Source organism: Dendrobates tinctorius, unplaced genomic scaffold (assembly GCF_039654945.1).
Source record: "Dendrobates tinctorius isolate UK_male_01 unplaced genomic scaffold, ASM3965494v1 ptg000332l, whole genome shotgun sequence".
Classification (NCBI taxonomy): Eukaryota; Metazoa; Chordata; class Amphibia; order Anura; family Dendrobatidae; genus Dendrobates; species Dendrobates tinctorius.
In genome coordinates this window covers 17,215,049-17,287,137 of record NW_027361998.1, presented here as the reverse complement: position 1 = coordinate 17,287,137, position 72,089 = coordinate 17,215,049, and the positions used below count along the sequence as shown (strand labels likewise).

General features: G+C 44.6%; 1 protein-coding gene, 1 long non-coding RNA gene and 10 other non-coding genes across 12 annotated transcripts; 1 reads left to right on the top strand and 11 right to left on the bottom strand.

Moving 5' to 3' along the window:
• Positions 1 to 2,768: 2,768 nt before the first annotated feature.
• On the bottom strand, positions 2,769 to 2,841 carry TRNAV-GAC (transfer RNA valine (anticodon GAC)). The gene has a single exon. It is a non-coding gene; the product is annotated as a tRNA-Val (tRNA).
• A 5,835-nt stretch (positions 2,842 to 8,676) lies between these two features.
• TRNAV-UAC (transfer RNA valine (anticodon UAC)) lies at positions 8,677 to 8,749 on the bottom strand. Its single transcript has one exon. It is a non-coding gene; the product is annotated as a tRNA-Val (tRNA).
• A 102-nt stretch (positions 8,750 to 8,851) lies between these two features.
• On the bottom strand, positions 8,852 to 8,924 carry TRNAV-CAC (transfer RNA valine (anticodon CAC)). Its single transcript has one exon. It is a non-coding gene; the product is annotated as a tRNA-Val (tRNA).
• Positions 8,925 to 9,010: 86 nt separating this feature from the next.
• TRNAV-AAC (transfer RNA valine (anticodon AAC)) lies at positions 9,011 to 9,083 on the bottom strand. Its single transcript has one exon. It is a non-coding gene; the product is annotated as a tRNA-Val (tRNA).
• Positions 9,084 to 10,180: 1,097 nt separating this feature from the next.
• Positions 10,181 to 10,253, bottom strand: TRNAV-AAC (transfer RNA valine (anticodon AAC)). The gene has a single exon. It is a non-coding gene; the product is annotated as a tRNA-Val (tRNA).
• Positions 10,254 to 11,021: 768 nt separating this feature from the next.
• On the bottom strand, positions 11,022 to 11,094 carry TRNAV-UAC (transfer RNA valine (anticodon UAC)). Its single transcript has one exon. It is a non-coding gene; the product is annotated as a tRNA-Val (tRNA).
• Positions 11,095 to 11,191: 97 nt separating this feature from the next.
• Positions 11,192 to 11,264, bottom strand: TRNAV-CAC (transfer RNA valine (anticodon CAC)). Its single transcript has one exon. It is a non-coding gene; the product is annotated as a tRNA-Val (tRNA).
• Positions 11,265 to 11,350: 86 nt separating this feature from the next.
• Positions 11,351 to 11,423, bottom strand: TRNAV-CAC (transfer RNA valine (anticodon CAC)). Its single transcript has one exon. It is a non-coding gene; the product is annotated as a tRNA-Val (tRNA).
• A 5,113-nt stretch (positions 11,424 to 16,536) lies between these two features.
• Positions 16,537 to 16,609, bottom strand: TRNAV-UAC (transfer RNA valine (anticodon UAC)). Its single transcript has one exon. It is a non-coding gene; the product is annotated as a tRNA-Val (tRNA).
• Positions 16,610 to 16,706: 97 nt separating this feature from the next.
• TRNAV-CAC (transfer RNA valine (anticodon CAC)) lies at positions 16,707 to 16,779 on the bottom strand. The gene has a single exon. It is a non-coding gene; the product is annotated as a tRNA-Val (tRNA).
• Positions 16,780 to 26,717: 9,938 nt separating this feature from the next.
• LOC141074335 (olfactory receptor 2D3-like) lies at positions 26,718 to 27,650 on the bottom strand. The gene has a single exon (XM_073561961.1). It carries the CDS (start codon positions 27,648 to 27,650, stop codon positions 26,718 to 26,720), a length of 933 nt encoding a protein of 310 aa, XP_073418062.1.
• A 10,079-nt stretch (positions 27,651 to 37,729) lies between these two features.
• LOC141074286 (uncharacterized) lies at positions 37,730 to 40,292 on the top strand. The gene is made up of 3 exons (XR_012227175.1): positions 37,730 to 38,317; positions 38,405 to 38,555; positions 39,524 to 40,292. It is a non-coding gene; the product is annotated as an uncharacterized lncRNA (long non-coding RNA).
• Positions 40,293 to 72,089: the final 31,797 nt, after the last annotated feature.

The window sequence follows — 72,089 nt, the reverse complement described above, 5'->3', positions numbered from 1 at the left end:
CATATGCCACTTTCTAAAACTCCCTAACTGTGCTGCCTCCCCCCCCCATGGCCGGGGTAACCACCTAGCGCACGACACCGTGCGAGTGCCGTTGCCCTGGACAGGTGGGTAGGCCGACTCTTGGGCGCGGGCACTGGCACAGGGTCCCTCATAGTGCAATCAAGTGTCTCTGACGGTGGTGGTGCACACCCGCCGTCAGACACACCGCTGTACTATGAGGGGCCCAGTGCCAGTACCGACGCCCAAGTGTGGGCCCCCCTTGCTTGGGCAGGGCCACAGCATTTGCAATCTTTACCTCTCCCTGCTCCTCCGCTGTGTAATCTGGGCCGTCAAATCCATACTGTGCCTGACACCGTCTGAGCCTGCCTCCTGAGACATATATTTTGAATGTGTACGCTATCCATACATGTTATCCAGGGATACGGTACCCTTTCTAACCTTTGTGCAATGACGTGCAATCCATACTGGGCCTAACACCGTCTGAGCCTGCCTCATGCTGTATAGACATATATTTTGAATGTGTACGCTATCCATACATGTTATCCGGGGATACGGTACCCTTTCTAACCTTTGTGCAATGACGTGCAATCCATACTGGGCCTAACACCGTCTGAGCCTGCCTCATGCTGTATAGACATATATTTTGAATGTGTACGCTATCCATACATGTTATCCGGGGATACGGTACCCTTTCTAACCTTTGTGCAATGACGTGCAATCCATACTGGGCCTAACACCGTCTGAGCCTGCCTCATGCTGTATAGACATATATTTTGAATGTGTACGCTATCCATACATGTTATCCGGGGATACGGTACCCTTTCTAACCTTTGTGCAATGACGTGCAATCCATACTGGGCCTAACACGTCTGAGCCTGCCTCATGCTGTATAGACATATATTTTGAATGTGTACGCTATCCATACATGTTATCCGGGGATACGGTACCCTTTCTAACCTTTGTGCAATGACGTGCAATCCATACTGGGCCTAACACCGTCTGAGCCTGCCTCATGCTGTATAGACATATATTTTGAATGTGTACGCTATCCATACATGTTATCCAGGGATACGGTACCCTTTCTAACCTTTGTGCAATCACGTGCAATCCATACTGGGCGTGAGAACGGCTGGCGAGCTGTTAAGCAAGCTACAGCACCTGTCCAGACAAGTACAGGGATTCCCTAGCGAGGAGACTTATTTGATTGTTTTCAATGTTGGGACAGCAATTTTTGGGGAGCACTATACTCTGGAGAATGATAGATGGGGCCCACCATACACTGGAACATTCCAAAGGTGGACATCAGACACTGGAGCAGCATGTACAGGGCCCATTATACACTAGAGCATTAGAAATGGGGCCCATTATGTTTGGAGCATTATTTGGGCCTATAAGACAGTGGAGCTTCATCCATGGGGACCAACATATACTGTAGCATTATGTGGAGCTCATCATATACTGTTTCAAACATTTTATGGGACCAATGATTCTGTATGGAGAAATAGATGGGCCTCGTCATGAGATGTAAAAAGTGAGGTATTTTTCATTGTACTATACCGCTATTTATCTGCCGTATCGGAGCATGATGAGTTGTGGTATGTGTTAAAGGGGCGCTCTTTCGCCCAGGGCACATGAAAACCTGCAGCCAGCCCTCCCCCCCACAACTTTAGCCAAATAACACCCATTTTTCAGTGCGTAACTTATATTATGAAGTTAATTAAGGTTGACAAGCTTAAGTAAGAAGAATTGATGCTTTTGGCATTCAAATGGGCACTGTTGGTGTGTTTCCTGTCCTCCTCTCACTGCCGACTTTTATTCACCATTGACTTACATTAGGTTTTGTGTTTCGGGACGACCCCGACTTTTCCCTATAATCGGACGATCTTGCTCGACCCGACTTTTGGAAAAGTCGGGTTTCACGAAACGAAATGCGACCCTAAAAAACTAAAAGTCGTTCAACTCTAGTGATAACCACTACACTACAGAAACTGCATGCAAAGCTAAAGATGTTTAAACATGCTGAAATGAACTTGAAAAAGAATAAAACAGCCAGCCAAAGTCAAGAGGTCTTCCTCTATGTCTGAAGACAGGACAAAGTGCATTTTGCAACACAGGAACCTTTCATTTGTCAGGCTATTGGAGAAAAAGAACAAACAGGGAAATAAAACCATGCTCCACAAAACATTCTCATGCCTTTGTCCAAAAGCCAAAAAGAAAAAGCACCTAGATGCCTGCTTTCGCACCTTGATCCTATCAGGTGTTACTTGAATTAGGAACACTTAGACACTGTCAAAAACACACATGCTTGCCAAAAGCAAAAACCGGTAGAAATAATCACATTGGTAAAAGTAATGCTCATTAAACCAGCAATAGAATATGCTAACTAAGGCTAATTAAGCCAACAATATACGTTTGTGATCAAAATAAAGAAAAGCCACATGTTTCTGCCCGGGATCAAAACAGGGAACTTTCAGGAGGATGGCAAACAGGACAATCACTACACTACAGTAACCAGACAAGAGCGTTTACTGTGGTCATGGCAAGCATTAAAGATCAAGCACTCATTGTCAAAAGCGCTAGTTTGCAAGAGGAACGCTGTGTTTCTGCCCAGTTTCGAGCTGAGTACCTTTAGCATGTAAAGCGAACGTGATAACCGCTACACTACAGAAACCAACCGATTCAAACAAACAAAAAATGCTGTGGTCATGGCAAGCAATAAAGAACAAGCACTGAAAGTCAAAAAGATCGTTTTCCAAGAGAAAAAGCTGTGTTTCTGCCCAGTTTCGAACTGGGGACCTTTCTCGTGTCAGGCGAACGTGATAACCGCTACACTACAGAAACCTGATGCAAGCGCTTACTGTGGTTACAACAAGCAATCGAGATCAAGAACTGAAAGTCAAAAGCTTGGATACCAAAGGGTAACAGCGTGTTTCTGCCCAGTTTCGAACTGGGGACCTTTCGCGTGTTAGGCGAACGTGATAACTAGAGTTGAGCGATACCGTCCGATACTTCAAAGTATCGGATCGGAATGGATCGGCCGATCTTTAAAAAAAGTATCGGTATCGCCGATTCCGATACCGGAAGTCCCATTCAAGTCTATGGGACTTCCGGTATCGGAATAAGAAAAACCCTGTTTTTGCCTTGTACAGCCTCTCTGGGGTCTGTACGGGCCTTTCGGGGGGCTGTGCCGGCCTGCCAGGGGGTCTGTGCAGGCTCCGGTGGTCTGTGCTGGCCTGCCGGGGGCTGTGCAGGCTCCGGGGGGCTGTGCCGGCCTGCCGGGGGGCTGTGCCGGCCTGCCGGTGGTCTTTGCAGGCTCCGGGGGGCTGTGCCGGCCTGCCGGGGGGCTGTGCCGGCCTGCCGGTGGTCTGTGCAGGCTTCGGGGGTCTGTGCAGGCATCGTCCGATGGGACTACAAGTCCCATCGGGCGATGCCTGCTACCATGACAGTGATTGACACATTAGCCAATTATGGGACAGTAGTAGTCCCATCATCCGGCTAATGTGTTGAATGTAAAAAAAAAAAAAAAAAATACATGCTAAATTCATACTACATACTACATACATGCTACATTCATACTACATATATACTACATACATACTACATATATACTACATGCATGCTACATACATACTGCATGCTACATACATACTACATGCTACATACATACTACATATATGCTACATACATACTACATATATACTACATGCATGCTACATACATACTGCATGCTACATACATACTACATGCTACATACATACCACATATATACTACATACATACTACATGCATGCTACATGCTACATACATACCACATACATACTACATACATACTACATACATACTACATACATACTACATGCATGCTACATGCTACATACATACCACATACATACTACATGCATGCTACATACATACTACATGCATGCTACATACATACTACATGCTACATACATACATACTACATATATACTACATGCATGCTACATACATACTACATGCTACATACATACTACATGCTACATACATTCCACATATATACTACATACATACTACATGCATGCTACATGCTACATACATACCACATACATACTACATACATACTACATACATACTACATACATACTACATGCATGCTACATGCTACATACATACCACATACATACTACATGCATGCTACATACATACTACATGCTACATACATACATACTACATATATACTACATGCATGCTACATACATACTACATGCTACATACATACTACATATATACTACATGCATGCTACATAGAATCATAGAATCATAGAATCATAGAATCATAGAATCGTAGAGTTGGAAGGGACCTCCTGGGCCATCTGGTCCAACCCCCTGCTCAAAGCAGGATTCGCTAAATCATCCCAGTCAGATGTCTGTCCAGCCTCTGTTTGAAGACTTCCATTGAAGGAGAACTCACCACTTCTCGTGGCAGCCTGTTCCACTCATTGATCACTCTAACTGTCAAAAAGTTTTTTCTAATATCTAATCTGTGTCTCTTCCCATTCAGTTTCATCCCATTGATTCTAGTCTTTCCTTGTGCAAATGAGAATAAAGTTGATCCTTCTACAATGTGACATCCCTTTAGATATTTGTAGACAGCTATTAAGTCTCCTCTCAGTCTTCTCTTTTGCAAACTAAACATTCCCAAATCCTGCAACCTTTCCTCATAAGACAGGGTTTGCAGACCGGTCACCATTCTGGTCGCTCTTTTCTGAACTTGCTCCAGTTTGTTGATGTCTTTTTTAAAATGTGGTGCCCAAAACTGGACACAATATTCCAGATGAGGTCTGACCAAAGAGGAGTAGAGGGAAATAATGACTTCACGTGATCTAGACTGTATGCTTCTGTTAATACATCCTAGAATTGCATTTGCCTTTTTTGCTGCTGCATCACACTGTTGACTCATATTCAGTCTGCGATCTATTAGTATACCCAAGTCTTTTTCACATGTGCTGTCACTTTGCCCTATTCCTCCCATTCTGTATATGCTTTTTTCATTTTTATTGCCCAGATGTAGTACTTTGCATTTCTCCCTGTTAAAAACCATTCTGTTAGTTGCTGCCCACTTCTCCAGTTTATTTAAATCTTTTTGAATCCTCTCTCTCTCTTCTCTAGTATTAGCTATCCCTCCTAGCTTTGTGTCATCAGCAAATTTAATCAGTTTACCCTCAATTCCTTCATCTAAATCGTTGATAAAGATGTTGAACAATACAGGGCCCAGGACAGAGCCCTGTGGTACCCCACTTGAGACATTCTTCCAACTGGATGTGCAGCCATTTACGACCACTCTTTGGGTCCGATCACTAAGCCAGTTATGAATCCACCAAACAGTTGCCTTGTCCATTCCATACTTAGTCATTTTTTCAATAAGGATTGTATGAGAGACTTTGTCAAATGCTTTGCTGAAGTCAAGATATACTATATCTACAGCATTTCCTTGATCCACCCAATCAGTGATACCGTCATAGAAGGAAATTAAGTTAGTCTGACATGACTTATTAGTTAGAAACCCATGCTGACTCTGTTTAATCACTTCATTCTTATCCAGGTATTGACATACATGTTGTTTAATAATTTGTTCAAAGATCTTTCCTGGTATAGAAGTCAGACTCACCGGCCTATAGTTGCCTGGGTCCACCTTCTTCCCCTTTTTGAAGATAGGAACAACATTTGCTCTTCTCCAGTCTTCTGGCACTTCTCCTGTTCTCCAAGAATTTTCAAAGATTATGGAGAGGGGTTCAAAAATTTCTTCTGCTATCTCCTTCAGTACTCTGGGGTGTAATTCATCTGGACCTGGAGACTTGAATTCATTTAGGTTAGCTAAGTGTTTCCTCACTATCTTTCTGTTTATAGATATCCTGGATTCTTCTATTCCCTTAATAGGACAGTGAATAACAGTTGATGTTGCATTTCCTTTCTGAGAGAAAACAGATGCAAAATAGGAATTTAAAAGTTCAGCCTTCTCAACATCCTGTCTTACCATTTCATCATTTTCATCCTGTAAAAATCCTATAGCATCTTTGACTTTTCTTTTACTTTTGACATATCCCCAAAATCCTTTATTATTGCTTTTGACATCTCTTGCAAGCCTCAGTTCATTTTCAGCTTTAGCTAATCTGATTTGTGCCCTGCAGGTTCTGCAGACAGCATTATATTCTTCTTTAGATATGCCTCCCTCTTTCCATTTTATAAACATTTTTTTCTTCCTTTTTAGCATGTGCTTAAGTTCTGTGTTCATCCATCCTGGTTTCCTTAAATGCTTCCTATTCTTCCCTCTTTTCGGAATTGTTAACAACTGTGCTTTGAGAATTTCATTTTTCAAGATTTCCCATCCTTCCTGGACATTTTTGTCTTTAAGGATATCCAGCCATTGGATCCCTCCAATTCTCTTTCTGAATCCCTTAAAATCTGCCTTTCTGAAATCTAACCTTGACGTCTGAGCCTTCACAGGTCTTCCACCTCTAGTAATCCAAAATTCTAAAATAGCATGGTCGCTACCTCCTAGGGTCCCAGCCACTTTTACCTCCTCAACCATTTCCTCCCTGTTTATAAGGATTAGATCCAAGGTAGCAGTTCCCCTTGTTTTCTCCCATACATACTACATACATACTACATGCTACATACATACATACTACATATATACTACATGCATGCTACATACATACTACATGCTACATACATACTACATATATACTACATGCATGCTACATACATACTACATGCTACATACATACTACATATATACTACATGCATGCTACATACATACTACATGCTACATACATACTACATATATACTACATGCATGCTACATACATACTACATGCTACATACATACTACATATATACTACATGCATGCTACATACATACTACATGCTACATACATACTACATATATACTACATGCATGCTACATACATACTACATGCTACATACATACCACATATATACTACATGCATGCTACATACATACTACATGCTACATACATACTACATATATACTACATGCATGCTACATACATACTGCATGCTACATACATACCACATATATACTACATACATACAATACATTCATACAATACATACATAGACATACAGTACATATAACATAGAGTAACATACTTACCAATACTTGTCACATTGTTCCCCGAAGCCATTGTCTTTTCCGGAATAAATATTAACATAACAAACCACAAAAATACTCACCCACGATCCGAAGCAGTCCACGAGTGTGCCCCACGACGATCTTGGGTAGAGAACTGCAGCATCAGCTGATGCTGCCGTTCTCTACGGTCTGCAGGAATCCAATGACGGAAGGTAGGTATCCTTCCGCACTGTATTCCTCCGCCACTTAAAAAAAAAAAGTCCCTAGTCTCACTTTATGCCATTGCTGTGTGGGAATTTCCCATTGGCTAATGTGTCAATCACTGTCATAGTAGCAGGCATCGCCAGATGGGACTTATAGTCCCATCGGACGATGCTTGCACAGACCCCTGGACATCAGCACAGCCCCCCGGCAGGCCGGCACAGCCCCCCGGCAGGCCGGTACAGACCCCCACAGGGTGCACAGACCACCGGCAGGCCGGCACAGCCCCCCGGCAGGCCGGTACAGACCCCGGGCTGTCCACACAGCCCCCCGGCAGGCTGGCAGAGACCCCCGGAAGGCCCGAAATGACGGCGTATCATGATGCGCACACCTCGCGCATCTTTTTGACGTCAGGCTGTCAATCAACTTTGAACTTCCGATTCCGATACCGACTTCCGATATTGAAAAAATATCGGAAGTCGGTATCCCGATACAGCAAGTATCGGCCGATACCCGATACTTGCGGTATCGGAATGCTCAACACTAGTGATAACCACTACACTACAGAAACCGGCTGCGGAAGGTAACTGTGGTCATGACGAGCCATCGAGAACAAAGACTCAACGTCAAAAGCTTTAATATCAACGCCTAATGTCATGCTTCTATCCAGTTTCGAACTGGGGACCGTTCGCGTGTGAGGTGAACGTGACAACCACCACACTTCAGAAACTCAATGCAAAACTAAAGATGTTTAAACATGCTGAAATGAAATTGAAAAAGAAAAAAACAGCCAGCCAAAGTCAAGAGGTCTTCCTCTATGTCTGAAGACAGGACAAAGTGCATTTTGCAACACAGGAACCTTTCATTTGTCAGGCTATTGGAGAAAAAGAACAAACAGGGAAACAAAACCATGCTCCACAAAACATTCTCATGCCTTTGTCCAAAAGCCAAAAAGAAAAAGCACCTAGATGCCTGCTTTCGCACCTTGATCCTATCAGGTGTTACTTGAATTAGGAACACTTAGACACTGTCAAAAACACACATGCTTGCCAAAAGCAAAACCGGGTAGAAATAATCACATTGGTAAAAGTAATGCTCATTAAACCAGCAATAGAATATGCTAACTAAGGCTAATTAAGCCAACAATATATGTTTGTGATCAAAATAAAGAAAAGCCACATGTTTCTGCCCGGGATCAAAACAAGGAACTTTCCGGAGGATGGCAAACAGGACAATCACTACACTACAGTAACCAGACAAGAGCGTTTACTGTGGTCATGGCAAGCATTAAAGATCAAGCACTCATTTTCAAAAGCGCTAGTTTGCAAGAGGAACGCTGTGTTTCTGCCCAGTTTCGAACTGAGGTCCTTTCGCGTGTAAAGCGAACGTGATAACCGCTACACTACAAAAACCAACTGATTCAAACAAACAAAAAATGCTGTGGTCATGGCAAGCAATAAAGAACAAGCACTGAAAATCAAAAAGATCGTTTTCCAAGAGAAAAAAAAAAGCTGTGTTTCTGCCCAGTTTCGAACTGGGGACCTTTCGCGTGTGAGGCGAACGTGATAACCGCTACACTACAGAAACCGGATGCAAGCGCTTACTGTGGTGACAACAAGCAATCGAGATCAAGAACTGAAAGTCAAAAGCTTAGATACCAAAGGGTAACAGCGTGTTTCTGCCCAGTTTCGAACTGAGGACCTTTCGCGTGTTAGGCGAACATGATAACCACTACACTACAGAAACCGGCTGCGGAAGGTTACTGTGGTCATGACGAGCTATCGAGAACAAAGACTCAACGTCAAAAGCTTTAATATCAACGCCTAATGTCATGCTTCTATCCAGTTTCGAACTGGGGACCGTTCGCGTGTGAGGTGAACGTGACAACCACTATACTTAAGAAACTCCATGCGAAGGTAAAGATGTCAAAACATGCTGAAATGAACTTGAAAAAGAAAAAAACAGCCAGCCAAAGTCAAGAGGTCTTCCTCTATGTCTGAAGACAGGACAAAGTGCATTTTGCTACACAGGAACCTTTCATTTGTCAGGCTATTGGAGAAAAAGAACAAACAGGGAAACAAAACCATGCTCCACAAAACATTCTCATGCCTTTGTCCAAAAGCCAAAAAGAAAAAGCACCTAGATGCCTGCTTTCGCACCTTGATCCTATCAGGTGTTACTTGAATTAGGAACACTTAGACACTGTCAAAAACACACATGCTTGCCAAAAGCAAAAACGGGTAGAAATAATCACATTGGTAAAAGTAATGCTCATTAAACCAGCAATAGAATATGCTAACTAAGGCTAATTAAGCCAACAATATACGTTTGTGATCAAAATAAAGAAAAGCCACATGTTTCTGACCGGAATCAAAACAGGGAACTTTCAGGAGAATGGCAAACAGGACAATCACTACACTACAGTAACCAGACAAGAGCATTTACTGTGGTCATGGCAAGCATTAAAGATCAAGCACTCATTGTCAAAAGCACTAGTGTGCAAGAGGAGCGTTGTGTTTCTGCCCACTTTCGAACTGAGGACCTTTCGTGTGTAAAGCAAACGTGATAACCACTACACTACAGAAACCAACCGATTCAAACAAAGAAAATATGCTGTGGTCATGGCAAGCAATAAAGAACAAGCACTGAAAGTCAAAAAGCTCATTTTCCAAGAGAAAAAGCTGTGTTTCTGCCCAGTTTCGAACTGGGGACCTTTCTCATGTGAGCCAAACATGATAACCGCTACACTACAGAAAGCGGATGCAAGCGCTTAATGTGGTGACAACAAGCAATTGAGATCAAGAACTGAAAGTCAAAAGCTTGGATACCAAAGGGTAACAGCGTGTTTTTGCCCAGTTTTGAACTGGGGACCTTTCGCGTGTTAGGCGAACGTGATAACCACTACACTACAGAAACCGGCTGCAGGAGGTTACTGTGGTCATGACGAGCCATCGAGAACAAAGACTCAACGTCAAATGCTTTAATATCAACACCTAATGTCATGCTTCTATCCAGGTTCGAACTGGGGACCGTTCGCGTGTGAGTTGAACGTGACAACCACTACACTTCAGAAACTCCATGCAAAGCTAAAGATGTTTAAACATGCTGAAATGAACTTGAAAAAGAAAAAAACAGCCAGCCAAAGTCAAGAGGTCTTCCTCTATGTCTGAAGACAGGACAAAGTGCATTTTGCAACACAGGAACCTTTCATTTGTCAGGCTATTGGAGAAAAAGAACAAACAGGGAAACAAAACCATGCTCCACAAAACATTCTCATGCCTTTGTCCAAAAGCCAAAAAGAAAAAGCACCTAGATGCCTGCTTTCGCACCTTGATCCTATCAGGTGTTACTTGAATTAGGAACACTTAGACACTGTCAAAAACACACATGCTTGCCAAAAGCAAAACCGGGTAGAAATAATCACATTGGTAAAAGTAATGCTCATTAAACCAGCAATAGAATATGCTAACTAAGGATAATTAAGCCAACAATATACGTTTGTGATCAAAATAAAGAAAAGCCACATGTTTCTGCCCGGGATCAAAACAGGGAACTTTCAGGAGGATGGCAAACAGGACAATCACTACACTACAGTAACCAGACAAGAGCGTTTACTGTGGTCATGACAAGCATTAAAGAACAAGCACTCATTGTCAAAAGCGCTAGTTTGCAAGAGGAACGCTGTGTTTCTGCCCAGTTTCGAACTGAGGACCTTTCGCGTGTAAAGTGAACGTGATAACCGCTACACTACAGAAACCAACCGATTCAAACAAAAAAAAAATGCTGTGGTCATGGCAAGCAATAAAGAACAAGCACTGAAAGTCAAAAAGATCGTTTTCCAAGAGAAAAAGCTGTGTTTCTGCCCAGTTTCGAACTGGCGACCTTTTGCGTGTGAGGCAAACGTGATAACCGCTACACTACAGAAACCGGATGCAATTGCTTACTGTGGTGACAACAAGCAATCGAGATCAAGAACTGAAAGTCAAAAGCTTGGATACCAAAGGGTAACAGCGTGTTTCTGCCCAGTTTCGAACTGGGGACCTTTTGCGTGTGAGGCGAACGTGATAACCACTACACTACAGAAACCGGCTGCGGAAGGTTACTGTGGTCATGACGAGCCATCGAGAACAAAGACTCAACGTCAAAAGCTTTAATATCAACGCCTAATGTCATGCTTCTATCCAGTTTCGAACTGGGGACCGTTCGCGTGTGAGGTGAACGTGACAACCACTACACTTCAGAAACTCCATGCAAAGCTAAAGATGTTTAACCCCTTCACGACCTATGACGCCTACGTAGGCATCATGAAAAGCAGTGCCCAAACGACCTATGACGCCTACGTAGGCGTCATGCTATAAATAGCCCCCCTGCGGGTCGGGTGACCGGGGTCACTGAAAGGTCACCCGACCCGCACACAAAGGACCCTTCAGAGTTAACACCTGGGGGTGTGGCTTAGCCCCCACGTGCCTATGATCGCTCTGATTGGCTGTTAAAAGTGAAACTGCCAATCTGAGCGATTGTAATATTTCACCAATGAAAATTGGTGAAATATTACAATCCAGCCATAGCCGATGCTGAAATAGCATCGGACATGGCTGGACACCGAGACCCGACCCCCCCCACACCGACTGACGGCACCGATCGGCTGCCGCCACCTTCTGACGGCACCGATCGGCAGCCGCCGTCATGATCTGCCCCCCCGCCTTCCCTCCGCCCCCCCAGCCCTCCGATCATCCCCGATCACCCCCTCACCCTCCTTTGTGCCTCCGATCTCCCGCTATCCGTCCCGGTGTCCTGCCGTCCAGCGTCATGGGCGCCGGCATCTTGCAAGATGGCGGGCGCATGCGCAGTGCGCCGAATCGAATTTGCAATGCTGCAGATTCATTCATTTATTTTGATCACTATGATAAACTTTCATAGTGATCAAAATAAATAAAAAGTAAATCACCGCCCCCCTTATCACCCCCATAGGTAGGGACAAATAATAAAATATTTTTTTTTTTTTTCCATTAGGGTTAGGTCCAGGGCTAGGGTTAGGGCTAGGGTTAGGGCTAGGGTTAGGGTTGGACTAAGGGTTAGGGTTGGACTAGGGGTTAGGGTTGGACTAGGGGTTAGGGTTGGACTAGGGGTTAGGGTTGGACTAAGGGTTAGGGTTGGACTAAGGGTTAGGGTTGGACTAAGGGTTAGGGTTGGACTAAGGGTTAGGGTTGAATTTAGGGTTAGGGTTGAATTTAGGGTTAGGGTTGGAATTGGGATTAGGGTTGGGATTACGGTTAGGCTTGTGGTTAGGGTTAGAGTTGGGATTTCGTTAGGGGTGTGTTGGGATTAGGGTTGTGGTTAGGGTTATGATTAGGGTTGGTATTAGGGTTAGGGGTGTGTTGGCGTTAGGGTTGGAGATAGAATTGAGAGGTTTCCACTGTTTAGGCACATCAGGGGCTCTCCAAACGCGACATGGAGCCACCATTTATTCCAGCCAATTTTGCGTTCAAAAAGTCAAACGGTGCTTCCTCCATTTCGAGCCCCGACGTGTGCCCAAACAGTGGTGTACCCCCACTTATGGGGTATCAGGGTACTCAGGAACAATTGCACAACAACTTTAGGGGTCTAATTTCTCCTGTTACCCTTGGGAAAATAAAAAAATGGGGGCTAAAATAATTATTTTTGTGGAAAAAAAAGATTTTTTATTTTCACGGTTCTGCGTTATAAACTTCTGTGAAGCACTTGGGGGTTCAACGTGCTCACCACACATCTAGATAAGTTCCTTGGGGGGTCTAGTTTCCAAAATGGGGTCACTTGTGGGGGGTTTCCACTGTTTAGGTACATCAGGGGCTCTGCAAACATAACATGATGCCCACAGACCATTCCATCAAGTCGGCATTTCAAAACGTCACTACTTCCATTCCGAGCCCCAACGTGTCCCCGAACAGTGGTCCCCCCCCATATATGGGGTACCAGCGTACTCAGGACAAACTGGACAACTTTTGGGGTCCAATTTATCCTGTTACCCTTGTGAAAATAAAAAATAGTGGGCTAAGAATCACTTTTTGAGGAAACAAAAATATTTTTTTATTTTCACAGCTCTGCGTTATAAACTTCTGTGAAGCACTTGGGGGTTCAAAGTGCTGACCTCACATCTAGATTAGTTCCTTAGGTGATATAGTTTCCAAAATGGGGTCACTTGTGGGGGGTTTCCACTGTTTAGGTACATCAGGGGCTCTGCAAATGTAGCATGACGCCCACAGACCATTCCATCAAGTCTTCATTTCAAAGCGTCACTACTTCCCTTCCAAGCCCCAACGTGTGCCCAAACAGTGGTCCCCCCCCACTTATGGGGTACCAGCGTACTCAGGACACACTGGACAACAACTTTTGGGGTCCAATTTATCCTGTTACCCTTGTGAAAATAAAAAATAGTGGACTAAAAATAATTTTTTGAGAAAAAAAAAATATTTTTTTATTTTCACGGCTCTGCGTTATAAACTTCTGTGAAGCACTTGGGGGTTCAACGTGCTCACCACACATCTATATTAGTTTCTTGGGTGATATAGTTTCCAAAATGGGGTCATTTGTGGGGGGTTTCCACTGTTTAGGTACATCAGGGGCTCTGCAAACATAACATGACGCCCACAGACCATTCCATCAAGTCGGCATTTCAAAACATCACTACTTCCCTTCTGAGCCCCAACGTGTGCCCAAACAGTGGTCCCCCCACATATGTGGTACCAGCGTACTCAGGACAAGCTGGACAACAACTTTTGGGGTCCAATTTATCCTGTTACCTTTGTGAAAATAAAAAATAGCAGGCTAAAAATTTATTTTTTGAGGGAAAAAAAATATTTTTATTTTAACGGCTCTGCGTTATAAACTTCTGTGTAGCACCTGGGGGTTCAAAGTGCTCACTATGCATCTAGATAAGTTCCTTAGGGGGTCTAGTTTCCAAAATGGGGTCATTTGTGGGGGAGCTCCAAAGTTTACGCACACAGGGGCTCTGCAAACACAACATGGTGTCCGCTAACGATTGGAGCTAATTTTCCATTCAAAAAGTCAAATGACGCTCCTTCCCTTCTGAGTCATGCCGTGCGCTCAAAAAGTGGTTTTCCCCCACATATGGGGTACCAGTGTACTCAGGACAAACTGGACAACAACTTTTGGGGTCCAATTTATCCTGTTACCCTTGGGAAAATAAAAAATAGCGGGCTAAAAAATCATTTTTGAGGAAAAAAAATTATTTTTTTATTTTCACTGCTCTGCATTATAAACTTCTGTGAAGCACTTGGGGGTTCAAAGTGCTCACCACACATCTAGATAAGTTCCTTCGGGGGTCTAGTTTCCAAAATGGGGTCACTTGTGGGGGAGCTCCAATGGCACACAGGGGCTCTCCAAATGCGACATGGTGTCCGCTAACGATTGGAGCTAATTTTCCAATCAAAAAGTCACATGGCGCTCCTTCCCTTCCGGGCCTTGCGGTGCACCCAAACAGTGGTTTATGACCACATATGAGATATTGATGTACTCAGGAGAAATTGCCCAACAAATTTTAGGATCCATTTTATCCTGTTGCCCATGTGAAAATGAAAAAACTGAGGCCAAATAAAATTTTTGTGAAAAAAAAAGTACTTTTTTTTTTTTACAGATCAATTTGTGAAGCACCTGGGGGTTCAAAGTGCATACTATGCATCTAGATAAGTTCTTTGGAGGGTCTAGTTTCCAAAATGGGCTCACTTGTGGGGGAGCTCCAATGTTTAGGCACACAGGTATTCTTAAAACAAGACATGGCAACCGCTAAACATTCAAGCATATTTTACATTCAAAAAGTAAAATGGCGCTCCTTGCCTTCTGAGCCCTGCCGTGCGCTCAAACAATGGTTTATGACCACATATGAGGTATCAGTGTACTCAGGAGAAATTGCCCAACAAATTTGAGGATACATTTTATCCTGTTACCCATGTGAAAATGAAAAAACTGATGCTAAAATAAAATTTTGGTTGGAAAAATTAAAATGTCCATTTTTTCATTCCATGTTGCTTTAGTTCCTGTGAAGCACCTGAAGGGTTAATAATCTTCTTGAATGTAGTTTTGAGTAGCTTGAGGGGTGCAGTTTTTAGAATGGTGACACTTTTGGGTATTTTCTGCCATATAGACCCCTCAAAGTGACTTCAAATGTGAGGTGGTCCCTAAAAAAAATGGTTTTGTAAATTTTGTTGTAAAAATGAGAAATTGCTGGTCAACTTTTAACCCTTATAACTTCCTAATGAAAAAAAATGTTGTTTCCAAAATTGTGCTGATGTAAAGTAGACATGTGGGAAATGTTATTTATTAACTATTTTGTGTCACATAACTCTCTGGTTTAACAGAATAAAAATTCAAAATTTGAAAATTGCAAAATTTTCAAAATTTTCGCCAAATTTCCATTTTTTTTACAAATAAACGCAAAAATTATTGACCTAAATATACCACTATCATGAAGCCCAATATGTCACGAAAAAACAATCTCCGAATCGCTAGGATGCGTTGAAGCGTTCCTGAGTTATTACCTCATAAAGGGACATTGGTCAGAATTGCAAAAAATGGCCAGGTCATTAAGGTCAAAATAGGCTGGGTCATGAAGGGGTTAAACATGCTGAAATGAACTTGAAAAAGAAAAAAACAGCCAGCCAAAGTCAAGAGGTCTTCCTCTATGTCTGAAGACAGGACAAAGTGCATTTTGCAACACAGGAACCTTTCATTTGTCAGGCTATTGGAGAAAAAGAACAAACAGGGAAACAAAACCATGCTCCACAAAACATTCTCATGCCTTTGTCCAAAAGCCAAAAAGAAAAAGCACCTAGATGCCTGCTTTCGCACCTTGATCCTATCAGGTGTTACTTGAATTAGGAACACTTAGACACTGTCAAAAACACACATGCTTGCCAAAAGCAAAAACGGGTAGAAATAATCACATTGGTAAAAGTAATGCTCATTAAACCAGCAATAGAATATGCTAACTAATGGTAATTAAGCCAACAATATACATTTGTGATCAAAATAAAGAAAAGCCACATGTTTCTGCCCGGGATCAAAACACGGAACTTTCAGGAGGATGGCAAACAGGACAATCACTACACTACAGTAACCAGACAAGAGCGTTTACTGTGGTCATGGCAAGCAATAAAGATCAAGCACTCATTGTCAAAAGCGCTAGTTTGCAAGAGGAACGCTGTGTTTCTGCCCAGTTTCGAACTGAGGACCTTTCGCGTGTAAAGCGAACTTGATAACCACTACACTACAGAAACCAACCAACTCAAACAAACAAAAAATGCTGTGGTCATGGCAAGCAATAAAGAACAAGCACTGAAAGTCAAAAAGATCGTTTTCCAAGAGAAAAAGCTGTGTTTCTGCCCAGTTTCGAACTGGGGACCTTTCGCGTGTGAGGCGAACGTGATAACCTCTACACTACAGAAACCGGATACAAGCGCTTACTGTGGTGACAACAAGCAATCGAGATCAAGAACTGAAATTCAAAAGCTTGGATACCAAATGGTAACAGCGTGTTTCTGCCCAGTTTCGTACTGGGGACCTTTCGCGTGTTAGGCGAACGTGATAACCGCTACACTACAGAAACCGGCTGTGGAAGGTTACTGTGGTCATGACGAGCCATCGAGAACAAAGACTCAACGTCAAAAGCTTTAATATCAACACCTAATGTCATGCTTTTATCCAGTTTCGAACTGGGGACTGTTCGCGTGTGAGGTGAATGTGACAACCACTACACTTCAGAAACTCCATGCAAAGATAAAGATGTTTAAACATGCTGAAATGAACTTGAAAAAGAAAAAAAACAGCCAGCCAAAGTCAAGAGGTCTTCCTCTATGTCTGAAGACAGGACAAAGTGCATTTTGCAACACAGGAACCTTTCATTTGTCAGGCTATTGGAGAAAAAGAACAAACAGGGAAACAAAACCATGCTCCACAAAACATTCTCATGCCTTTGTCCAAAAGCCAAAAAGAAAAAGCACCTAGATGCCTGCTTTCGCACCTTGATCCTATCAGGTGTTACTTGAATTAGTAACACTTAGACACTGTCAAAAACACACATGCTTGCCAAAAGCAAAAACGGGTAGAAATAATCACATTGGTAAAAGTAATGCTCATTAAACCAGCAATAGAATATGCTAACTAAGGCTAGTTTCACACTTGCTTCTTTTTGCAGCGCGTTTTTCCCGCAAAAAAACGCATTAAAAAAACGCATACAAATGCATACAAACGCTGCGTTTTTTTCAAGCATTTTTATGCGCATGCAGGAAAAAAACGCAGCGTTTTTGTGCGTTTGTATGCGTTTTTTGTGCGTTTGCGTTTTTTTACAGATTTTGGAAAAACCCCACAAAAAAGAAAAAACAACCATTCAACAACACACAAGACCAATGGGACTGCATTGTGGGTGTGGTATGTTAATATATAGACCCTGTCTACAGTATTCTTCACATTTGCTTGATTCTTCTCGTGACCATGGATCTGCGCTGGAAGAGTTTTCACTTCAACTTGGATTTGGACATCGCGATGGCTCAGGCGTATGCAGTTGCTTGCCATGAACAAAGGAAGAGAGAGAGGCAGCGAAGATGGCGGCGTATGTGGATACATCCGATTGTTGAACTCCGGGAGAGCCGTGGGGCATACCACACCCTCTACAGCGAGCTCCAGTCAAACCCGGAGAAATTTACAGATTATATCCGGATGTCCCACGAAAGTTTCATGGATTTGCTTGCTCGTGTCCAACAATCCATCCGGAGACAGGACACACAGCTCCGTCGTGCAATTCCTCCTGAGGAACGGCTACTGGTGACATTACGGTATGTTTTAAAAACCAAGGGGTGCGGTCTGATGGGTTTTTTTTAAATTTAGTATTCAAAACCTTGGGTAATTAGTTTTCGTGAATGTACTAATATTTTATTTTATAGTTTTTTAAAATAATATACATAAATATTAATTTTACTTCTTTGTCTGTTCACAGATTCCTGGCGACTGGAGAAACCCTATCTTCACTACACTTCCAGTACCGTATTGGAATCTCTACCTTGTCTGGAATTGTTGCTGACACCTGCCGGGCTCTCTGGAATGTTCTTTGTCCAGAATTTATGCCCCTGCCCACCGCTGAAAAGTGGATGGAAATTGCTGACAAATTCTGGACAGTATGCAATTTTCCCAACTGTTTGGGAGCTGTTGATGGTAAACACATACGGATCATCAAACCCCAAAGAACGGGATCTGAGTACTATAATTACAAAAAGTACTTTTCAATAGTACTCATGGCGATTGCGGATGCCGGATGTATGTTTGTAGCAGTGGACATTGGAGCATTTGGCCGTGGTAATGACTCACAGGCTTTTAAAAACTCAGACATGGGCCGGAGGTTGTATGGCAACCAATTTAATTTCCCTATGCCACGGCCTCTTCCTCACACCGAAGCTCCGCCACTGCCCTTTGTAATGGTTGGCGATGAGGCTTTTCAAATGTGCGGAAACTTACTGAAACCCTACTCCAGCCGTGACTTGGACCACACCAAAAAAATATTTAATTACAGGCTGACCAGGGCCAGAAGAACTGTCGAGTGTGCTTTTGGGATTCTTGTCTCCAGATGGCGAATTCTGGGCACGGCCATTAATCTTAAACTTGAAACAGTCGATGAGGTGGTGAAGGCCTGTGTGGTTCTAAATAACTTTGTGATGGCTAAAGAGCACCCGACCTTTGAACTGGACGATGATGCTCCCAACCCATTGCCTGAATTCACTCAGCACACTCTCAGGTCATCCGTTGAAGTTGGCCAAATGAGGGACCAATTTGCGGCCTACTTTATTTCTGATGTAGGACGGGTGCACTGGCAAGATGAAATGGTGTAATGTTTTTGTTTGTTTATGGTAATAAAAAACCTTATTTGATACCATTACTGAGTGCACTATATTTTTTAAACTCAAATTAAATAAAAAACTTCCCATGTATAACTGAATTTTTTGATGTTCACACACCTGGGCAGGTAAATACACATATGAGTTAAAATGCAGCATTGCTAGTCTGCGTGAAATATATTGGAACGAGCAAAGCTGCAGGCCATGAATCAGGAAACCAATTTTTTTCAAGAGAAAATTGTGCAACTAGTTGAAAAAAAAGTATGTGATTTTCTCAAAACACAACCCTCAAAACCCAACCCCAATGAAAGTCAATGGGGAATACAAGTCAGCATTGAGTGGATGAATGTAATCTGCTCCATTCCAACTTACAAGTTATTACACTAGGCCTTGGAATGACTATACTAGGCCGTGGTATTTCAAATATGAGTATAGTAGGCCTTGGGCCTACTAGTATAGTCATATGTGAAATACCACGGCCTAGTATAGTCATACCAAGGCCTACTCGATTTTTACCAACTAGGATCTTGTTTCACGAAAAACAAACTGGTGAAACTAGAAAGAAACTTATTTTTTAGACAAGTTTCAACAGTTTGTTTTTCATGAAACCAGATTCTAGTTGGTAAAACTAGAGTTATTACACTAGGCCTTGGAATGACTATACTAGGCCGTGGTATTTCAAATATGAGTATAGTAGGCCTTGGGGCTAGTAGTATAGTAATATGTGAAATACCACGGCCTAGTATAGTCATACCAAGGCCTACTGTAATAACTCGATTTTTAACAACTGGCATCTTGTTTCACAAAAAACAAACTGGTGAAACTAGAAAGAAACTTATTTTTTAGACAAGTTTCAACAGTTTGTTTTTCATGAAACCAGATTCTAGTTGGTAAAACTAGAGTTATTACACTAGGCCTTGGTATGACTATACTAGTCCGTGTTATTTCACATATGACTATACTAGGCCTCGGGTTGGTTTTTAACATGTATTTACCCATCAGTGTGTGTGAGCGGCGCAAACAACATTAATGAAACTTTGTAATGGTGAACCACAAATGTAAATTTATTTTTAATCACAAAAATAAACCAAAAAATTATTTTTTACGGCGTTTGGGGGCAGATGGTTTCAATTTGGGGGTGTGCAGGGAATATGCAACACTTGCAGTTGAAGACGGTGTTTGAGGGGAAGGGGCAACAAAACTTGTGGGGGAAGGTAGTCCAGTTAAGGGAATTAAACTAGGAACACTTGGAGGAGAGGAAATCTGTTCAGGTACATTAGTTGTAATGGCATGTCGCCGTAGGCTTGTGTGCCTGGACCGACTTTGGCCCAATGCCCGCCTTGATAGATTTCGCCTTGAACTAGGGGCAAATATTGAGTGTAGGTCCCCCGTCTGCTGGTGTGGCTGCTGCTGCTGCTGAGGTGGCTGCTGCTGCTGCTGAGGTGGCGGCTGCTGCTGAGGTGGCTGCTGCTGCTGAGGTGGCTGCTGCTGCTGCTGAGGTGGTTGCTGCTGCTGCTGAGGTGGCTGCTGCTGCTGCTGAGGTGGCTGCTGCTGCTGCTGAGGTGGCTGCTGCTGAGGTGGCTGCTGCTGCTGAGGTGGCTGCAGCTGCTGCTCTTCGTTGGCAGTGCTCGTCCTTGCAGGAGGACTGGTGGCGGCAGTGATGGTCCAGGTTTGCAGAGTGGTGGTGGCAGGGCTACTACATGTTGTTGTAGCGGCAGGGCTGTTCCATGTTTGCCTAGTGGTGGCTGAGCTCCACGCATGCATGGGAGTGGCGGTGGTGCTCCAGACAGGAGCAGCGCTTGCCATGGTGGTGTCGGTGAAGTGACCAGCTGCACTCAGACTTGTGGTGGTGTAACGGTGGGTGTCCTGGCTTTGAATAGAGGTGTCCGTGCAGTGGTATGCAGCACAAGTCGGTAGTGAGGTGAAGCGAGTCAATGGTGGCACAGGTGGAAATGACACCACTGACTGCTGACCGTACCGATTATGCTGCATAGCCTGCAAGAAAGCATTGTTGCAGGCCTGCAGCACATTCAGCTGTTGCTCAGGACTAAGGTGTTCCGCCATGCCCTTTTCAATCTTACTAAAAAAATGGTGTGCTGGTCTGTTGAGGTCGGCCTCCAGACGGTCAAGGCGCTGTTCTACAGAATTGAAGCGGTGTTCAAAGTGGTTAAAACCACGTTCCATGAGTGCAAAACCGCTTTCAACTCTGTCGGACAGTGACTTGAGGCTGGAATTAAAGGCCTCGCTCAAATGCATAAACTCGGGCAAGACATTCCTGTCCAAGGCCCTCTGCCGCTGGCGGGTAGTGCCCGCATAACCAGTGGCAGAGACCTGGGACAGGGGAACACCTGATGGCCCAGCTTCCTGGTCACCAGCTGTGTGTGTGGCTGACCTGCAAGGTGCTTCCTGGCTGTCGGATGGCTGGGACGGGTCAGAGGACGTCCGAGGAAGGACCGCTCCAGGGCCAGGTTGCAGGGTGCTGCTCCAGGTGCTGTGGAAGAAAGGAAAATCATTACTACCATGCCTTTACAAGAAGCATCAGCTGTGGATTAGAAAAACACAGATTAATAAAAATAAAAACCCAAAATTTATAATACTTACGATCTCGTGGCAAGGACCGGTCTTAGGAACTGCAACGCGTGATAGTGACGATATCTAGTTCTGGTCCTTGACGCAGATCCACTGCGAACCTGGCCCTCAGCACGAACATCACTGTTGAAGCGGTCCTTGATCGAACGCCAACGTGTTCGGACTTTGTCCACTGTTGTTAAAAAAAAAACAGTGCCGTCAAGGACAACAGTCACTGCGGCACAATATAGCAATACAATACTCAAAGCAGTCACTGTAGACCCCGATGACACTGTTGGGTTTCCTGCTAGAATACACCTAGCACGAAACCCAACAGTGCCGTCAAGGACAACAGTCACTGCGGCACAATGTAGCAATACAATACTCAAAGCAGTCACTGTAGACCCCGATGACACTGTTGGGTTTACTGCTAGAATACATCTAGCACGAAACCCAACAGTGCCGTCAAGGACAACAGTCACTGCGGCACAATGTAGCAATACAATACTCAAAGCAGTCACTGTAGACCCCGATGACACTGTTGGGTTTCCTGCTAGAATACACCTAGCACGAAACCCAACAGTGCCATCAAGGACAACAGTCACTGCGGCACAATGTAGCAATACAATACTCAAAGCAGTCACTGTAGACCCCGATGACACTGTTGGGTTTCCTGCTAAAATACACCTAGCACGAAACCCAACAGTGCCGTCAAGGACAACAGTCACTGCAGCACAATGTAGCAATACAATACTCAAAGCAGTCACTGTAGACCCCAATGACACTGTTGGGTTTCCTGCTAGAATATGCCTAGCACGAAACCCAACAGTGCCGTCAAGGACAACAGTCACTGCGGCACAATACAGAGCAGGGAAATACTCACTAAACGCCTTTTTGGAGGATGCTGTGGTGCTGTCCCAGCCATCCATCAACGCTCCGGCCACCTCATTCCATAGCCGCCGGGTCACCACAATGTCCTTGTGCAGCCGGTCACGGCTGTCCCACAACGGCGAACGCTCCTGGACCAGGCTGATGAGCTGCTCATTATCCAGGTAGACATCTTCATCCCGTTGTGGAATCTAGACAAAACACATTCATTAGAATAATCAAATTTAAATTGAATAAAAAGTTACAAAAAAAGAAACATCAAAAAGAGTAAAAATAGAAGATAAAAAATAAAGAACATTACAAATCATTTGATACATACATTCCGTATCACCACCGGGACTTGGCTTCGCTGCTCCTGCTCTTCGCCCTCACTAGTCCCGTCCGCAGAAGATGATGATGACGATGTCTTAAAAAAGTTGAAAAAAACGTAAGAGATTTGGAGAAGCAGCAGATATACTTACCAGATGCACGAAAATAATCACCTCACGGTCTGCTTGCGCCAATTCCTGCCGCGATGGGGAATACTCGGATTCTGAAGACATACTGCATGTAAAAATAATAAAAATCATTAGTACATACATAATTTAAAAGGACAGGCATATAATGTAATATACTCACATTCTTCGCTGATAGAAGATGGGTTCCTTGTTGACTGTCTGCTCTCCAATCTGTCAGTGTAGTAGTGGCAGAGTTTTGGCTGGCACCTCCTTTATATAGACTTTTTTTTTTTGACTTTAGAAGATTATAACTAGTACAACAAGTGGACACCACCAAAAAAACGCAGCGCTAAAAAAACGCTTACATGCGCATGCCAGTGCGCACGTATGCGCATCCATAGGCTATAATGGCCATTTTTAGCGCAAAATGTGCGCATACGTGCGCATGCGCTTTTTTGCAGGGCCAAAAAATGCAACATGCTGCGTCTGTAAAATACAAACGCACACCCCAAAAAAACGCAGCGCATGAAAATCGCATATGTGCGCATGCCAGCGCGCAGGTATGCGCACCCATGTTAAATATAGGGGAAAAAACGCATGCGCACGTATGCGTTTTTTTACAGCGCAAAAAAACGCAAATGTGAAACCAGCCTTAGTGTTCTTATTCCTGAACACCTGCTAACCAGTATAAGAAACACTAATTTTGCTAAGAGTGTGTGGTACTACACTTTAATATGAGCTAATGTGGCCTACACAACTCTAAAGTGGAATGTTTGGTGAACTTTATTTCCTTTTTTTGTTTTTTTTTGGGAAAAATAAAAGGATGTGACCAAAGTTTGAAAGCTATAGTATCACAAACTTTTTGGAGCGATTACAATGCAGGAAGCTAACCTACAATGCAATTGATGAGGCTCCAAAAAATAGGGTGATACTAGTCTGGCTTGCCCTGAAGGGCACAAGCCAGCAAAAAGGCTCCTCTATCTAATCCTATATAGTGTTTGCAACCAACCAATGACAATGGATGCGGATGGAAGCACACTATTATAGGAGCAAAAATCTGGACAAATTAGCTGCAAAAAAAGGACTATGTATGAGGCAGCGACGCACGCTGAGTGGACTACAACCAGCGGTGGCTGTAGAACACACTGCAACGGGAGCTGCACTCACACACAGAGAGACCTATCAGACAGCCAAAATCAGTGCAGAGAAATGGGCTATAGCACTGAAAGGCTGCTGAAAGGCTCCGCTGTCCACTCCTTTAGTGTTTGCAACCAATGTATATGGATACGTATGGAAGCACACTATACAGGAGAAAAAAAAGCAGCAATAAAAGAAAAATGTGTATGAGGCAGACACACGCTGGGCGGCCTACAAGCAGACGTGCCTGCAGGACACACTACACAGCGTGGGTCTGCACTCACGCAGCCCTTGCAGACAGCTATTAAAACAGCGCTGCTGGGCTAATAAAATGCTACAGTGGTGGATTATGTAGCCTGGGTGGAGCAATAGATATGTTTGATGATCGCTATTTCTAACTGTCCCTCACAGTCTTCAACAGCAGCCTGTCCCTAACTGAATTCACAGCAGAGTGAACCCGAAATGGCGGCTGCTGCGGTTTTTATAGTGCATCATGACATCATTTCAGCAGCCAATCACAGCCATGCCAGTAGTTATCATGCCTACATGCCTAAAAGGATGTGCCCACACTTCTGAGGATCCCCATTGGCTGAATCAAATCGAGCGGGCTCCTAGCATTATGGGAACTTCCGATTTTGGTATTTAATATGAAAAAAGTATCGGAACTAAGTATCAGAATTCTGATACAGCTAATATCGGCTGATACCCGATACTTGCGGTATCGGAATGCTCAACACTAGTCTCCATATCTTATTTGTCTCCACACGTGAGAAATAATTACTGAACGTAGTAGATTAAAGAAAACTGGTAACGTACAACACAGGGACGGCTCAGGGGCCACACAAGCACAAAAACCACACCGGTACAGGGACACAGTGGCCATGTAGGCACAGGAACCACACTAGCACAGTAACCACACCAGCACATGGGCCGCACAGGGACCACATGGGTACAGGGACCACATGGGCACAGATCACACAAGTACAGGGATAACACAGTCACAAGGGCCGCACGGGTCACAGGGAATGCATGGGCACTGGTACCATATGAGAACAAGGACTACACTGGCACAGGGACCACATAAGCACAGGGACTATGCCAGCATGGGCACCACGCCGGTACAGGGACCACACCAGCATAGGGTCCATATGAAAACAGGACCCACACCAGTACAGGGTTCACACAACTGAGGTCCATACCGGCATAAAGACCACATGGCAACAGGATACACACTGGTTTAGGGACCACACAAGCACAGGAACAACAAGAGCACAGGGACCATATTGACATAAGAACCAAAATAGTATAGGGTTCACATGGGTGCAGGGACCAGAACAGTACAAGGGCTACACTGGTATAGAGACCACATGGACACAGGGTCCACACCACTTTAGGAACCTCACTAGCACTAGGACCACTCTAGCATAGGGACCTTACAAGCAAAAGGACTGCACCAGCACATGAGCTCACCTAAGGAGACGCCACTGTGCTCCTCATCTCACTGTCCACTCCACCCAGTTTAGCATAGTTCAGGATTGTAATACAGGATGGGCCTACAGGTCATTCAGGTCCTACATACTATGGTCTCTCCCAGGCTACAGGGATCCTCCTCATGCTGCACGTCTTACTACAGCCACCTCGGGGTTGTTACACACCACCCTAGCCCATCATTGGTTCCCTTATTGGTCTGACGGTTACCATAACCGTCGGAGCTAGAGTCTACGCTGATTGTGCTGTCTGCCTACTCTGCCACTTTCCACTCAGTCTTGAGGCCCTTCTTGGCACAAAGAGACCATACTACTTCCATCGCCACCACTCACTGTCTGACAGTCCATTGTCCTTCTCAGTTCTACACAGGCCCCTGTTAGAACATCATGTCTACAGCAACAACACTCAGTCTCCTTCACATCACTATAGAGTGAAAGATTAATCAATTAAGGTGGTCCGAACAAGGTCTACAGTATTTACTGCAAAGACCTTCATCACCACATACTATATGTCCACCCTCTCCCAGAATGGCATCTAACCTCCTCCCTAAATGGGCTCTTCAATGTATGTATACAAACATGCTCCATTCACAGCCATCTTTCAGCTCAGTCCTCTAACTTGAAGCTTGTGGGCCCCAATGCAAAATTTCTAAAAGGGCCTCAACCATTAAGGTTCTTTAGTAGTATTGGTATTCTACTATGTGCCAAAGGGACCTTTTGATTTTTCCTAGGCTCAAGGGCTTAAATGCAACTGCAACCACAACATGCACTTTAGTTGCGTCCTTCATTAAATTCCCTCTTTTGCCCAATTACAGAGCCACATGTACGCACTCCAGCTGACCTGCAAAGAAAAGAACACAGTGCAACTCCATGCATGTAAATGGTACAACCAGTAACATCTGAGAAGCCCCTTTAAGAAAATAGACCACAGTAATGCTCAGTCCATAGGTTGCATCCACAAAAAATGGGGCATTGAACATGAGGCTAGGATTTCATTGTGGATCTCTTGAGATGTTGAATGGCCCCTTGAACATCTTTATTTCTTAGGCTGTAGATAATGGGGTTCAGCATTGGGGTGACCATGGTATAAAACACCGATAAAAGCTTATCCGATAAGTGCCCCGAATATTGGGGCTTCATATACATTATAATAGCTGTGCCATAGAAGAGGACGACTATGATCAAGTGGGAGATGCAAGTGGAGAAAGCCTTGTATCTGCTAGAGCGGATCTTCAGAACTGCCAGGATGATGTGACCATATGAGTAAAGGATACATGAGAAAGGAACCAGGAGAAATATGTAGCTCCCAACCAACTTCACCGCAACCACATTAAAGAGGGAAAGATCATTGCATGAGAGTTCCATTAATGACGGAGCTTCACAGAAGAAGTGGTCAATTGGAGTGAACTTACAAAATGTGAGTTGACACAGAAGGTAAATGTCCACCGACGATATGACGCTTCCTGTCAGCCATGAAGCACTTATCATTACAACACAAGTCATTGTCTTCATGATCACATTGCAAGGTAAGGGATTACTGATGGCGACGTATCGATCATAAGCCATAAAAGCCAAGAGAACGCACTCAGTCTCACCAAGAAGAAGGAAGCCATACATCTGGACCAAGCAACCAATGTAGGAAATGCTCTTCTTCTCCATGAAGAAATTGACAAGCATCTTGGGAATGATAATGGAGGTGAAGCAGATGTCCAGGAAGGACAAGTTAGCTAGGAAGATATACATAGAATTGTGCAGCTGACGGTCATATCTTACCACCACGATGAGCAGAAGATTCCCAGCCATGGTGGTTATACACAGGATCAAGAATATCTGAAAAAGTAGAACTTGTACAACGTGGTCAGTGGAAAATCCCAGAAGAATGAATTCTGTCACATGGCTGTCATTTCCCTTTTCCATGTTGAGAAAGGTTTATAGATTGGACCAAGATGAACTGAAGAAAAATCTGAAAAAATAGATTCCAAGAACATGCTCTGTTATGAATGAGTCACCGTAGGAGGCAAACACAAAAATAGTCGCTACGTCCTGAAAACCAGAGAAGTTGGCAGCTATCAGATTGCAGACCCCTGAACCTATCAACACAACTAGCAGTAGCCGTGGGGGGTTCCTACGGTGCCCTAGACCCCTCGATCACAGCCGGAGAGCTAAATAGCCTAAAGACAGAAAGGGAAATCTAAACTGCCCCAGAGCAGACCCCAAAGTAATAGGCAGCCCCCAACATATAATGACGGTGAAGCAAGATGAAAAAACACTTACATAGATAGAAAGATAGGCTGAGCAAACGATGGGGCCCAAGCTAACTAAATAGGACAGGAAAGGAAGGTTGCTGTCTGCAATCTGCCAAAACCCTATCAAAGACCAGAGCCAACAGACTGATATGGAAAAAAGCCCTGAAGACGCTAGGCTTCAAAAATACTATATCAGTACTCAGGTATTTTCTGAAGACAGAGCTAATAGGAATTCAGCTCACCCCAGCAGGGAATGGCAGAAATCCAGAAAAACAAAGCAAAACAAAATCAAAGCACAAATGAAAAAAGCAGAGCAGAAAACTTAGCTTTTGAGGAGCAGGAATCCAGACTGGTCTCCAAGAATCCCTCAGAGAAATCACCCGCAAGGCAGAAGGGCGTCGCCGGCCTTATATGCAGTCTGTGACTCCACTCAGCCAGTCATCATCATTAGGCTCAGGTGCTTGATAATCAGGCTCGCTACCTTCCTTTACCAGAAGAGGGAGTTCACCAGACCTCAGCAGCGAAGGGGAAAATGAACTCACAACAGTACCTCCCCCTTGAGGAGGGGTCACCGAACCCTCAACCACGCCTCCAGGGTGATCAGGGTGAGCCCGATGAAAGGCACGCACCAATCTTTTGGCATGAATATCAGAGGCAGAGACCCAGGAATTATCCTCCTGACCATAACCCTTCCACTTAACCAAATACTGGAGTCTCCGTCTAGCCAGACAGGAATCCAGTATTTTCTCTACCTCATATTCCATGTTACCTTCAACCAATACAGGATCCGGAGGTGCCACCCCAGGAACAACTGGTTCAACAAACCTCTTCAACAAGGACTTGTGGAACACATTATGGATTTTAAATGTGACAGGAAGAGCCAAACGAAAAGAGACCGGATTAATAATCTCCAAAATCTTGTAAGGTCCAATAAATCTAGTCTTAAACTTAGGAGAAGCCACCTTCATAGCAATATTTTTTGATGATAACCACACCAAATCACCAACCTTAAACTGGGGACCAATGGTCCTATGTCGGTTGGAAAACCGCTGGGCCTTTTCCTGGGAGAGAGATAACTTATCCACCACTTGGTCCCAGATCTGGTGCATTCTCTCCACCACAGTGTCAACACCTGGGCAGGCAGAAGGCTCCACCTGCCCTGAAGAAAATCGAGGATGAAACCCAAAGTTACAAAAAAAAGGTGACATCAAAGTGGCAGAACTAGCTCTATTATTTAAAGCAAATTCAGCCAAGGGCAAAAATGAAACCCAATCATCCTGATCAGCGGAAATAAAACATCTCAAATACGACTCCAAGGTCTGGTTTGTTCTCTCTGTCTACCCATTGGTCTGAGGGTGAAAAGCAGAGGAGAAGGACAACTGAATTCCCAGCTTGGAAGAGAAAGTCCTCCAAAATCTAGACACAAACTGAACTCCTCTGTCAGATACAATGTTCTCAGGAATCCCATGCAAGCGAACCACCTGTTGCAAAAACAGGGGCACCAACTCAGAGGAAGACGGCAACTTAGGGAGTGGTACAAGATGAGCCATCTTAGAGAACCTATCACAAATCACCCAAATAACAGTCATTCTTTGAGAGACAGGCATATCAGAGATGAAATCCATTGAAATATGGGTCCATGGCCTCCTGGGGATTGGCAAAGGCATCAATAACCCACTAGAGTGAGAACAAGCTTTAGACCTGGAGCAAGTCCCACAGGACTGCACAAAATTCCTGACATCATGAGACAAGGTGGGCCACCAAAAAGACCAACTCACCAGATCTCTAGTACCAAAAATACCTGGATGACCGGCCAATGCAGAGCAATGAACTTCAGACAGCACTCTCATCTTCCACTGGTCAGGAACATACAACTTTCCACTGGGATAACACTCAGGTTTGTCCTCCTGGAACTCTTCCAGAGCACGTCTCAAATCGGGCGAGATGGCAGAAAGAACTACCCCTTCGCCTAAGATGGTAGCAGGCTTGGTCACCACAGGAGAATCAGCAAAGAAGCTCCTAGAGAGGGAGTCTGCCTTGACATTCTTAGTTCCAGGAAGAAAAGAGACCACAAAATCAAAACTTGTAAAAAACAAGGCCCACCTAGCCTGTCTAGGGTTCAAGCGTTTAGCCGACTCTAGGTAAATCAAATTCTTGTGGTCAGTGAGGACCACGACTTGATGTTTAGCTCCCTCCAACCAATGTCTCCACTCCTCAAATGCCCATTTCATGGCCAACAGTTCCCGATTCCCCACATCGTAGTTACGTTCAGATGGAGAGAACTTTCGGGAAGAGAAAGCACAGGGATTCATTTTAGATGTTACAGGATCCTTTTGGGACAAAACAGCTCCTGCACCAATCTCAGAAGCATCCACCTCTACCTGGAACGGGAGTGAGACATCAGGTTGCCGCAAAACCGGGGCGGAGGTGAATCTTCGCTTCAGCTCCTGAAAGGAAGAAACAGCCTCCGGAGACCAATTCAACACATCAGCACCCTTCTTAGTCAGATCAGTCAATGGCTTGGCAATACTAGAAAATTTTGCTATAAATTTACGAAAAAAATTAGCAAAACCCAAAAACTTCTGGAGGGCATTCAAAGAAGTGGACTGAACCCAATCATAAATGGCCTGTACCTTGGCCGGGTCCATTTCAATAGTTGACGGAGACAAAATAAATCCCAAAAATGAAATCCTCTGTACTCCAAAAAGGCATTTCGATCCTTTGACATACAGGGAATTCTCCCTCAAGATCCGGAACACAGTCTGAATATGTTCCACATGAGAATCCCAATCCTTGGAGAAGATCAAAATATCATCCAGATAGATAATCAAAAATTTAGCGACAAAGTCTCGGAAAATATCGTTCATGAAGCACTGGAAGACAGAAGGGGCATTAGTGAGCCCAAAAGGCATCACCAGGTACTCAAAATGTCCCTCCGGGGTATTAAACGCCGTCTTCCATTCATCCCCATGCTTAATGCGGATAAGATTATACGCCCCCCTGAGGTCAAGCTTGGTAAACCAGCAAGCACCTTTAACTCTAGAGAATAGATCCGAAATCAGGGGTAACGGATACTGATATTTAACCGTAATTTTGTTGAGGGCACGATAATCAATACAAGGCCTTAATGAACCATCCTTTTTGGCCACGAAAAAAAAACCGGCACCTTAGGGTGAAGAGGATGGTCTAATATGGCCCTTCTCCAACGCCTCCTTAATATAGGATCGCATAGCCTCGTGCTCGGGTACAGATAAATTGAAGAGCCGACCCTTGGGAAATTTACACCCCGGGCTCAGTTCAATTGCACAATCATAACTCCTATGAGGAGGCAAAGACGCAGACTCATTCTCACTAAATACATCATAAAAGTCCGCCAAATAGTCAGGAACATCATGCGACTGAGGAGAGGTGGAAAAAAACGGAGCCTCACTAAAGGCACACCGACAACCCCAACTCACCACAGACACAGATTTCCAATCCAAAACTGGGTTATGAATTTGTAACCAGGGAAACCCCAGAACAATGGTATCATGCAGATTATGCAACACCAAAAATCTGCAATTTTCTTGATGGTCTGGGGCGACCCGCATAACCACCTGGGTCCAAAACTGAGGTTTATTTTTCGCCAAAGGAGTAGCATCAATCCCCCTCAAAGGGATAGGCGTCTGCAGAGGTGTCATCGGAAATCCACAACGTTTAGCAAAATCCAAGTCCATTAGATTTAGAGCTGCTCCCGAATCCACAAAAGCCTTGGCGGAAAATGTGGACAGGGAGCAGATCAGAGTAATAGCCAGAAGAAACTTAGGTTGAACACCACCAACAGAAAACGTGTGTGCAAAACGTTTCTCTCGTTTAGGGCAGACAGAAATAATATGCGAGGCATCTCCACAGAAAAAACACAACTTATTACGCCTTCTGAACTCCTGACGCTGCTCCCTGGACAAAACTCTATCACATTGCATAGGTTCAGACACCTGTTCAACTGGTGGCAACACCTCTCGTGCAATCCTGCGTTCACGCAAACGCCGATCAACCTGAATGGCTAATGACATAGAATCGTCCAGACCAGAGGGAACAGGAAATCCCACCATAGTATCTTTTATGGCTTCTGACAAACCCTTCCGAAAGAGAGCAGCCAAGGCATTATCATTCCAGGTAGTAAGGACCGCCCACTTTCGGAATTTTTGACAGTACAATTCTGCAGAATCTCGACCCTGGTTCAATGCCAACAGGGTCTTTTCAGCCTGATCAATAGCATTAGGTTCATCATACAACAACCCCAAGGCTTGAAAAAATGCGTTCACATTAGTCAGAATAGGATCATCTGGTTTCAAAGAAAACGCCCAATCCTGGGGATCGCCACGCAGCAAAGAGATGACAATTTTAACCTGCTGCGCGGAGCTCCCTGACGAGTTAGGCTTCAAGGCAAAAAATAATTTACAATTATTTTTGAAATTCAAAAATTTAGACCGATCCCCAAAAAATACATCAGGTGTAGGGATCTTTGGTTCAACAGCATGTGAACTAGCAAGGTAGGCGGAAATTCCCCGCACTTCAGCAGCGAGCTGCTCCACACAATCAGATAATTGCTTTATCTCCATTGAGAGAAAAAAAAATTCCCCCTACGGCCTCAGAGATATAGAGGAAAAAATATACACTTTTTTTTCTTTTTTACAATTCCTTCCTACTATTGAGAACCCTAGGATCTGCGGTATGGCGGGTGATTCTGTTATGATTGAATCACCGTAAGAGGCAGACACAAAAATAGTCGCTACGTCCAGAAAACCAGAGAAGTTGGCAGCTATCAGATTGCAGACCCCTGAACCTATCAACACAACTAGCAGTAGCCGTGGGGGGTTCCTACGGTGCCCTAGACCCCTCGATCACAGCCGGAGAGCTAAATAGCCTAAAGACAGAAAGGGAAATCTACCTGCCCCAGAGCAGACCCCAAAGTAATTGGCAGCCCCCAACATATAATGACAGTGAAGCAAGATGAAAAAACACTTACATAGATAGAAAGATAGGCTGAGCAAACGATGGGGCCCAAGCTAACTAAATAGGACAGGAAAGGAAGGTTGCTGTCTGCAATCTGCCAAAACCCTATCAAAGACCAGAGCCAACAGACTGATATGGAAAAAAGCCCTGAAGACGCTAGGCTTCAAAAATACTATATCAGTACTCAGGTATTTTCTGAAGACAGAGCTAATAGGAATTCAGCTCACCCCAGCAGGGAATGGCAGAAATCCAGAAAAACAAAGCAAAACAAAATCAAAGCACAAATGAAAAAAGCAGAGCAGAAAACTTAGCTTTTGAGGAGCAGGAATCCAGACTGGTCTCCAAGAATCCCTCAGAGAAATCACCCGCAAGGCAGAAGGGTGTCGCCGGCCTTATATCCAGTCTGTTACTCCACTCAGCCAGTCATCATCATTAGGCTCAGGTGCTTGATAATCAGGCTCGCTACCTTCCTTTACCAGAAGAGGGAGTTCACCAGACCTCAGCAGCGAAGGGGAAAATGAACTCATAACAATGCTCATAGTCAGAAGCAATTTTGAACAAATGCTATTTTTTATATCTACTTTACATAATGATATTTTTGTTCCCTATATTGTTGCATGTGTTTCACGTAGGGGTGCCACGTCACTCGGAGGACCCTCTAATGGTCTGAATTAAAAGGGGACAGGTTTCTACCCATTATTTAATATCTTAGGAAGAGCGAGGAGTGAGCGGGTGTGCAAAAGATATTGGCTTGTGCCCATCACAAAAGAGCGTTACACTGAGTAACCTGGGAGGTGCAATGTAATGATTGCAGAGGGGACTAGTGAGGGAGAGCTGGGATTGGTATTAGCAATGTCCAGTCTGGACTGCCGGGAGCACGTAAAGAATATCTGCAAGGAAAGATCATGGCGGTGCCAAACTGGACTGTCCCAATACCCTATTGTGATACCAGAGGAGCCATCATTGTCTCAGGTTAAAGCTGTACTCTACTGATACTATGGGTCTTGCACCTCTATGACTATGAGGCTTGTATCAAGAACGGGTATAATTTCTAACTATACATTGAGTATTCTGGGCTTTCAGTGTCCTCGTGAGTATGAGATGGTAGAATATTTTCTTGGCTTCATCCTATGATCCAGTGTGTGTTATAATTAGTCAAATATAACAAAGTGGGTAATATTCCATAACATACAACAGCGATACTAAATGACTCCTCCTACTTTTTATGGTATGGAGGATCTCGGAAATAATCAGAATCAATATTCCAGCTGAGGCTTCAGTGAGGAGACAGAAAATAAATGTTATCCTGGACATAATATGATGAGAAGATGACGATACTGCGAGGAGATGTGTGAAGCAGACGGCCCTCATCAATATGGGACAATCACATGAATCAGGAGCCGGAGGAAACCTGCAGACCCAAACACAAGACAGGTCATTCTGGAAAAAACAATCTTATATAATGGTATAAAAATTAGGCTAATACTACAACTACAATACTACCAATAGCAGAAAATACATTATAATATACAACCCTAAATCCAAAAGAGTTGGGTCTCTGTGTATAGAATGCAAAGAAATCAAGAATGTGATCATCTGGAAATCTCTCTTATGGTCATACTTTACCACACAGAACATAGAAGAGATCAGAAGTTGAGCTTTGGACATTTTTCCATTTCATTTGAAAAATTATGTCATTTAATATATAATGGCAGTGACACTTTTCACAAAAGTTAGGACAGGGTTAACACAAAGCTGGAAAAGTCACATGACTGATTAAAAAGAGCATGTAAGAGAGGCAGAGTCTCTCCAGGAGCAAAGATAGTCAGACTTCATAAATCTGAATCTAAACCCACAATTTGAGAAAACCGGTCCTCAAAATAAAATTACTAAGGCTGTGTGCACACGCTGCGGATTTTGCTGCGGTTCCGCAGCGGTTTTGGCCTCTGCAGACCCGCAGCAGTTTCTGCTGCGGTGTACAGTACAATTGTTTTCTATGAGAATTCAAAACCGCTGTGCACATGCTGCGGAAAAAACCGCGCGGTTTATTTTCCGCAGCATGTCAATTGTTTGTGCGTTTCTGCCGCGGTTCCGCACCCATAGGACTTCATGGACTTTGTAAAATCCGCATAAAAACCGCAGATCTAAAAAGATCTGCGGTTTTTCCTGCGGATTGGGTGCAAAAAACCGCAGCGGAATGGGGGGAAATGATGTCAAGGCGGGAGGAAGTGTAGTGTGTGGGCGGAGTATAGTGTGCAGTGACAAGATTTCTGGCAAGATGGAGGGCTACCGGCGCATGGAGATGGACGTGGGGCGTTTGATAGACTTGGTATGTATGTATGTTTGTATGTATGTATGTATATATGTATGTGTCTGTCTGTGTGCGTCTCCATGCGACGGTAGTGCGACAATTGTGCTCAATCGCCGCATGGGCCTGCTGCTCCCATCCGGCCATGTGATGGGAGAGTAGGCCCTGCGGCCACCGAGCACAATTGTACAGTGCTAAACACGTAACAAAACACATAACATACATGTAACAGACATTACATACAACATACATGACATGACATACAACACAAAACATATACTGTATACTCACCATCCAGGCCCCGCCATCTTGTCCAGAAGCCCTCGCTCCCCTCGTTCTTGAATAAAGTTAAAAAAAAAACCTTTCCCCCCCAAAAAAAAATGTCCGCCGAAAATAAACAAAAAACAAAGGTCCCACGGCGATCTCGGAAGTATTCGGGCAAGTTTTCCGGTGTTCGGCCGCTCCAGGACCTCGCTTTACGGCTCTTCTGCTGCGTGTGACCTTTCCCACGCAGCAGTGCCGTAAATGAGGTTACCGGAGTCACTGAACTCTGGTAAACTGTAGGCACATGCGCAGTTACACACTGCAGGAGCAGAGCTCCTGTCAGTGTGTTTCTGGTGACATGGAGAATGGTCACATCTGCTGATGTGACTGTTCTCCATGATTGATCGACGTGGGACACTCGTTTAAATGGACTGCGACGGAACGGTAGGTATCTTAGTTGGTTTGTTTGTTTTTTTTCTCTAGGTGATCGATGGCATCCCAAATGGATTGAGCGTGCAATAAAATTTTGTCAAAAACAGTGGTTTTTATTTGAATAAAAATTATTATTTAATGTGTCTGTGTGTTTTTTTCCATTCTTTATAATTGGATTAATAATGGATCGGCATCACTGACGCCTCTCCATTATTAACCGGGCTTAATGTCACTGATCAAAGGTGACATTAACCCCTTTATTACCCCACATCCCGCCGACGTGGTGCAGGAGTGGGAAGAGAGGGGCTAAGTGCCAGAATTGGCGCATCTTATTGATGCGCCATTTCTGGGGCGGCTGTGGCCTGATATTTGTAGCCGGGGGGGCAATATCCATGACCCCTTCCTCGGCTATGAATATCAGCCCGCAGCTGTCTGCGTAGCCTTTCTGGCCCTAAAATATGGGGGACCCCTACGTCATTTTTTTGGGGGGGTCCCCCTTTTTTTTAGAGCCAGAAAGGCAACGCAGACGGCTGTGGGCTGATCTTCATAGCCTGGGAAAGGGGACATGGATATTAACCCCTTCCCAGGTTGGAAATATCAGTTTGCAGTTGTCTGCTTAGTCTTTCTGGCCCTAAAATATGGGGGACCCCTACGTCATTTTTTTTGGGGGGGTCCCCCTTTTTTTTAGAGCCAGAAAGGCAACGCAGACAGCTGTGGGCTGATCTTCATAGCCTGGGAAAGGGGACATGGATATTAACCCCTTCCCAGGTTGGAAATATCAGCCCGCAGCTGTCTGCTTAGTCTTTCTGGCCCTAAAATATGGGGGACCCCTACGTCATTTTTTTTTTAGGGGGGTCCCCCTCTTTTTTTAAAGCCTGAATGGCTACGCAGACAGCTGCGGCAAGATATTTAACACCTGGTAATCAGCCTGCAGCTGTCTGCATAGGCTTTGTGGGCCAAAAAAATAGGGGGAACAGCACGTATTAAGTTTAGTTTTTGGAAATTTTTTAAAATAGCAAGATAAGCTTCCCACAAATACCCTGTTCCCTGCCTTGAGAGGCCACGATCTCGTTTGCAAGATCGCTGCAGTCACAACTTTTGTGACGTAACAGCGATCTCACCAGCGAAATCGCTGTGTGTGAGAGCGATCAGCGAGCGGCACCCCTGCCGGTATCGCTGATCGCTCTGGGAAATCTATGGACATTTCTTTGGTCGATGGTCTCCCACTGGCCAGCACGCATCGCTGCGTGTGACAGGCGGGAGACCAGCGATCAGGTTTAAAAAAAAAATAAAACCCGAAAAAATATTGTGATTCTCACCTTCCGATGTCCCGCGCAGTCTTCCGGCCTCTCTCCACGCTCCGGTCACAGTGATCCTTTGCACGAATGAGCGCGAGACGTCGTTGCCGTGAGACCGTGACATTCTCGCGATCATTCTCGCAAAGGATCACTGGTACCGTAGCGTCAAGAGAGGCCGGAAGACTGCGCGGGACATCGGAAGGTTAGAATAAAAAGATTTTGTATTTTAATACAATTTTTAACGGGTGGCCAGCGATGCCGTCCGCTCGGCATTGCTGTGCTGATCGCTGGTGGAGCTGTCTGTGTAACAGCTCACCAGCGAGCACATAGCGACTTACTAGTGATCCTGACACCTTGATATCGGTGTCGGGATCGCTGGTAAGTCGCTTAGTGTGACGGGGCCTAGGCCACAGCTGTCTGCTTTGCCTTTCTGAGCCAAAAATATAGGGGGACCCCACGTCAAAATTATTTTAGGCCTCCCAGGAATTTTACAGCCAGAAAAGAAACGCATACAACTGTGGCCAATCAGAGCCTCAAAACAGGCCATGTTTATGAACCCCAACCCAGCCTCCATTTACCATCCCATAGTTGTCTGCTTTGCATTTCTGGCACCAAAATATAGGGTGGACGTTGCATCTACATACAAGTTTGCACTCAGAAAGGAAACGCAGACAACTGCGGGTTGATATTATTAGCCTATGAAAAGGCAATGAGTATTATCCCCTCACTCACATTCGAAAAATATGAAGCCGCTAACGTATGGCTACTTTTAGTAGCTATACAATATCAGTGCTCACTACCTAAATTAGTTTTTAGGGCTTATATGTAAATTTTTGTTTTTTAGATTTTTATTAGTGTAACTGATATAGTTCCTAATTCCATTTTCTATTTGTGTGTAGGTGCGTGATTACCCAGCCCTTTGGGACCCGGCAGACAGGCTGTACAAAGATCGTGGCAACAGGGATCGTTGCTGGAGCAAAATTTTAAGTGATCTGTACCCTGACTGGCACTCCTTTCCAAAAGCCACACAGTCACAAATTGGTAACTAACTTTTTCAGGATTATTTTTGTTATCACTTGTTATTAAAGCAAAAAAGGTGGTAAAAATCTTGTTGTCTTTCTTTTGTAGACAGTGATGTCAAACAACGTTGGCGTTCGGTTCGGGACAGGTTTAATTAATTCATTGCCAGCTGTCAAAAAAGTGGCGCATCCCCAACCAGCAGAACATTTCCGTACTTCCAAGAACTTCAATTTCTCATCACCAGCCGGACATTGCGAAGGTAAGTTTACGCCAAAAAAAAATACCGCATTCAAACAGTTTTCTTTATTTCCATTACTTCTCGGATATAGAAATTTGACATCTTTTTAATTTTCTGAAATGCTTAGCACACTGATGCTTCCAGTTACTCCTTGGAAATTGTCTTCCACCTGTCTTTAAGGAGTTTACACAGATGCTTAGCACTTGTTTGACTTCACTCTGCGGGCCCACCTCAACCCACACCATCTTGTTTGGGTTCAGGTCTGGTAACTGTGGAGGCCAGGTCATCTGGCGTAGCACCCCATCAGTGTACTTCTTGGTCAAATAGCCCTTACACAGGCTGGAGGTGTGTTTCTGGTCATTGTCCTGTTGACTACACAAATTATGTCCCAACGAACAGCAAACCGGATGTAAGAGCATGCCGCCTAAAGATTCCGTGGTAGCCATGCTGGTTCACAATGCCATACATTTCTAAATCCACAACAGTTTCACCAGCAAAGCACCCCCACAGCATCACACCTCCTCCTCCATGCTACACGGTGTTAAACAAGCATTGCAAGTCCATCCGTTCACCTTTGTCATTGTATACTCCCTTCGTACTGATTCTACAATTTTCATTATAATGAAAATACATAAAAGTCTTTGAATGAAAAGATGTCTAAGAACTTTTGGTCTCTATTGGACATCTTCACTATGCGTTATAAAGTGCTTGTGAAGCTCCAATAAATTCTGACATGTGCCGCAGCTTCTAACAATACTGCATGTTTCGCTGCCATTTGTTGGCGCTGATTGACAGCAAAGATAATTTGCACTGTGTATATATAGCACGCACTGATTCCAAATGAGTAAAATACAAACATGCGTTATAATCATGCAATGTAAAATGGGGCACCGCAGTTGTCATGAAATTTTTTTGGAGTTGGCCAAACAGTTTGTCCGAATAAAATATGTAATTTTTAATCCTCATGTTTTTCTTTTTTCTCTCAACAGCACTCAAGGGAACATAATTGAAAACGTCAATGAATCAGAAGATGGAGCAGGGTCTTGTGAGGCAGGTGACATCTCGGCACCATGTCGCAACACACCTTCTGATGTAGCCCCATCTTCATCAGCTGCAGGAACATCTGTTTCTGCAGCTGATGAACCATTGGGTTCCTCAGAAGCATGTGTAGCCACTGCCTTTCCGGTGTCTGGAGAGCCGAGCAAGAAAAGAACCAAAAAAAAACACATTGACACCACCTTAAAGGCATCCTCGGATACACTAGATTTGATTAAAAAGACCACAAGCGAGGATGAGTTTGATTTCTTCGGCATGACAATTGCCAATAAAATTCGAAGCTTGACACCGGAGAGGCAGTCTATATTAATGACAATGGTGCAGATGTCAATCACTGCTTTACAGGACCCTGCTCCCATAGCATCATACACTAATATTTTAATGGGCGTTTTTAACCTGTTCCGACCAACACCACCCACCCAACAGCAGCGGCCAACGGAGTATAGGCCAACAAATAACACCAATTACTTTTCTGACTCAGGCAGCTCCCAGGCCAACTATCCGTATACCCCTGAGTACCATTATCTCCCCTAATTGTTACCGTCAATGGTGCACAAAATATTTGTTACAATAATTAGACATGTTGTCTGTTTCGAACACCTTGCCCGCTTCAACACAATATTCCCCCCAAAAATTTGTGTTGTTTAAAAAGGTCCGTTTTGGAGTTGTTCAAATGTAATAATATTTGGCTGTATTTCTAGTTTTTCGATGCCAACAATGTCCTTGAATTTATATATTGTTTTCTAAATAAAAAATATTGTATTTACAATTTGTTTGTTTTTTTTGGGACAGATTAATGTAAATGCAGTGATCTCTGCCTGTCATGTGTCGAGAATCAAAGGACTATGGGCGGGAGGGTCAAAAAGGTGGTTGATGCTGCAGAAACTGTAGGATTTCCAGCCAATGTACTGTGTGTAGGCTTTGAAGAAGGAAAATGAGGTGAAATAAATGAAACACACACCGTCAATACAGAATCAGAATTGTTTTTAGTGATTAATACAATCTAATTTTTTTTTAAAAATTTTGAAAAAGTTTTTCATTACAACTTGAGTGGTCCTTTCTTTTGTGACGCTCTGTTCTTCCATCTTTCAGTGCTGGTCAGGCTGCCCAACACCAGCACAGGAGTATTGCCAATGCACGGCACCTTCGGGACTCATAAAATAGTCAGTAAAGGTTTCTCTCACATGCACACCAGAGTTGGATGGTCTTCCCAGACACACGTTGCGCAGCTGATTACATTGTGGCTGCTGGTACTCCAAATCTACCTCTGAGCTGTACTCCCGAGCATAGTTATGGAGTACACAGCAGGCCTTAATCACAGCATCAACGGTGTCTGTATCCAACTGGATGGCAGTGTGAAAGATCCTCCACTGACCAGTCATGATCCCGAAGGTGCATTCCACATATCTGCGTGCACGACTCAGCCGATAATTAAAAATCCTCCGCCTGTCATCCAGTCCCCTTCGTGGGTATGGGTGCAGCAGGGTTGTCGTTAAGGAAAACGCCTCATCCGATACCATCACAAAGGGCACTGGATCTGTGGAACCCGGCAAAGGTCTTGGGGCTGGGAGCGTTCCGCCATCTTGAAGAATTTGCTGACCAATCTGTGATGATCGCAACACCCGAGAATCCCCAGTACTGCCATAGGCACCAATGTCAATGGCAACAAATTTGTAATGTGCATCAGCCACCGCCATCAGGACCACCGAAAAATACTTCTTATAATTAAAGAAGTGTGATCCTGATCGTTGTGGCTGTGGAACCCTTACATGTTTACCATCAACTGCACCTATGCAGTTTGGGAAATTGGCCACAGACTGAAAGCCTGCTGCGACCTGCAGCCAAGTCTCCTCGGTTGGGGAAGGCATCACCATGAGCTGCAACTTCTGCCAGATCACGGTACATGTGCACCTCACAATTTGAGAGATGGTGGATTTACCAACTCTAAATTGGAGGTGTAGGGATGTATAGCGCTCTCCTGTGGCCAAAAATCTGCAAAGAAAAAGAAAAACAATATTAGAAACGTTAGCAAAACAAGTAATTAAACATGTTTAACATATTCCCATTTAAGAGACTACATGAAAAAATGTTAAAAAGATATCCATGTCCATCTATGTGTGAGTGACGTGTGAAAGAGCCTCAATCACATACAAACCAAAAAATATATACTTACCGCAAGGTGATGAGCAGCCTTTCCTCAGCAGTGATCGCCTTCCTCATTATGGTGTCCGCAAAGGTCAGATGTGGTGCCAATATATGTAACAATCGGTCGAATGCCGGGATGGACAGCCGACAAAACAAGATGAATTTGTCCGGATAGCTGAAATGATATCATGACAAACATTTTAAATTCATAATGATAATATTTGAAGAGACGGATTAAAGATATTTTGAACTTACCGCCTCAAATCTTGGTAAAGGACATAAAGATGCCCCTTCTCCTGTCGCTCAGCTACAGGCGGGTGCACCCACATCCGTCTGTTCCTCTTCCTCCTTCGTCGCTCCTGCAACTAAAATACAAATAAATGTTAAGAAAAAACAAAGAGGCAATGTGCACACCTAGCATATTAGCTGGCCAAACTTCAGCACAACTTAAAGAAACTCGCACCGCTGCCTATTCTGCATCTGTCCTAAAGACAGCATGTTCCCAAAAAAATAAACACAAAGTCCCCCACTAGACAAAACGGCAACTGAACAGAAGATGCCGTGAGCGTGGTGAGCGGCTCAAAGGACCACATAGTCCGACGGAGGATGAGTATATCACTGTGGGTTTTTTTTTTTATATATATTGGTTACCAGATTAATTTATCCTGGTCTGGAACACAGTAACCACTACTCCAGACCATGGGTACCATCCGCACATAAAGCAGTAAATTAAAAGGATGGTTTCCACTCCTATGGCACAATTCTTGCCACCATTATGAAAAAAATTGAGATGCTGAATATTTAGCCACTACCATAGGAGTGGTTCGGAAGCAATTTTGTAAAAAACCTTAAGCCACCCTGGCGAGGAATACGGACGGGTGAGAGGCGCTTAAAACACGCATTAGACACGGACCAATGATTCTCTATGGGGTCCCTCGCACCAGCCGTATATTTCTCCTCCGTATCTTACGCTCCGTGCCAATGACAGCATGCTGCGATTGTCAGCGTACTACGCCAATAGTACGCCAATGCATTGCAACTGATGATTAACGCATGCAAGCACTACACCCTGCGGCCGCCATGGTAACGATAGGGAAGCATTGCAGATGCGACCTATAGCGCATGATGTGCTGCACAATAAAACGTAAGGTGAAACCGGCCTTACCTCCTCTCTGTGGCGATTAATGTTTTGCAGCATAAACCACATCAAAAGGATTCGATATGGCCTGCGGAGCAGGCACCGCTGTGTGATCTGGTTCTCGGCCATCAGGGCACTATACTGGGCACTTGAATGCTGGATGTTTGTGCTGATACTTGCTTTTGGCTAGCAAAATGGAGAATGGTGGCCAAGGAAATGACATCACCTTCTTTTTTTTTTCCTCATTCAAGTTGCCATAACTTTATGTATGTTGTCTGCTTTGCAAAGCGCAGTCAAAACCGCACTCAAAAACCGCATGAAAACCGCACCAAAAATGCAAAAACCGCACTAAAAACCGCACTTGCGTTTTCCAGCGATACGTGCGGTTTTCGGTGATGAAAAAACCGCAGCAAAATCCGCAGCGTGTGCACACAGCCTAAGACGTTAAATATCCACCATCCACTACACATAAAATCCTTGAAAGACTCTGGAGAAATCCATGTGCACAAGGAACAAGGCCGATAGTCAGTATTTGACGTTCGTGATCTGTGGACCTCAGGCGTCACCGCATTAAATACAGGCATGATTCTGTCATGTAAATCACTGAATGGTCTCAGGAATAATCCAGAAATTATTGTCCGTGAACACAGTTCTCCGTGAAAGATCATGGAAAGATGAAGCCATATAGCAACAGAATTTATAAAAACTGCTGACTTCTCTGGATCAAAGCTCATTTATAATGGACTGAAGCAAATTGGAAAATTATTTTGTGGTCGGATGAAGCAAAATGTGAACTTCAATATGGAAACCATAGATACAGTGTCCTGTGGACTCATAGGAGAGGGACCATCCAGCTTGTTATCGAGAAGATTGACCATTCAGCTTGTTATCAGTGCACTGTTCTGTATGTTTGATGGTATGGGGGCACTAGTGTCTATGGCATGGACACTTTGCTCACACATGAAAGTCACCATCGATGCTGAGCATTATATAGAAGCAATAGAACAACATCTGCTCCATCCAGACAACGTCTATTTCAGGGAAGATATTGTATATTCCACTAAGACAATGGTAAACCACATCCTGCCTCCATCACAGCAGCATGGGTCAGCAGAGGAAGAGTTTGGGTGATGAACTGGCCGCCTATGGTGCAGAAATTCCACAATACAAAAACCTTTTTCACAATATTATTAAAAAATCATATTGTGAAAAAATAAAAAAGACCCTGAACTGAGGAGAGACGAGCGTCTGACATCAGACAAGAAGGGGAAAAGATCTTCTCCCACAACTCCAGCAATAGTCTCCTCACTTCCATGAAGTTTACAGACTGTGGAAAGAAGAGGGGACGTTGCATGATGGTGGGAAGAGAACGGGCACAATGGTGGTGACGGGTTACACAGTATGGTGGACACAGCCTGGGCACAACTGGTCTGAGATTTGTTGCTGCCATTAATTTCTAAATTAGTTCTTTTTTTGGACATTAAATGGAAAAATGTCCAAAATTAATAGAAAATGGCGACAAGTTTCCAAATGATTGAATTCTGGTTTTGTCACACAATCACCCAACTTTTTTTGTAATTGAGAGTTGTATAGCGAAAATACAACTACATTACTACCAATAATAGATAATTACTCCATAATATAATACTACATCTACAGTACGAGCTGTAAGAAATATTTATATATAATATATCCGGTAGTAATGTTACAACCACAGTGCTACTGTTATTAGATACTACTATACATTAATGTTACAGCTTTAGTACTAGTAATAACAGATAATACTATACACTATTTTAAACATCTACAACCAATAATATGTAATAATACTACAACTTTAGTACTACCAATAAAAGAGAATATTATCCTAACATTGCATACAGCATTACTTTGATTATTGCTAGTAATGACACCACCACTGTGACCAGACAATTGCAGCTACTACTATGAACAGACTAAACAAGCCCCATCTGCTGTCCCTCAGCATAAGCCTGCAGCTGCTGCGCACTACAGCAGAGTAGCACTAATAGTATAAGTACTATTACTTATTGTCACAAAGTGACTTGCCCTGTGTGGCACGACCAGCCGATCGGTCGGTAACTAAAACAACAAGACAAACAAGGGGACACCGGGAACACAATTGCAACGGTGGGCCCTACAATAGGGAACGGGGAAGTGGACACCTCCTGCACTCTCCTGCGGCTGTGTCCCTGAACTCTCCTTACGTTTCCTATACAGGTTCTTTCAACCTGTCGTTGACCAGAATACCTCAGTCCCTCACTAGCCCTGCACCTATCCCTTACTAGGGAACTGGCTAGTGCAGACACTGGTCCCACCGCTGTACTAATATAACACCAGGGAAAATAACGAACAGGGAAAAAACAAAAAACTTCGCTTTCTCTGCAGTCAAGCCCTGGACCGCAGAGTGAGGCACCAGAACACAGCTTCCAGCAGTGTAACCACCGCTCCAAATCTGCTGCAAACACCACTGCTCCAGATGGCTTCTCTCCTCCACACGGTTGGCTTCCAAATGAGCAATATCACCAACAGTGATCCAGAGCACCTGACGACCTTTTATAGGAAGGAAGGGGGGTGGTAACACCTGCTGGCTAATTTAAACATGTAGTAACCCCAGCGGCCACCGGGAGCAAAAACTCATTAGCAGCGCAACTAAGGTTGTAGTAACAACGGTGGCCACCAGGGGCAAAAACTAACATTAAGCCAGAGGCTTGAAAGAAAAAAAAGGTTATATATGAGCCCGGATCTGCCACAGATCCAAAAATGGATTGTGACACTTATAATGTCATGATATGTATTTTTCCCCAATACTTTGCAATGTCTTGTGTGTACCTGTAACAATATGTTTCCTTCCCCCATTGCCTGTGTCTCTGGGATTATAATGTAATTATGTAAGTAACCTGTCTCCTTTCCACAAGACTTGTGTATCTAGACCATAATTGAATTCAGGCTTGGGTCAACACAGCTAGGGGAATCACCATTGTTCTCCTCAGCAGGGGGAGGACTCACAATGCACATCCTCCTAGACACAGCGGTGCCTTGCTGTGGGCCAAACCATTGCATAGGAGGAGTGGAACCCTCCTCCACTACACACATGGGCTGATCCAGGAGCAGAGACACTAGATCCCTGTGCAACTCAGTCAGATGTGAGTTGGATGCTGAAAGAGAAGGGCGAGGCTGTCTGACGAAGCCTCGGCCTTAGTGTGATCATGGCGGATTTCTGGGACTCTAAAAGGACTATGGTTTTGTGATCTGGCACAAGGATTGTCGGGAGGTGCCCCCGAATCAGTTTCCTGTGGACTTATTTTGGGACTCTGCAAATTACCTTCGTGTTGTTCCTGTGTTCTGGTCAATAAATCTGTTGGATCGTTCCCAGGCCTGTTGTCCCTCCTTGCTCTGGAGAATACTCCCGTCACATATAATACTGTATCATTCATACTATAAGTGTAACTACTAATACTTTGGCTACTTCCCCAAGTTACACAAAAGGAGATTACCTCTGCAACTATCGAACACAGAGAGAACAGTGCCCATCCATAAGGAAAGGAGGAAACAACCACACGGAAAGTGAGGGTGAGGCGCTTAGCAAGGATGGCAGCTGACATAATATGGCATTTTTTAATCCCAGGCAAATGGCCACTGCGATGTATCCCTTGACTGCAAAGAGCCTGTATATATGTTGTTGCTTTAAAGTTTCAGCAAAGTTCCTCAAAGTTCTTTGCTACCACTGGGTTGCGCCTGTGATTTTCAGATATACCTTATTACTTCCAGGTGGAAGTGTAGGGTATTTTCACACAGAGCTTTTCTTATGTGAATTTTGGAACAGATTCTACTCCCAAATCCACATGAAGAGCAACGTCAAACACTCTTTGCGTATCCTCTCTATTGATTTCAAAAGGAAATCCTCGTGCGAAAAAGCAACATGTCCTTTCCTGAGTTGTTTATGATTGAAAACTCTCCGTCTGTTTGACTACTGAATCAGCTAGAGCAGAAAAAAACCTATAGATTGCAGCAAAAACTGCTTAAAACACTTAAAAAACACCCAAAAACACTTCAAAAAACTGTTTTTTTATGCCAGCTTTAAACATGGATTTTTCTTGTTGTATTACCACGACCTTCATAACCTTAGACTTAGCAAACGTCTCAGGTCAGGTCTGCGCTCAGTCATCCTCAGCCGGAATGGTTTCTTTAAGCTGATACACAGCCAACCTCTTCATCAGACTCCTCGCACTGCTCACTAGAAGAGGTGATTCCTCTTAGCCACAAGAGGCTTCCTCTCTTTGGGACCACTTTTGTGTGGACAACATGGGCGAGTCACTTAATTGGTATCCCCAGGTCTTTTACTCCATGGTCAGAGGTCTTCTACCATCTCACTGGCACGACACGCTTCCACCTCAGCCTCTGTGGCACACAAGTGGACACACTCCCTTCTGCTCCCCCATTTCGCCATGCCTCCCTATTTCACAGTTGTGGATGCTCCTCAAAGGTATCTGGTATTCCTCATTTAGTACATCCATGGAAAACCTCCACTCCTTCACCTACTTTCTCAAGGTGGCACCTCATACCTACAAGTGTGCCCATCTTTAGGCTAACCGTTACAGGCCATATCCTACAGCTTAGTTGCCACCTGGATAAAATTCCCCATGTAACTGACCATGAACAGCTGGAAAACCTGACTTAAATAGACCTGAACTTTTACAGTGAATCAAAATACACTTCTTATATGCACAAGAACGGTACATGACCTGTACATGTCTACCCTCGGTGATCCAGGACTATCCATTTGCCACACTGGAATTCTACTTGTGGTGATATTACCTTCCTGGGCCCCACATCCATATACATGGTTCCCTAACACACATAAACATAATATATGGTATATATAGAATTTTAAGAGTATTCTTTAGTTCAACAAGGTACCATGAAAGCTATGTCCAAAATAAACACTATTAATGGGGTGATCTGGCCCAAATGAAGATCCATGAAGATGTTGCCTTTGGATTGATTCAAACCTATGATCCCAATGTCCCATCCATAAAAATAATACGAGTACTCACTAAGCTCCCGCTAATAGGAAAAAAACAATAAGAATCTTCCACCTGTTTGATTCTTCCGTGAATTGAGGTAATTACAAGTCTGTGGAGCCTTCGCTTCTCTAAATGAAGAGACATCGGCTAATTGAAGCTGAGCGGTTCGTTATGTGTTCATTGTATGTTTAGCACAATAATGAGTTATGGTTCAGATTCTTCTTATTATTCCAAAATAAATCCCAAGAGACTGATGTTTGGCGTCAACTAAAGTAATATCAACTAGTAATTATCCATCAGGGAGTACAGGAGCGGAGTACCGGAAGATCATTAACGACTTCTTACTTCTATGTTACTCTAACCATTCTGCACAATTAGAAATGTGTTACAAAGCTTACATTTTATTATTATTCTTATATTTTGATTTATACTTTTAGATTCTATTTTTATTTTTAGCTATTTATATTTACCTGTTTTACAATTTATATTATTAGAATCAGTGTAAACTTTCCAGCAATACAAAACTTCAGATATGTTGTAGGAACATGTAAGAAGTTATCGGCTCTGGGTTGCGACATGAACCAATATTTAGTTGACTTTTTCCAGTATAAGTTTTGTCTATCGGTTGTCTTCAGGTCTCACAAATAAAAAATGTGAATAAATATTAAATTATTATTGCAGATACCTCACTCACCCTCTTCTCTATGGTCCCGGATGGTACCGGTTGACTTGGTGAGGGGGGATTCTCTGTTCCATTGATTCCAAAGATGATGGAACAGTGGGGCAAGACTTGCCGGATATTGTATAGCTCAACGAGGACCTGGACAGAGAGATGGACAACAGGCAGACAATCAGAGAAAGTCACACCAGAATAAACACGATAAGAGTATGGAGGATCTATAGATTTATTGTCAGTTCAGGACTTGCCGCACACAAATGGCTAATGGCAGAGATGTATGTAATCAGCAGACAGATGGTCAATGGCAGAAATATAGGCAATCAGGAAACAAATGGTTAATTGCAGGCAAAAGTGATAAGCAAGCAAATTGGATACATGATTGCTGAGGAAGAATATGCATTGTTACATGTAATATTATGGATCGTTATTTTATGGCTTTAGCCCACCGTACACATTAGATGGCTTACAGCAGAATGGTCAGCCAAACTATCATTTAGTTGGCAGCCATCTAATGTGTATGGTGGGCTAGTGGGCTGTAGCTTTAAAGTACTGAACATGCTGAAAATACTATACAGATAGTGTGGGATAGCACAACAGAGAGTCCCTCCATCTCAGCCTTCTTTCCCATACATAGAGATATTTGCTTGACTGAATGCTCCTGTGTTCTTCATGGGAGAGTGGCTTATGTCTGGGAGGAAAAAGGATCAGACATGCCCGATCCTCCGGCAATCAATTGTCCAGGACTTCATACGCATTAGCCTGTCGCCAAACCTGTCATTATTAGTGGATTCAGCCAACATTAGTCTAATATATATTGATAGCTTTTCTCTCATTTCTATGGCTGAGTTGTGAGCTGTGACGTCCTCTCACTATCCAGATTCACCACAAAATATCTGCTGAATTCCCTGCCTCAGACTATAGAAGTCCATCCTCATTGGCAGCACTTTGCCATGTGATCTGAAAGCTGCAAGGCATTATGGGGAAGCCCACCCATGTGTAAAATGACGGCGGTCTTTTTAGGTGAATGTCAAATTCACCGGTCTCATCGAATTCCTAAAAATTCTAAACAAATTTGATTTGATTAGAATCCATTCATTAATCTCAATCACATATGGAGGAGATTTCTAGGATTCAAATATTTTTCCCATATAAATCAATTTTTAATAGATTTGACTCAATTTGAAATATATGCCAATAATAATCTACAGGACATTTCTGATCTTAAGATCTCAATTGTAGATTACTCCAATGTTTTTGTAGCTGAACTTCTCCTGCGGGACGATCTGATGATTAAATCATCCGCCACCTGAGCCTTCCACACACCGTACCCACCATCAGGGAATTATATCTCTGTGTAATGCTGTGTCGGAGGAGTGAACGTCTTCTGATTACCGCGGGATCCCCAAGGAGTTACTGTCCACCGAGACTCGTCAAGAAATTAACAGATTCAAGTGAGTTATTCCAGACCACAATCCGCACATGGAAGATGGCATTAGATGTTGTGTCAGTGCACTCAATATTCACCCAAGTTTACACATATATGGCACATTTTTAACTTTTTCCATAAAACTTAGAAGTCATAATCTACTGATTACGTATAACCCCCTTTTATAGTTCTTCCCCCTTTATAAAAGGGCTGAGGGAATAGAGACAACTACTTTTACATAAGCCAAGACTGCCGCATCAACACAATGAATGTAGAATTCGGGATTATTAAGGTGAGCGGCCACCATGTAATACTTTCATGGCTCCTCCAAAATGGTTGCCACCCTCACTGCTGTGTTCAGACTCATAGATGAGGGTCCTCCTAAGCGGGAAACAAGCTATATAACATTCAAATGTGCTAACAGGGGTACATGACGGAGTTAGTGTTCAAAACACCGCATGGAAAGGGCTATTGCCAGTTGGTGACAGAAAAACCTTTTAATGCACTAAATATGGAAATAATAATCGAAATGTATTTATAAGCTCAAGACTGGAAGCCAGAAATTGAAGCAAGATCCAAACCACAGGTCTCTCAGTGCGGGTCATCTGAGAGGAGTCACAACACTCAACAATCACGGCTGACCGTCATTTCCTGGAAGCTGTAAGATAACTGTGAAATCAATGGAGTTGACAATACAAAGTATTGGAAAGAATTCTAAGGACCAGGACCCCTAATGCACATTCCCTCTTCCCCTCTGATGGGTTAGGTAGCAAACTCTGATTACAACTTCCACTAGAATTGTTACCTTTTTCCCCATTTTTTTTAAAAGGGAATCTGTCACCGGAAATTTGCGGGCTATGTAAATGCCCTGTGTCCGGTCCGATGGGCGATGTTTCTTCTTCTTTTCTCCACCCCTTCCATGGCCGCTGTCCGCAATTTTTCCTGGAATTAGAGTATTTCTACTCCAGATTTTGTGCATGCGCAAAGCAATTTTGCCTCACGCATGCGCAGTATGCTTTGCCCAGCTGTGGGCAAAGCCAAAAATTATTACTGTGCATGCGCCGATACACTATGTCCCGGAAGTATTTTGGTGTGTTCCGGGACATAGTGTACCGGCGCATGCGCAGTAATGATTTACAGCTTTGCCCGCAGTTGGGCAAAGCATATGGCGCATGTGTGAAGCAAGATTGCTTTGTGCACACGCGAAATCTGGAGGAGCACTACTCTAATTCCAGAAAATATCGCAGACAGCGGCCACGCATGGGGTGGAGAAAAGAAGAAGAAACACCACCCATCGGACCGGACACAGGGCATTTACATAGCCCGCAAATTTCCGGTGACAGATTCCCTTTAACAAAAGTAAAAAAAAGAATGTACTTTAGGGGTGTGACTTAATGGAGGGCCATTTGCATAATATAGGGTAAAAATAGAGATATTCATCCCTGATGTCTTATATTTTAAATGTTTAACCCAAAGATAGTTATGGAAACTTATAAAGTGTAACGAAAATCAGGGATGTTTGGTTTCAAATAAGATGTCCAGCATTTGGCAAATACCCTAATGTAAAATATACAGACCCCCATCATAAATAAAGGGATACGTCTGATTTTTTTTTGCGTCCGTCATGCGACAAATACAGCTTGCACAAAACTGATGGTTCTGGTTATGTGTTCCAGTTGTGGTTACATATTCAAGTAGCGATGGTTGTTCTGGTACTGTATACATCTAGTGATGATGATTCTGGTGATATATATATATATATATATATATATATATATATATATACATCACCAGAACCGTCACCAGTACATGAATACAAAGCCAAAATCATCATCAGTACATAATTAGAGCACCAGAGCCATGATCAGTACATGAATGTCACCAGAACCACCGTCAGTACATGAATACAAAGCCAAAATCATCATCAGTACATAATTAGAGCACCAGAGCCATGATCAGTACATGAATGTCACCAGAACCGCCGTCAGTACATGAATACAAAGCCAAAATCATCATCAGTACATAATTAGAGCACCAGAGCCATGATCAGTACATGAATGTCACCAGAACCGCCGTCAGTACATGAATACATGACCAGAGCCAAGAGTATTTGAATACAAGAACCAAACTTAGTACAACAATCAACTGCAATATCAAGTCATAGCCATAAACAATTCTATCACATGAACCTGCAACCCTACAACTCCCAGTATGTCCTTAACAATGACACTGATGAGAATTAGTATCACAAATAAACATTTACATCCAGGTACTTTACAGATTACATCTTACAGTCATCTCATTTTTTTCATCTCCTTTTTGTCTAGATGACGTGATGACATTCACATCCACACCTGTTCTCTGCAGATCTCCCTCTTCTCTGCAGCATATCCCAACACAGTGCCCTTAAAAATAAGTGTCATTAGAATGCCCTCTAATTAGAGATATCTGTCCATATTATGACCATAAATAAGCCTCCTATAGTATATGGCCTCCACACTGCCTATCATTATCAGCTATAACCACCACACTGTCCACCTATATGAACTATAGCCTGTACCATGGCTGCTCCCTCTAATTATCTGATACAATATCTATATCTCTACACGGTCCCCCTGCCATGTTAACCCCTCTCCATATTGTGCCTCCATCTCATGCTCCCCCTCTCCATATCCATTATGTGCCCCTTTTCACACTATGCCGTCATACAGCCCTCCACGCTGTCCTCTACAAACTGTAACTATTCCTCACACTGTCCCACTGTACAATATCATTGTCACGACTCTGTTGTTGGGTGTCCCGGTACCAGGGGCTCCATCCCTGACCCTACTGCTAGGGGCACCGAAGCTCGCCATACTCCCTGGATTACTTCTGATGGTGATGATGACGAAGACGCTGGGGCCATGTAGCTTTTAGTCTGTAGCCTTCCCCCACCCAAACATACCAAACATACAAATATACTCACACATATAACAGTGGAATGCACCGGAGAGTGGAGGATGGGGTTAAACCAAAGTAGGAGAAGAAAGGGAATTATCAGACACTCAAAGCCCAGCAACACTCACAGATAAACCCATCAAATGCTTTATCCAATAATAACTACCAACAACCTCCATCCATGCAGCATATGCTACTCTGACACTGAGTGCTAGCCAGGACCCAGTTTATACAAGAGATGAGAGTGGCTAACAGTGAACAGCTGAGAGCTTTAATGCAGGAAAGCTTGCAAGAGCTCTTAACCGAGCAGAAAGAATTAACCACCATTTAATATGAAGGTGAAGTGCCTGTAACCAGTGCAGGAGTAGGAGAATCAGACACTGCAGTCTTTAGGCTCCTCTGTCATGGTAAACCCGTGACAGTAGACCGCCTTCTACGAGGGACCTCCGGAACCTCAGAACTAGGTTTATCAGGGTGTGCCACATGAAAAAAACATATCAGCCTGGCTGCATGGACCTCAGATACTGGTGCCCACATTCTCTCCTCAGGACCGTATCCCTTTCAGTGTACCAGATATTGATGCGACCGATGAACTAAACGAGAATTGACGATCTTGGCTATTTGAAATTCCAAATTTCCATCCACAATAACTGGAGATGGTGGTAGTGGTGATAGTACAGAGGACTCAACTTTTTTTAGTAGAGATCGATTTAAACATATTTTTGATCCTAAAAGTGCGCATCAAAGCAAGGCAGAATGCTATGGAAATGATGACAGCCACAATCTTATAAGGACCAATAAACCTGGGACCCAGTCTACTAAAGAAAACCTTCAATTTAATGTTCCTTGAAGACAACCACACCAAGTCACCAACACACAGGTGACCCACCAAACGTCTCTGATCAGCCACACTTATATTTGAACCCCATTTTTATCAAATTATCAATAACCCCTTGCCACTCAGACATAATTGATGATGAAAATCATTTTATTCAGGCATTCCAGAAGAACAAATTCTATTAAATGAGCTGTACTGAGGGTGTAATCCAGATGCCCAGAAAAACGGACTTACGAGTAGCCTCATGACAACGATTATTTACCGCAAATTCAGCTTGAAGTAAGTAGGTAACCCAATCCTCCTGATTCTCACACACAAAATACCTAAGATAAGTCTCAAGACTCTGGTTAACCCATTCAGTTTTGCCCATTAGACAGCAGGGGAAATGATGATTGAACAACAGATATAAAATTGGTAGGGATTCCATGTAATTTTACAATCTTGCTGATGAAAATTTGCGCCAAGGTCTTGGCGTTAGGCAAAGTACTCTCTTTACCTAACGTCAAGACCTTGGCGCAAATTTCCATCAGTGAGATGTGACATTTTACTCAGTCTATTCAGCACCACCAAAATTCCAGTATTACTTACCGACACAGGTAGATCGGTGATAAAATCGACCAATAAATGAGTCCAGTTTAGAAAAACACCTTGCTCCTACAATTCGATTAAATAGGTCCGGGATCAGAGGGAGTGGAAACTGATCCCTGACCGTGATCTGATTGAGTTTGTGGAAATGTAGACAGGGGCGTAAGCCCAGTCTTTCTTCTTTACGTAGAAAAACCCCGCAGCAATGGGGGATGAGGATGATCTGATATGACCCTCATAACCTGCCTCTCTGGACCAGACACATTAAATAGTCTGCTCTTTGGCATCTTGGCTCCAGGGACAAAATTAATGGCTCAGTCATAGGGAAGATAGGGAGGAAGTTCTTGGCACCTCTGCCCCGAGAACACATCTCCAAAGTCAGACAGATTTTTAGGCACAAACTGGGCAACCACCCTTGCAAGCCGGGTGTCCAACAGTGCCCTTGACAATATTCACTTAACTTTATCACCTCCCTAGTCTGTCAATCTACCACAGGGTTGTGCAGAGAGAGCCAAGGTAGTCCAAGAACCACAGGAGACAGCAGACCCTCTAGCACATAACAGTCAATACCTTCTGAGTGCATGGCTCCTACCTGTAGATGTAACCCTTGAATGGTGTCACGTCACCGCCAGACTCAGGGCCTGCTGTCCCGACCTCGGCCAGTCGGAGGCGCCGGACTATCACATCGCGGTCAGACTCAGGGCCTGCAGTCCCGGCCTTGGTCTCTGGGAGGCGCTGTGCTTCAACCCCGAGTGGTGGCGGCGATAGTCATGAGGCTCCTGCGCAGGCGTCCGCTGGACGCAGGCTTCGCTCCTCGGTCAGTCATGAAGGGGCTGGTGCATCACCATCCAGCCTGGTCCTGGGGGCGGTCCGGATGACATCATCAGCCCACGGGCCTGTGAGGGATGACCTGATCCCTCAAATACCTTGGGACTGCTCTTGCAGGCCGCCGGATATATTCTTGGTTCCCCTGCGTGTTACTGTGTGTATTACTGTTGACTGACTCTGACTTTTGCCTGGACTTCTGACCCTTCTTCTGCCTAACGATTCTGTACCTCTGCGACTCTCCTGGTTTATGACACTGACTTCAGCCTGGATTCTGACTCTGCTTCTGCCTAACGATTCTGTACCTCTGCGACTCCCCTGGTTTATGACTCTGGCTTCGGCCTGGAATCTGACTCTGCTACTGTCTACTGTTTTTGTACCGTTGCTGCCTGACTGGTTTAGTCTCGGATATCATTGCCTTTGTGTCCTGTGTTGGAACACCTGTCTGGCGACCGTCCTGCTCTGGTCATTGCTCCTATTCAGACAGTACCTCCTGGGCTCTGCTATAAATCCAGATCCCTGTATAGGGGTAAAGGGTATCAGTGTTTCTCGGGGTGTTGTCTGGCTGCAGTCCAGACCGCAGGCAGACGTCACATTATATCCGGCCCAAAAAATAAAACTGCTTTTTGTGTCTACACTTAACACATATAAAAGCAGTTTTCCTCACCTTTTTTTTTTCCTTCCTCCTGACTGAGCTGATTCTTGGCCCAAACACCTGTTACATTGCACAGCCTGGAAGGTTACTCTCAGGCTCAAGCATGCTGCAGCCTGGAAGCTTCAAGGAAAAAGCTGGCTGTTGGAAATCCACACTCCGGGATCATCACCCCCTGGACAGCTTTGGGGGTCAGGTATTGCCCGCAAATGCGGCCAAACTGTTGTTACCAGTTTCCCTTTCTTTTGCTAAGAAACGTCTGTGTGTGAAGGCTTTTGTAGATTGTGGGGCTGCTGGCAACCTTATGGATTTTTTATTTGCAAAGAGCCTTGGTGTACCTCTGTCAAGGCTTAAAGCGCCTATTCAGACTACTGCGATTAATGGTACATCTATATTCCAAGGAGGCGTGGAATTCTTTACTGCCGAAATTTCTATGTCAGTGGGGACATTACATAACGAACAAATGTCATTTCTTGTTATATACAATTTATCAGATCCAGTTGTGTTAGGCATGCCATGGTTGCACCAACATAATCCGGTTATTGATTGGCGCATAGGTCATATCGTGCGCTGGAGTCCACGGTGTCAGAGTAACTGTATGTCTTTTTCAGTAAACCAGATTAAAATGAAAACACCTTCTATTCCATATGCGTTTAGGGATTATGAAGATGTTTTCTCTATAGTGGAGTCGGAGAAACTACCTCCTCACAGAGAATACGATTGTCCTATTGAATTGGTCCCTGGTGCCCGTCTCCCTAAGGGGAGAATATTCAACCTCTCTGGTCCTGAGCGTGTAGCTATGAAGGAATACATAGCAGACAGCCTTCGAAAGGGCTTCATTAGACCTTCCACCTCACCTGTAGGAGCTGGGTTTTTCTTTGTAGAGAAAAAAGATGGTGGACTCAGACCATGCATTGACTACCGTGAGCTGAACGCCATAACCATAAAAAATCAATACCCACTGCCACTCATTCCTGATCTGTTTAATCAGTTACTGGGAGCTCGCTGGTTTACTAAGCTTGACCTCCGGGGGGCATATAACCTGGTCCGCATAAGAGATGGGGACGAATGGAAAACGGCCTTTAATACACCCCTTGGCCATTTTGAGTACTTGGTAATGCCCTTCGGACTCAGTAACGCTCCTGCAGTATTTCAGCACTTCGTCAATGATATTTTCAGAGATATTTGTGGGGTGTATGTCGTCGTATATCTGGACGACATTTTGATTTATTCTGCTGACCCTGTGACACATGCTCAACACGTCCGTTCAGTACTGCAAAGACTGCGCGAAAACTCTTTGTTCGCGAAATTTGAAAAATGTGTTTTTTTTGCCGAAGAGGTGCAGTTCTTAGGATACATGGTCTCAGGCAAGGGGTTCCGCATGGATCCTGCCAAGATTCAACCCATTAAGGATTGGGTACAACCCAAATCGCTGAAAGCACTGCAGCGATTTTTGGGATTTGCGAATTATTATCGCAAATTCATCAGGGGATTCTCAGAGATTGCCAAGCCACTCACGGACCTTACCCGGAAAGGGGCGGACGTGACTAATTGGAATCCTGAGGCAACCCGGGCTTTTTCTACACTAAAGGAGTGCTTCGTGGCCAACCCGGTGTTGATTCAACCAAACTTGGACCACCCGTTTATTGTGGAAGTAGATGCCTCCGAAGTCGGAGTGGGAGCAGTGCTCTCACAAGGCACTGCATCCCTCACACAGCTTCGTCCATGTGCCTTTTTCTCCCGCAAATTCTCTGCCACGGAGAGAAACTATGACATCGGCAACCGAGAACTATTGGCAATCAAGTGGGCCTTCGAGGAATGGCGCCACTAACCTAACCTACCTAGAGTCGGCTAAAAGACTAAACCCTAGGCAGGCCAGGTGGGCCTTGTTTTTCTCCAGGTTTGATTTCTTAATCACCTTTCGCCCCGGAACCAAAAATGTGAGGGCAGATTTCCTCTCCCGCAGCTTTTGTCACACACACACCGAGGACTATGAACCAGGTCCCATATTGGCTAATGGCATTGTCGTGTCGGCAGTATCTCTGGACCTTCTGGAGGAGATCCGTAGGTCATCAGAACGAGCTCCTGACACTACGCCCCCCCAAAAATTATTCGTTCCAGCTACCTTTCGCTTACGAGTGTTAAAAGAATCTCACGACTCCGTCCTGGCAGGCCACCCGGGTCTCAATAATACCACTAGGCTGGTAACCAGGAACTTTTGGTGGCCAACGGTGGCCAAGGATTGTAAGGAGTACGTCTCAGCGTGTGAAGTCTGTGCCCGCGCCAAGTCCCCCCATAACCGTCCTACCGGCTGGCTTCACTCCTTGCCCACCCCTGACAGTCCATGGACCCACATCTCCATGGACTTCATTACAGACCTGCCACCCTCCGAGGGGAAAACTTGTATTTGGATGGTGGTGGACAGGTTCAGTAAACAGTCTCACTTTGTTCCCCTGTCCGGCTTACCCAACTCTGAAACCTTAAGCAAGTTGTTTGTTCTTCACGTTGTACGTTTGCACGGCGTTTCGGCAAATATCGTATCCGACAGGGGTACCCAGTTCGTCTTGAAGTTCTGGAGGGCGTTCTGTAGACGTATTGGTGTTGAGTTGTTCTTCTCCTCGGCATACCATCCCGAGACGAATGGCCAAACTGAGAGTGCCAACCAAACGCTGGAGCAATACCTCCGCTGCTATGTCTCAGCACATCAGTCAGATTGGGTGGAACATTTGCCATTGGCAGAGTTCGCTCTCAATAATAGATACCAAGACTGCATCAAAACTACCCCCTTCTTCTGTAACCTTGGACTACATCCGTGCTTTGGATCATTTTCGGCCAAGATGTCGGAAATCCCAGGGGTTGAGCAAAATATACATCGTCTGAAGACTATTTGGTCTGAAGTAAACTCTAATTTAAAAGGGGCTCAAATTAGACAGACTTCGGCGGCTAATAGACGACGATCCCAGGGGCCGCACCTGGGAGTTGGTGACAAGGTTTGGCTCTCTACAAGAAACATCAAACTTAAGGTACCGTCGGCCAAACAGGGTCCCAGGTTCATCGGCCCATATGAAATATTAGAGGTAATTAACCCGGTAGCGTTTCGGTTAAAGCTCCCGCAGTCGTTTAAAATTCCTAACGTTTTTCATAAGTCCCTCCTCAAGGTGTACCGTTCCCCAATTCGTCCCGTCCAGTCCCCTCCTCCTCCAGTTTTGGTCAAGGGTGCCTTGGAGTACGAGGTCCAAGGCATATTTGATTCCCGTCTAGTGAGAAACTCGGTACAATATTTGGTGCATTGGAAGGGCTATGGCCCAGAGGAGAGGTCCTGGGTCCCCGCTAGTGACATTCGTGCTAAGCGGTTGATTAGAAGGTTTCACCTCCTCCACCCTGACAAACCGGGTTTTGAGGGTCCAGAGGCCCCTCTTAGAGGGGGGTACTGTCACGTCACCGCCAGACTCAGGGCCTGCTGTCCCGACCTCGGCCAGTAGGAGGCACCGGACTATCACATCGCCGTCAGACTCAGGGCCTGCAGTCCCGGCCTTGGTCTCTGGGAGGCGCTGTGCTTCAACCCCGAGTGGTGGCGGCGATAGTCATGAGGCTCCTGCGCAGGCGTCCGCTGGACGCAGGCTTCGCTCCTCGGTCAGTCATGAAGGGGCTGGTGCATCACCATCCAGCCTGGTCCTGGGGGCGGTCCGGATGACATCATCAGCCCACGGGCCTGTGAGGGATGACCTGATCCCTCAAATACCTTGGGACTGCTCTTGCAGGCCGCCGGATATATTCTTGGTTCCCCTGCGTGTTACTGTGTGTATTACTGTTGACTGACTCTGACTTTTGCCTGGACTTCTGACCCTTCTTCTGCCTAACGATTCTGTACCTCTGCGACTCTCCTGGTTTATGACACTGACTTCGGCCTGGATTCTGACTCTGCTTCTGCCTAACGATTCTGTACCTCTGCGACTCTCCTGGTTTATGACACTGACTTCAGCCTGGATTCTGACTCTGCTTCTGCCTAACGATTCTGTACCTCTGCGACTCCCCTGGTTTATGATTCTGGCTTCGACCTGGTATCTGTCTTTGCTGCTGTCTACCATTTTTATACCTTTTCTGCCTGACTGGTTTAGTCTCGGATATCATTGCCTTTGTGTCCTGTGTTGGAACACCTGTCTGGCGACCGTCCTGCTCTGGTCATTGCTCCTATTCAGACAGCACCTCCTGGGCTCTGCTATAAATCCAGATCCCTGTATAGGGGTAAAGGGTATCAGTGTTTCTCGGGGTGTTGTCTGGCTGCAGTTCAGACTGCAGGCAGACGTCACAAATGGTTTGAGTAAAATACCACTGTCTCCATCGTTGGCGACTATGGGTATAGTTCTTGACAGTGTATGTGGTTTGAGGACCTAGACCTGGATGAGCCTAGCGTTTATCAAGTTGAACCTGCCCCACTGTCCAGAAAGGCAGAAAAAAACAACTTATTTTTGATCAAATGGAACTCCGCAAGCAGAAAGAATTGTGTCCTACTCACGGAGGAAATATGTAAACCCGGGTTGCAAATCTCCTCACAACCCGGGCTCCTTAGTTTTCCGGCGGCTGTTTACAGTGAGATAGGGAGGGACATGTGCCAATGAAATGGCCCTTTCTACCACAGTAAAAACAAACTCCCCCTTGCGCAGAACAACAGACTGCTTTCCAGAACTAGTTGCCCCATCAAACAGCATGGGATCCTCAAGTGACTCAGACCAGGTTTCCCTTGGTCCCAGACCTCCCACATATTGGAGGTGTCTCTTTATGTCTCTGGCAAACATGGTGATCCACCCAGATAGCCAGAGATGTATGCCTCAAGGGAAACTGGAGTCTTATGCAGGGCTAAGGCATTCTTCATCCTTACTAATAGCCCTAAACACAACTGGCTACGGAACGCAGGGTCATTCCTCTTAGTGTCAGTCGATCACCTCTGAAACTTGGAATAATACTCCTCCACTGATAGGTCTCACTGCTTGAGTTGACATAGTGTGGACTCAGCCAGAGAGATGCGGTCGGAGTTAACATATATATGACACTGTGCAAGAAAAAGTTCCTCCACCATCTGGAACAACTGGGAGTCAGATGGGAGAGAGAATGCCTGTGCTTGGGGGTCACCCTGAAGGAGCGAGATTACTATCCCCACCCATTGCTCCTCGGTTCCTGATGAACAAGGACGTAATCTGAAGTATAGTTTACAGGCCTCCCAGAAAACAACAAACTTGTCACGCCCCCTAGAGAACCTGTCAGGCAAAGCGATATTGGGCTACACTAAGGGTTGCCTGGAAGTCATGGTCCACAAGTCTGATGTGTTAGGGTGCTGCAAAACGAGTGCGTAGATTTGCCACCTCCAGGCTAAGCTGCTGCAGTTGCCCTGTCAAAGCAGTGACAGGATCCATAATGGATCAAAAATAGTTTTGGTCAGAGCTAATGTCACGACTCTGTTGTGGCGTGTCCTGAGACCAGGGGCTCCTTTCCTGTCCCTAACTCTAGGGGTGCCCTAGCTCACCATGCTCCTCAGATTACTTCTGATGGTAAAGACGCTGGGGCCACGTACCTTACCTTAACTCCTGAATCTGCCCTCAGTTTGTAACCTTTCCCCATCCTGGGAGGAGGGGAGTAGTAGTGTACGATGGTACGCCAACCAGACTAACAGGGTAATACGAACAGGGATAACGAAAAATACAAAACATAAAAGATACTCACCCATATATCAGAGGAATGCACTGGGTAGTGGAGGATGGGGTTAAGTGAAGGTAGGAGAAGAAAGGGAATTATCATACACTCAAAACCTAGCAACAGTCACAGATAAATCTACCAAATGCCATCTCCATTAATGCTCTATAATGCCTCAACTGAGCAAATTAACCCATGCACTGCTAAAATAAATTTACATTGTTTAATACTAAGGTGAAGTGCTTCTTCAATGCCCGACAGGGCAGTAGGGTACTCGGTATTGGACCGCTTCGGGGCAGTGTCACAGAGGCGGTGACCCGGTCTGTGGCCCTGGGTGTCCAATAAAAGGGGAAATTTACAGGGGAAATAAAGAGTTTGTAGTAAAGTGGTCGTGACACCACCTGTTTTATCTGATCAGAGGTGATGAGCGCTGCAGTGCAGATCCTCTGGGACTGATGGTGATGCAGCAGAATTGGAATAGCTCTCCATAGGGAGAGCTTAGTTCCAGGGCAGATGAAAGATTTTGAGGGAGATGGTGATGTAGTACTTGGCAAGAGATGTAGCAGTGCTGAGAAGGTGTTGCAGAAAAAATTCAAAGGACACAGAGTGAAGTTTCCTTTACCTGTTACTAAGCTGTGTAGGTACAGTCCAGGGCTCAGGTTACAGATGTTACAGGAGTCGGTCAGTCTAAAAGCAATTTGGGAATCTCCTTATTCAGGTGGGTTGTGAGGCATCCTTTCTAGCGCTATTCTCTGGTACTTGCTTGTTATGAATGGGACACTGAGGAGGAAAAATCAAAACAAGCTAAGTCACAGAAAACCAGAGAGGTTGGTAACTATGCAGATTGCAGATCCCTGGTCCTGACCACACAACTAGCAGCAGCTGTGGAGCGTATCTACGTTGATCCTAGACGCTTCGTCACAGCCGGAGAACTACAAAAGCCTGAAGCAAGAAAAGGTGAAAACTAACTGCCCCAGAGCAGACCCCAAAGGAATAGATAGCCCCCACACATGTATTGACGGTGAAACAAGATGAAAACACAAACACAGGCAGGAAAATAGGCTGAGCAAACGATGGGGCCCAAAACAACTAGAAAGGACAGGAAAGGAAAGACACCATCTGCAATCTGCCAAAAACCCTACAAAAATAATGTCCAACACTTCTGAGAACAAAATTAACCCTGAAGTCACTAGACTTCTCCCACTATATCAGCACTCTGAAATATTCTGAGACAGAGCAAAAAGAGGCCAATCTAATAAGGGACAAAAAGCAAATGGGCAAATACAGATAAATAAGAGTGGAAATTCAGCACAGCCCCAGCTGGCTGACCACACAAAAAACTGAATAGACCAACAAAATCAAGTGTGAACATTAGCAGAAAAACTTAGATTGAGCTGACTGGAACAGAGCTGAGAACCAAGACCTGACAAGCCAGAAGGAATCACCAGCACCAGAATAGGGCGTCGGCTGTCTTAAATCCTGTCTGAGATTCCTGAAGTCCAATCGTCATCCTCCTTATCAGGTGGCAGATCTCCACTGATTAAATCAGCCTCACTACCTCCTGTTACCACCAGAGGGAGCCTGGAAGGAGAACTCACAACTGGTAGACCAGAAAATGAACTCACAACAGTACCCCCCCTTGAGGAGGGGTCACCAAACCCTCATCCACGCCACCAGGTCGATCAGGATGGGCCTGGTGAAAAGCACGAACCAATCTATTTTTCATGAATATCAGAGGCAGAGACCCAAGAATTATCCTCCTGGCCATAACCCTTCCATTTGAGCAAATACTGGAGTCTCCGTCTAACCAAACAAGAATCCAATATTTTCTCTACCTCATATTCCACATTGCCTTCAACCAACACAGGGTCAGGAGGTGCTGCCATAGGAACCACTGGCTCAACAAACCTCTTCAACAAAGATTTGTGAAATACGTTATGGATCTTGAACGTAACTGGAAGAGCCAATCGAAAAGAAACAGGATTAAGAATCTCCAAAATCTTATAAGGTCCAATAAATCTTGGCTTAAATTTTGGAGATGCAACCTTCATAGGCATATTCTTAGACGACAACCAAACCATATCACCCACTTTAAACCGGGGACCAATGGTCCTATGCCGGTTGGAAAATCGCTGCGCCCTTTCCTGAGAGTGACAACTTATCCACCACTTGGTCCCATATCTGCTGCATTCTCTCAACCACAGTGTCCACACCTGGGCAGGACGAAGATTCCACTTGCCCTGAAGAGAATCGAGGATGAAACCCAAAATTACAGAAAAAGGGTGACATTAAAGTGGCAGAGCTAGCTCTATTGTTCAGCGCGAATTCGGCCAAGGGCAAAAAAGAGACCCAATCATCCTGATCAGCAGATATAAAACATCTTAAATAAGACTCCAAAGTCTGGTTTGTTCTCTCAGTCTGTCCATTGGTCTGGGGATGAAACGCGGAGAAGATTAACTGAATTCCCAGATTGGAACAAAAGGCTTTCCAGAATCTGGAAACAAACTGGACTCCTCTGTCGGACACAATGTTCTCAGGAATCCCATGTAACCGAACCACCTGTTGTAAAAACAAGGGTACCAACTCAGCAGAAGATGGCAACTTTGGGAGTGGTACAAGATGGACCATCTTCGAAAGTGTATCACAAATCACCCAGATAACAGTCATTCTCTGAGAGACAGGAAGATCAGAAATAAAATCCATTGAGATATGGGTCCATGGCCTCTTGGGCACCGGCAGGGGCATCAGCAACCCACTAGAATGAGAACAGGGTTTAGACCGAGAACAAGTCCCACAGGACTGTACAAAATTCCTGACATCACGAGATAAGGCGGGCCACCAAAAAGACCGACTCACCAAATCTCTGGTACCAAAAATACCTGGATGACCAGCCAATGCGGAGCAATGAAATTCAGACATCACTCTCTTTCTCCACTGGTCAGGAACATACAATTTTCCCATAGGGCAACGCTTAGGTTTATCCTCCTGAAATTCCTCCAGGGCGCGTCTCAAATCGGGCGAAATGGCAGAAAAAACTACCCCCTCACTTAGGATGGTAGTAGGCTCGGTCACATTAAGAGAATCGGCAAAGAAACTCCTAGAAAGGGCATCTGCCTTAACATTCTTAGTGCCCGGAAGAAAAGAGACCACAAAATTAAAACGCGTGAAAAACAAGGCCCATATAGCCTGTCTAGGATTCAAGCGTTTGGCCGACTCCAGATAAATCAAATTCTTGTGATCGGTGAGGACCACAAATTGATGTCTAGCTCCCTCCAACCAATGTCTCCACTCCTCAAATGCCCACTTCATGGCCAACAATTCCCGATTCCCCACGTCATAGTTGCGTTCAGATGGGGAGAACTTTCGAGAAAAGAAGGCACAGGGATTCATCTTAGAAGTCACAGGGTCTTTTTGGGACAAAACAGCTCCTGCACCAATCTCAGAAGCATCTACCTCCACCTGAAATGGAAGTGAGACATCAGGTTGCCGTAAAAATGGAGCTGAAGTAAATCTCTGCTTAAGCTCCTGAAATGCTGAGATAGCCTCAGGAGACCAATTCAGCACATCAGCTCCCTTCTTGGTCAGATCAGTCAGTGGTTTGACAATACCAGAAAAATTACCTAGAAATTTACGATAGAAATTAGCAAAACCCAAAACCTTCTGGAGGGCCTTCAAAGAAGTAGGCTGAACCCAATCATAAATGGCCTGTACCTTGGCCGGGTCTATTTCAATAGTCGATGGAGATAAGATAAATCCCAAAAATGAAATCCTCTGTACACCAAAGAGGCATTTTGATCCCTTAACAAACAGGGAATTCTCCCTCAATATCCGGAACACAGTCCGAACATGTTCCACATGAGAATCCCAATCACTAGAAAAGATCAAAATATCATCCAGATAGATGATCAAAAACTTATCCACAAAGTCACGGAAAATATCATTCATAAAGGACTGGAAGGCAGAAGGGGCATTAGTGAGCCCAAAAGGCATCACCAGGTACTCAAAATGTCCCTCCGGAGTATTAAAGAAAAAATGATTCACCGCACTCAATACGTTAATTGTATGCAAAAGTATATATATTTATTAGATATGTCCAATCCAAACAGAGAAAGGATGTGCCCAAGCATGTTTTAACAAAAGCAAAAATACCCGACGTTTCGATCCTCCCGGATCTTACTCATGGGATACACTTGACATAATATTAACAGACATGGGGCACTCGTAGAGGGTACAGGACCCCACAGGATAACTGTAAGGTTTAGGAATTGCAACAAACTGGAAATATCTAGTTGATATATATTTTCTAGTAAGAAGGTGTGGTATTTAAATCTCTGCTGAAAATAGGTAAATCCTGGCTTGAGTTTCAGAGAGCTGTAATCTAGAGGTTTCCACCATAATTTAGAGGTTTCCACCAGGGGTCACGAGTGTTTAGGATAAGCATGCCATATTGAAATTTAGGCCTGAAGCAACCAGTGTGTAGTTTGTGGCTGTGGTGGCCGACGTACACCCGTTTAAACCTTAAATAGAAAAGATATAGGCTGAGGCTGGAGTGGCCAACAAGTAGAAATTTATGCCTGGGGAATCCTGTAAGCAAAGGTCAAGTGATGCAGGTGGCGCTCCTGCGCCCTACCTCTGAGTAGATGCGGGCTGTACTTAAGGTTTAAATGGGTGTACGTCGGCCACCACAGCCACAAACTACACACTGGTTGCTTCAGACCTAACTTTCAATATGGCATGCTTTTCCTAAACACTCGTGATCCCTGGTGGAAACCTCTAGATTATGGTGGAAACCTCTAGATTACAGCTCTCTGAAACTCAAGCCAGGATTTACCTATTTTCAGCAGGGATTTAAATACCACACCATCTTACTAGAAAATATATATCAACTAGATATTTCCAGTTTGCCGCAATACCTAAACCTTCCAGTTATCCTGTGGGGTCCTGTACCCTCTACGAGTGCCCCATGTCCGTTAATATTATATCAAGTGTACCCCATGAGTAAGATCCGGGAGGATCGAAACGTCGGGTATTTTTGCTTTTGTTAAAACCTGCTTGGGCACATCCTTTCTCTGTTTGGATTGGACATATCTAATAAATATATATACTTTTGATTACAATCAACGTATCGAGTGCGGTGAATTATTTTTTCTTTGCTTAGACAAACCCTTAGTGGTTTAATTCACCTGCACCTACTTCAATTAGTAAGACCTGAGTGCGCATCAACCTTTTGGTATACCTCCGGAGTATTAAACGCCGTCTTCCATTCATCCCCGTGCTTGATGCGAATAAGATTATACGCCACCCTGAGGTCAAGCTTGAAAACCAGCAGGCACTCTTAACTCTGGAGAATAAATCAGACATCAGAGGTAATGGGTACTGATATTTAACCGTCATCTTGTTAAGGGAACGATAATCAATACACCATCTTAATGAACCATCTTTCTTGGCCACAAAAAAAAACCAGCACGTAAAGGTGACGAGGATGGTCTAATATGACCCTTCTTCAATGACTCCTTAATATAGGATCGCATAGCATCATGTTCGGGTACTAATAAGTTGAAAAGCCGACCCTTAGGAAATTTACACCCAGACATCAACTCAATTGCACAGTCATAACTCCTATGAGGAGGCAAAGACGCAGACTCATTCTCACTAAATACATCAGAGAAATCAGCCAGATAATCAGGAATATCATGAGACTGAGGAGAGGTGGAGAAAACAGGAGCGTCCCTAAGAACACACTGACAACCCCAACTCACCACAGACACAGATTTCCAATCCAAAACTGGGTTATGAGTTTGCAACCAGGGGAACCCCAGAACAATAGTATCATGCAAATTATGCAGCACCAAAAATTTACAATTTTCTTGGTGGTCTGGGGCAACCCGCATTATCACCTGGGTCCAAAACTGAGGTTTATTCTCCGCCAAAGGAGTAGCATCAATACTCCTCAAAGGAATAGGCATCCGCAGAGGCGTCATGGAAAAACCACAACGTTTAGCAAAGTCCAAATCCATCAGATTCAACGCTGCTCCAGAATCCACAAAAGCCTTAGTGGAAAACGTGGATAAGGAGCAGATCAGAGTAATTGCCAAAAGGAACTTAGGTTGTATACTGCCCACAGCAAATGTGTGTGCAAAACGTTTCTCTCGTTTTGGGCAGACAGAAATAGTATGAGAGGCATCTCCACAGAAAAAACACAGCTTATTACGCCTTCTAAACTCCCGACGTTGTGCCCTAGACAAAACCCCATCACATTGCATAGGTTCAGATGTTCGTTCAAAAGGTGGCAGCTCCTCTCGTGTAGTTTTACGTTCACGTAAATGCCGATCAACTTGAATGGCTAATGACATAGAATCATCCAGACCAGAGGGAACAGGAAATCCCACCATAACATCTTTTACGGTCTCTGATAAACCCTTCCGAAAGAGAACCGCCAATGCACTATCATTCCATGTAGTAAGGACCGCCCACTTTCAGAATTTTTGACAGTATAACTCTGCAGAATCCTGACCCTGGTTTAATGCCAACAGGGTTCTCTCAGCTTAATCAACAGCATTAGGTTCATCATACAACAACCCTAAGGCTTGAAAAAATGCATCCACATTAGTCAGAATAGGATTTTCAGGTGTCAGAGAAAAAGCCCAATCCTGGGGATCGCCACGCAGCATGGAGATGACAATTTTAACCTGCTGTGCAGAGCTCCCCGATGAGTTAGACTTCAAGGCAAGAAATAATTTACAATTATTCTTAAAATTCAGAAATTTAGACCGATCCCCAGAAAACACATCAGGAGTAGGGATCTTAGGTTCAGCAGTATGTGACTGAATGAGGTAGGTGGAAATTCCCTGTACTTCAGCAGCAAGTTGCTCCACATGATCAGACAATTGCTTAATCTCCATTAGAAAAAAAAAACCTCCTACGGCCCCAGAAAAAAAGAGGAAAAACTACATTAAAAAAAAAAATTCTAACACTTTTTTTTTCCTTCTTTTGTAACAACTTTTCCTGCTTTTGAGTACCCTAGAATCTGCTGTATGGCTGGTGATTCTGTTATGAATGGGTCACCGAGGAGGAAAAATCAAAACAAGCTAAGTCACAGAATACCAGAGAGGTTGGTAACTATGCAGATTGCAGATCCCTGATCCTGACCACACAACTAGCAGCAGCCGTGGAGCGTACCTACGATGATCCTAGACGCTTCGTCACAGCCGGACAACTACATAAGCCTGAAGCAAGAAAAGGGGAAAACTAACTGCCCCAGAGCAGACCCCAAAGGAAAGACAGCCCCCACACATGTATTGACGGTGAAACAGGATGAAAACACAAACACAGGCAGGAAAATAGGCTGAGCAAACGATGGGGCCCAAAACAACTAGAAAGGACAGGAAAGGAAAGACACTGTCTGCAATCTGCCAAAAACCCTACAAAAATAATGTCCAACACTTCTGAGAACAAAATTAACCCTGAAGTCACTAGACTTTTCCCACTATATCAGCACTCTGAAATATTCTGAGACAGAGCAAAAAGAGGCCAATCTAATAGGGGACAAAAAGCAAATTGGCAAATACAGATAAATAAGAGTGGAAATTCAACACAGCCCCAACCGGGGCTGGCTGACCACACAAAAAACTGAATAGACCAACAAAATCAAGTGTGAACATTAGCAGAAAAACTTAGCTTGCGAGGACTGGAACAGAGCTGAGAACCAAGACCTGACAAGCCAGAAGGAATCACCAGCACCAGAATAGGGCGTCGGCTGTCTTAAATCCAGTCTGAGATTCCTGAAGTCCAATCGTCATCCTCCTTATCAGGTGGCAGATCTCCACTGATTAAATCTGCCTCACTACCTCCTGTTACCACCAGAGGGAGCGTGGAAGGAGAACTCACAACTGGTAGACCAGAAAATGAACTCACAACACTTGCTGTTGTGAACTCTGCTCAAGTTCCCCCCTCTGCTACTTAGGTAGAACTCCACTCGCATGACAGGCAGCAGTAACCTGCTTCAGGGATCGCTCTCCTCCTGCGTCCCTGGCTCACGCGTGCTGCTTTGTAGTTGAGTATCAGGGACAGAGGGTCTGCGGTCCTCTGTCCTCCGGTTTCTGCTGCTGGGACATCAGCTTCCACACAGCCTCGGACTCCGGTGTCCGGTCTTTGGCGCTGAAGCCTGGGGGTGAGCCCTGCTATGGCTCCTGTCCCCAGCTTCTCTCTGCATGTCCTCCCGTCACTCTTTTCAGGCTCTAAATACTTACTAACTTCCTCCTCCTGACTAGAGAGAGCAGCTCCCCAGAAGTTGGGTTTAGAGCTCCCTCTGCTGGCCTGGAGTAGGAACTGTGTTGTATGCTGGAACTACCTGTTAAGGAGATCCCTTCCTTGCTTCCAGGCATGACATCACTCCCCCCTGAAGGGAAGCATGGCCATTGTGGCAACCAAACTCCTGGGGTGCCACACTTCTAGTCAGTACAGAAATAGAAGAAATCAGGTACTGAGGTCTTCTGTCTCCTCTCTGTTGCTCTAAATCCGTGCATACTACTGTGTGCAGAACCATCACACTGTAAATGAGTTCATTGTACTGTAAGTGAAGAAATGTACTGTTGGGGCATCATACTGTATATGGGGAAATGTACTGTCAGGGGGCATTATACTGTGTGTGGGTACATCATACATCATACTGTGTGGGGAAATGTATGGTGGGGAGTATCATTTTATTTGTGTGGAGGCTATGAAAGAGGAATGGTACTGTGTGAGCACTAATGTTTTACATTAGGAGAAATATCTCTGCATGGATATACATAAACGACAGTGAAAAGTTAATAAAGTGACTTAGTGTAAAATATAATTTGCCAAAACGCTTTTGTACATGCTACAGTGTTTCTACTTCTTTCCTTTGTTCCAAAGTTGGGAGGTATGGTGCATCTGTGAATTCAGCTCTTTGGGGAGATAAGCATAAAGACATATACATCAGAGCAGAGCCAAGTAGCTTTGAATATAGGACTGTGGTAAGATAAATCAGTTATTAAAGCGCAGGCGTGGCATTGAGGCCATAATGCATCAGTATTGAGAAGTGTAGCTGTGAATGTGTGGCGCCCCCAGGAGTATGGTCGCCACAGTGGCATTGCCTTCCTCCAGGGAGGGTGATGTCAGGCTTGGAAGCAATGAAGGGTCTCTCTAGCAGTTAACCATTACATGCAACACAGTTCCCACTCCAGGCCAGCAGTGGGAGCTCTGAACCAGAATTGGGGGAGGAGTGCTCTCTGAGGGCCAGGAAGGGAAATGAGGAGTTAGATTGAGGAGTCCGAAGTGTGTAGACATGGAGAGAGAAGCTGGGAGACTGAGCGAAGTTGAGAGCTCATTCCCAGCTGGAGCGCATGATCTGGAGCCTGGTCTCCATGGTTGTATGGATACTGAAGGTACTGCAACAGAAACCAGAGGAATAGGAAGCTGTAAATGCTCTATTCCCACCTAAGACTCAGAGGCACAACAGCAACGGGTGAGCCAAGAGAAGAGATAGAAGGCTACAGCTGTCTGCCATACGAGGTAGATCTGAGAGGGAACAAGAAGGAGGAACTTCAGTGTAACACAGTACTGCATGTACCTCAAGTAAGCGCTAGGAAGGAGACTACACAACCTATCTGCATAGAGAGATTCCTGAGTTGCTTCCAGGCTAATTAGCTCCTGTGCCATCTGTAATCTGGACCCTGGACTGCATTTGCCAAGCCAAAGTAAAGGTAAAGAAACTGCAACCTGTTGTGTCCTTGCCTTCTTCCGGCAAACTCTCCAGCACTGCTATATCTCTGTGCCAAACACTACACCCTCTTCCTCAACCCCTATCCTCTTCATCTACTCTGTGCCAAACACTACACCCTTTTCCTCAACCCCTATCCTCTTCATCTACACTGCCCTGGGACTACATCCCTGCCTGTGGAGGGCTACACCATCATTGCTGCACCCCACCATCTGTCCCAGAGGATCTGTCTGCAGCGTCGGCTTAACATCTTCATTGCCGAACACCACAGGTGGCGTCACGAATCATTCACTCATAAACTTTATTCCATCACTTAATCCCTTTTACATGGGCACCCAGGGCCATGGACCGGGTCACCGCTGCTGTGACATCCCCCTCTGAGAGACTGGCCCGGTACCGAGTACCCCACAGCCCTGGGAGGGCGACACATTTTGGAGTCACGAACAGGATTTACGGAGGCCGGTGTTCCCGGGTCCTGTGTGCCAGAGACTGTGTTGTGTGCTATAGACTGTTTGTGAAAGTGCCGCCATTACCCCGCTGCTTGGCACACTTGGGAAACCAAAGAGGCGGGCCGTCATGGGCGGAGCCAGCTGAAGAGCGCGAACAAGTGAAGTCCCGCGCGGGGAGTTACAGCGCGCGAGAAGTGGGAAGTGGAGGCCTGCAGCCCCGATCATCCAGCCTGCAAAGCTGCAGCCGGTAAGCCTGCTCAACCCCGGGGCCTGGCTAATGTTAACTAGGGGGGAAGAGAATGTTGGAGGCACGTGCCGATGCAGCGGTGGACGCCCCCACCAACCCCTCA

Coding starts and splice junctions, on each gene's coding strand:
- LOC141074335 (XM_073561961.1), bottom strand. CDS start 27,650: ATGGAAAAGGGAAATGACAGCCATGTGACAGAATTCATTCTTCTGGGA.